Source organism: Amphiura filiformis, chromosome 18 (assembly GCF_039555335.1).
Source record: "Amphiura filiformis chromosome 18, Afil_fr2py, whole genome shotgun sequence".
Lineage (NCBI taxonomy): Eukaryota > Metazoa > Echinodermata > Ophiuroidea > Amphilepidida > Amphiuridae > Amphiura > Amphiura filiformis.
In genome coordinates this window covers 55,999,261-56,060,338 of record NC_092645.1, presented here as the reverse complement: position 1 = coordinate 56,060,338, position 61,078 = coordinate 55,999,261, and the positions used below count along the sequence as shown (strand labels likewise).

The 61,078-nt window shown below is 34.7% G+C and overlaps 1 protein-coding gene across 2 annotated transcripts; it reads right to left on the bottom strand.

Moving 5' to 3' along the window:
* Window positions 1-1,120: 1,120 nt before the first annotated feature.
* On the bottom strand, window positions 1,121-47,069 carry LOC140138833 (annexin A13-like). 2 transcript variants are annotated; one of them, XM_072160603.1, is made up of 9 exons: window positions 47,035-47,069; window positions 23,134-23,209; window positions 19,068-19,162; window positions 17,851-17,964; window positions 15,831-15,887; window positions 8,407-8,440; window positions 7,931-8,011; window positions 6,979-7,047; window positions 5,410-5,488 (listed from the first exon to the last, which is right to left on the bottom strand). In XM_072160603.1, the coding sequence occupies exons 1-8, from the start codon at window positions 47,053-47,055 to the stop codon at window positions 7,037-7,039; spliced, it is 489 nt and encodes a 162-aa protein (XP_072016704.1). In that variant the 5' UTR covers window positions 47,056-47,069; the 3' UTR covers window positions 5,410-5,488; window positions 6,979-7,036. The 2 variants fall into 2 exon arrangements, with proteins under 2 accessions (XP_072016703.1, XP_072016704.1); XM_072160602.1 differs by lacking the exons at window positions 15,831-15,887; window positions 17,851-17,964; window positions 19,068-19,162; window positions 23,134-23,209; window positions 47,035-47,069 and adding exons at window positions 1,121-2,971; window positions 3,417-3,529; window positions 4,066-4,141 and having other exon boundaries at window positions 5,387-5,488; window positions 8,407-8,427.
* Between the last annotated feature and the right edge of the window lie 14,009 nt (window positions 47,070-61,078).

Genomic DNA, 61,078 nt, shown 5'->3' with positions numbered 1-61,078 from the left:
GAGATTTGTGACCCCTATTGGGCGACTTCCATGCTATGCCACATGTTCAGAACAATACATCACAATACAGCATTACATGCACATGACAAAAAACTAAATCATGATAACATTTTATATCATACAGATAAGACTCGCCAAAATGCTGTGACAACTCTTAGTTTGTTTTGTCTCAAGTTGAGAATAACGTACGCCATATGTTGGATTTCTCGGTGGCAGATCTGAATCGGCGCATTAACATGGTTACATTGCCAGTGTACGGACAAAATTGTCTTTCTACGCATACACACCCTGCAGGATTAGGTTAGCGTGCCTGATTGGAAGCAGCCACCGTGAAGTCCAACATGGCTTTACGGTTTACTCTGAACTTGAGAGAGGAGACCGACTATATTTACAATAACAAGTTGTCATTACATACATCTACTGAAATGGCAGTTGAGCTATAGCATCTGTACTCTCTTGAGAGTCAGTGATGTCATGTGGGCATTTCATTTGCGCAGCTTCAAATTGCAAGTGTACTCTCAAACCGCAGCATGGTGTAATTGCCCACACGTTTTAAGATATCGCATAAATGCAAAACAGCTGCCTCAATGCCCTGATGTCACAGACTTGTCAAGAGTAACTCTAGTTACTCTAGTTCCAGGTTAACACCCAATGAGAACTACCTGCCGATTGGCCAAAATGAAGTTTTCATTATCAATTGGCCCAATCAGCAACATTGTTAGAATAATTTCATCACACAAAATTGGGGAGAATTATTGGCAAAGCTCCATTCTGATTGGTGATTCAAGTGAAAATATCATGTAATTGACCAGTCAGAGGCAATGTTAGATCGGCAGGTAGTCCTCAGGGGGTTAAGTAAAAAATGGGCTATCCCATTTGAAATTCATACACCCCATATGGAAGACAGTGTATGCCCGTAATCTCCCACACAGGAAGTGTGAATTTCAAACGGGGTTACCTGAATGGGTGACTTCATTTGAAATCTACACCCCCTGCAAGACCTGCGTGGAAGATTAAGGCCATGTCTTCCATAAGGGGTGTATGGATTTTAACTGGAATACCCTAATGCCATTGTGTTTAAGTTTAAACTATAACCAGTTATATAGAGGTTATCAGGCACTGGTTCCCGTAGTATTCCTCATTCAAACCAATTCAATGCACAGCCTCAGAGTTACTTGTATGACTTTGGCGGGGCATGTTGAAACAGCCATGGTTGCACATGCAAGTACTTCTTTTGAAAATCCTAAACAAGGTATAGCAGTCGCTGATATGATATGCAGCTTATATACACTTGTAGAACACGGATAACCTCTATTACTACAATTTTGTACTACATGTGAATATTCATTAGTTTAGTCATGTTGTCTCTTTTAAAGAGAAACTTGTATGCATTTTTTATTTGTTGAAAGACTATGAATGGCGGGCAGGAAATAAAATGCTTTATAAAAGATATATCAGATTTGTGTTAGTTTTTACAAAGTGTTGATTCTGAGGTTATCAAATAGAATGTGACAATTTTTTTTGTCCAATTGATTATTTAACTTGTGTACATGTAGGTGCTGCGCCCAGCTTTGTGTAGGCCATTCTATATCAATACAGTTCCAACTGATGCTTGTGCATATCAGTCATGCAATATACAAAGCACAGTTTGCATAGGTATAGGAGACCCGCCTATTGTGAGCTGATCAGATTTTATTGTAGTGGTCTTTCCCAATTAGTGGACATATATTTTGTCTGCATTTCTCCAATGATAACATGATAAGAAAACAGTTAAGATGTGTGTTATAGGGAACAGTATTATGGTAAGAAAGAAGTTATGTTCCAATTTTGATAAGCTCAATCTCAAATTACTGCAGGCAAAATTAGTCCTGTCCAGCTTTGAGAAACCATGTCATGATGGCACTATATATTTCAGTTTACAAAATGTTACACATTAAAAAAAAAAAAAGTCTTTATGTTACTGTATATAATTTGTAAAGTACCGGTAAATCAACTGTTAAACAACACTTCAGCTGCATGGTTGCCAGAAGCACTAGCCCAAATTGGAGGTCAGAAGTCACCCAATTTTTTTTTCAACCATTGTATCTATATGGGACAGGAAATGGCTAAAAATTAGGGTAGCCATAATCAAAAAGTCACCCAATTTTCTAACCTTTGGTTTTTATATGTGACAAAAGGTGGTCAGAAATGTAGTAAAAAAATTTTAAACCTCCCAATAAGGCTACAAGCGTGCATGGTTGGTAACTGTGTTTGGCTAATATTTATGCATGTAATCAAATTTCCTGAATGCCAATTATAGTGGTTTCCAGAAATATGATTTGTGAGGTAAAGGGTCAGTCTATACAGGAAGCAGAGCCACATTGTGATAGGTCCATGACCAGTATTGTGCATGTATACAATCATACTCTGTCACTGGACTTAATGGAGATTCAGTTACACCAAAGATCTGTCATGGCCAGTACCACATCTACAGCATATGCCAATTCAATGCTGAAGGCATGCTTCTTTCTGTATGTTTACATGTTACAGTTGTTATCAAATGCCCCAACACTTGCACTGTCTAATGCTGGTTGCTGGGTCCGGTAAACATTGTTCCACATGCATGTACTAGCAGTCCAAAGTGTGCTACCCAAGTGCACATTGATCTAGATTTAATAAGAACCACCTTGATGCAGTTTAAGTGTCCCATATAGACTGCCCACTTATTACCTCACCTGTGTTGTACATTAGTCTACAACAAGCATTTTTCCATGCTGATTAACAGTCAAAAAGGCTGTCATTTTTTCAAAAAGACAACCTTAAATTCTACAGTACATCATCAAAACTGGTGTCAGGTGTTTCAGCTGCTCCTTTCTCCAAGTAGGGCAACTAATACATGTTTGTAATGTCCACTGGTATCACCCTTGACAGCATCTACAAGTGATGTCCCATAGGCTTTCTCGTATTCTTCCTTGATTTTTACAGTGTCCACCTGAAGAAAAATAAAATAAAAACAATACACATTAAAAGCACCAATTGAAAATAGTTGTTCAAAAACTTGTTTGAAAATATTTGGGATTTTCTCAAAATGGGCCCCTTTACCAAATACTGGTGGCCTGATGACATACCTTTCCACACAATATTGTAAAAGTGGATATTTTCAGGGGACAGTAATTTCCGTGCTCAACAATGCTACCGGGAATATATGTTCTGTAAGATATCTCAAAATCACAAATATAAAAACAAGCAAAAGTAGTTATAATAGGTAAAGGGTACAAAATTAAACACACAAATCCACTTTTACAGTATGTACTTAGTTACTTTTTAAAGATACAAAGGGGGAAATTTGGAATACATTTAAATGAAGTCTACAGTCTACACTGTACAGTTTGAACACACCTTTAAAGATATATGTAGAGTTAAATATGGTAACTTACTTCACAGCGAGATACAATGCATCGTATTAGCATGTCATTATTTGTTCCAAGGCCTTTGATTGCATGGTTTATTCTCTCGGCGAAGAAGGCTGCTCGATTACGAACACATTTCACTGTGGACAAAAAAAAATGTCAGAAAATTGTCTTGTGTCCTTGATGTATACAGAGCATAAATAACATATTCACATTAGGCGAGTCTTAAAGGGTGGGGGGTAACCCTATTGGTTTAGGATAATGTTCCAGGATTGTACATAAGTAAACTGCACTACAATACCATGAGAATAACCACTGTGCATGCATGTACACACGTACAGAAGCCCAGTGGTTTCCGGTCGCTGATCGTGTGCTTGACAAGTTAGGGATCTAAGGTTAGAATCCTGGGGATATCAAGTGACTTCTTTCCATATTCTCTCCTTTTTTGTTTCTTCTTTAACTTCCAATAGCAGAGTGTTGGGGTTAACCAACATGTTTTTTTCCTAGATTAAGGGCTATGGTAATCTTTTTTACTTCTGTTAGCAAAAAACCATGGGCAATGTTATTCAAACATTGGGATGGAACGTAGGCACTATAACAACTGCGTTACAACTTGCCATACCCTAATTAACAGCTTGCCAACAGTGAAGTGCAAACTTTTATCCCTGATTCTTACCTATAGCAAGATAACCATCCTTGAGGTCTCCAGACGTCTCACTTTCTATTGCACCATCTATGCCAAGCTTGGAAATCTGAAATATTAAAACAGAATGTAATATGATCTTGATCTGCTCAGGCAACTGTCAGCAATTACAAACCAGGATTGGACTTTTTTACACAGGCCTGCATGCTATTGGCATGCACTTTTGCTATTGGTCCGGACTCTCCCGACTGGCATATGTGGCATTTTGATACTCATAATTATGTCATGATATTGATAATTTAAATCTGTTATAGGTGGAATATACATATATTTCGGGCCACAAAATGTAGAGGGACCATCAAATTATTTTTTTAAATTGCTCATAACTTAAACCAGAAGTCTAATGGGCTTTGGGCCATACTTAAGCATTTTTGAAGTGTGAATGAATCAAGAGCTGTAGGCATTCTTGTATTGTTTGTGATATTTGTACAATGAGTGAAATAAAATACGTTTTTAACAAATATTATGTGTGAATCTGTCTGATTTCTTTACTCTTTCTGATGTTTTAATAAATTTATAATTAAAAGATACAACAAAATATTGTTAATTCCACCGTAAATGATCGTTTTAAAATGGTATTCATTTACTTGCCCCTCTCCCCCTGAGAAAAATATCCTTCCGAAACGCCACCACTTTTCTGATTTTCGTGACACTATATACACGTAGTAAACACCTAAAGCATGATACGATTCAATCGGATGATTTTAACGTCACGATAACATGCATATTCATGATTGATGAATGATATATTATTCATAAGTATTGTTTATTTCGGCATTTTAAAGAGATCAAGCAATAATTATGCATTCAGAACCGGCAAGACTGATTTACACCGAAGTATTCTGATTGGTCCGCAATGTGAATATGAATATTTATCTCGAAATGTCAATATGAATATTTAGTAGATATCATGCATACTTAATGAAGTTCGGCCGTCTTTCATCTAGATCAAGTCAAGTATATAGTGATTTATGAAAGGTTCGATCGGGAAAAGTGGTGGCGCTATATTAATAATTAATCAAACCAGCAGGGACACGATACGATGAATCAATATTTATTGAATATTGTTTTATGATATTTTCTGATTTTAACAAACAGAAAGAGACAAAAATAAGATAAATGCACACATAATGTTTTAAAGATGTATTTTATTTGACAAAACATTTTACAAACAATACAAGAATGCCTACAGCTCTTGAATGAATAATGAACAAAAATCAAAATTGTCACAAATTTAACGAACATACTCATCAACATAGTGAACATTCAACATTATTACTAATATAATTCTTACCTTGTTGTACTCCTCAAACGTGGCTTGGAGTTGTGTGTAACTTCTGATGGCTAATATTCTCTGTATTTCAGCTTCATTTGTTCCCCAGTATCTCTCACCAGCCTAGTGGAAGAAATGTACAAATCAATTCTTGTTTAAGATTTTGGCCCTATTATATGGTCCATGACCATAATGTCACACATGCAGCCCTTACATCATTATCATGTGTCAGGCTCAGGGCCAGATTTACTTTTGTGACATGATGGTGTCCTATATTACAGGATATATAAGGAGTTAAGGGTCAGATTCCTCAAGGTGCAAATAAAAGCCGTATAATTTGTTATCACTGCTTGCTAACTAATATAGGCTGATCATGAATTATGCAAGATCACTTCATGCTTGGATGTATTAAGCAAAATATATACACTCTAAACTCTGCATCTCATCAATAATATTAACTTGTATAGTTTAAGAAAACACCTATTTTGCCTGAAGGCATGATCTAAGTGACATCCTCAAAAAAATATGAGGTATGTCCACATTGAGATAAAATTAAGAATTACCTGCCTCAAAACTGGTTTGAAATGATAAATCTTAACTGGAAATGTCTGAATTGCATGTAGACATCAACACCTACAGTCATGTGTTCAGGCTCCTTTTTAATTGCGAATTTATTTCACAAAACAGACTTTACAGGACAAGTCTAGTTTGTATCTCAATCAAGACACAGCAATGTACATTTGAACAGACTAGTACATTTAAGGGATCTAAAATGAGCATTTATTGCGTTTTGATAGTATTTTTTGTGGCACATGGGAGCACCTCAGACCTATCGAATTGTATTCTGAATACGAAGCATGTCTTTCTGATATCAAATAATTTTCATTTTTTGAAAATCAAAATATAATACAAATTTTATGACAAATTATAAAAATTTGATATTTTTTCAATTTTTGATATATAACAGTCCTCGGTAAATTATATAAATCTAATGATATATTCTTAAAGTGTATGTAGCAGGAGGAAAAGCCGACGGTCAATTGAAAATTTCCCCAAAAGACCTAATTTTTTTTTTTTTTTTTGAGGTTTTTGGAAAAAAAATCCATATCTTCAATACGAAAGGTCAAAATTTTCAATTGATCGTCGGCTTTTCAACCCACCTACATACACTTTAAGTATAAATCATCAGATTTATAAAGTTGACTTCAAGTACTGTTAAATATCAAAAATATCAATTTTCAATGATTTGCCATAAAATGTGTATTAAATTGCGAATTTCAAAAATTCAAAATTATTTGATATCAGAATGACATTCTTCGTATTCAGAATGCAATTCGATATGTCTGATGTGCTCTAATGTCCCAAAATAAATACTGTCCAAACGTTCATACCCCAGCCCTTAACCTGTCACTATCAATTTATTCTTGCAACAAGTAAACAGGTTTTGGTATAAATGTGTCATGTATAAACTTAATTCCACAGAATTATTTTGATAAAAAGTACCATGTAGTGAAAGTAAGTATGGTATGTTTACAGCATATAAAATGTTAAGCTTCACATTATAAGAATAACAATTATAAAGTTAATAAGAAGAATTTGCGTGATGTACGTACATTATAGAGCTGTGCGGCATCCTTCTTGGCCTTGTCTTGATCTACTTCAAAATTTTCTTCACGTCCAGCCTAAATTGGAAGGGGAAGTAAAACATTAATACTGAGATTGCTTTTCCAATTAACCTTTTCAGCAGCTTGAAAATACACATTTAAATCGGCAGATATTGATTGGTTGAATATATGTTATGATGGTCGCACATGATTTATGTTTTTCATAAAAGTCTGTATCTCAATCAAGACACAGTAAAGTACTATTGATTTGTTGTAGATTAAACAGACATTGTTATATGTGTATACTTAAAACTGTGTTACACATTTTTCTAGAATACAAACCGTGGTGGAGCAATTTATCTCAAAACTAAAAAAATAAGAATGTTTCAGTGATGGCCATCAAATATGTGAGGTAGAACAAAGCGGTACAATTACCAAATTTGGTGCAACTTGCTAGACTTGAGTCCAGTCCTCGTTTCGGAGTTTATGGTTAGGGTTTAGGTAGGGCAGTCTTGTAATAAAAAGACTAGTAGAGTTGTACCTTATTTGGCAATCGCTCCCAAAAACCATGCGTTACAATTGGACCATCCCCTTTTAAGGTACTATTAACCCTAACACTGACCCATGCTTTTTGGTATCGGAAGTCAGAGAAGATCCGAATTTTTCAAGAAGAAGAAGAATTTTGACTTGGCACCCCTGGATTCAACCTTTGACCCCTCGCATGCCAAGCGAACGATCGCGGACCGGTAGCTGCTCGGGTTATTGCTGCCCGCCAGTAATTCCGTGAGCATATCACACTTCGGGTGGTTGCGTCATCGCAGGCCCTGGGATGCATGCATGTTATGAATTTTTCATCGTGGTATTTTGTGGTTTTTACTGGTGTTAGGGGTAGAGGACACTCTAATCTGGAAAAATACATCTTTTTTAATATTACTATGATAAAAATATGTATACTTCTTACCGCACACATGGCTAATAAAAAGACGTTTAAAATCCCCACTGGTGTCTCCTTCTATGTCCTTCTCTAAACTGCGCTTAAATTCTGGAATGAGAAGAGACTTCACATTAATCTCATGTGCAATATACTGCCTTTATTACAGTGTCCCTGATTGGTTAATTATATGAGATAATAATCAGAGTAACCAATCAAAGTAGAGCTTTTATTATATCGCTAGCAATTTTAAGCTTGATTACCAATTCAGCCCTACAGGCTATTCTTACCATATCTCTGATTGGCACCAGAGGTTGGTTATATGGCTGGTAGTCCCCATGTGGTGTTCACACTTGAGAAACAAATTTAATAGCCAAAGCAAATAGAATATGAAAACATTACAAATTGAACAAAAATTGGCTCAGTTAGTGTAAAAAATTATTTACTTTTATAATAATTAAGGAAATATTAATAATACCATATAACTGTGCAGCATATACATTTACCTGTTTTGTAAGCCTCTTTAATAGCTGCGATTTGCTGTAACAGAAATGGAAAAAAAGAAATATTATTCAACATCATATCACCAAAATACAGTTGCTCCGTGTGGAAACACACTTGGGTCCTGATGGGACAAGGCTCAAGCAAAATGCTCAAGCCAAGCTAAAAAGAAAATAAAGAAACTGAATTGAAGATAAGAATTAACAAGCAGTAGCATAGCCAGGATTTTAGTGTGAGGGGGCAAAGCCAAATTTTCATCCATTTGTTAATTTGTTGGCCCCTTTTTAGTAATTTTAAGGACACTTTAATCTTTGCCATCCTCATTTTATCCCTGAAAATGGGGGGGGCAGTTTCCCATGGCTATGCCCCAGAGAACAAGGAAAATGGGCCCTCCCAGCGAATCATATGTGAACAATTATCTTAATGTCGTCATCAGTCTTCAGGTCATGAGAGACAATTCTAAATTAAATTGGACCTACCGCAGAGATTGACTTGTTTTGTTATTACATGTATTGAACAAATATTATCATAATGAAATTATGTGTGACTACAATATTTGAATGCCTGAACAATTCTTGTCAAGATCTTTGCCTTATATTAAAAAGCAAAACAGAATATGGCAAGAAGACTGCAAAAACATGCAGGCTTTTATGTATGATTGTCTAAGTAAAAGCACAATATTTTCTCAGCACATGATTTTTTATTGATATGAAAAGAATCCTCATTTTTGTGGCGTGTAATTTTCACAAAATTAATACATTTTTATAAAGCCCTAGATAGATAAGGCCAAAAAAAAAAAAAAGGTTTGTCTCAAAGCTCACGAGAAATTTAAAACAAATGCGAAATGCGATTTTTTTAATTTTTTTTTATTCCCGACTTTTTTCAAGGTATTTTGAGAAAAAAGTCTGATTTTCACCGATTTTTTCTGGAAAAACTATAAAATTTTTTTTTTTTGAAATAAAAAAAATTTCCGCATTTGTTTTTTGTCAAATCGTGGGATTTTACAAACACGCGCGCAAGCTTTGAGACAAACCTTTCTTTTTTTTGGCCTAAGGAAAAGAAATATTTGTGAGTATGAACATCGTGTGAATCCATGTCACTAGCAAAATTATGTTTCACCATCTGATATAGGATTTGCATATGGGATGAATGAAATGTTGGTGAACCATGTCACATGGCAAAGTAATCATGTACACTATTTTGCCTCAATGAGTGATACACAAACATATCAGAGTTGGTACTATTTGGTACTAATCTCTTTGATGTCTTTGATTTTCAATTAACTGTACATTGGTGTAACAAGATGTGTTTTAATCAAGGAAAAAAGTACAGTGGCACAATCACAGCCCGGGAATCACAGCTATGATTGAAGTGTTTGGAGGTGTGAAACATTTTACTTTTGTAAAACAGAATATGCCTGATACACATCGTCATCATCCCTATCCTATATCTTCGTGTTAAAAATTGCTGTGATAGTACAGCGAATCCTCTCGTTTTTTAACAGCTACGCATCGCGATTTTGTTCATGATAGGCCGAGCGACTCAGGCTAAGCATACCATGACTATCATATGAGATACCACAGCGTTTCTATATTCTACACATTATTACGATTTGTGCATGCTCTAGTACCCCATATGATGTTTCTATTACAAGAAAAAATTTGTTTTCAGGTAAAACCAGGGTTTTGTTTCCAGTACACTCACCGAAAAGCAGTACATTAATTAGCGGGGCCTTGCAGCTTGCTGTGGATATCTTTTACTGCATTTTTAATGTAAAAAATTTGAAATCCAATGTAAAAATTGAGATATATTTAATTTTGAGAATGATAATTATACTTTATAGGTATAAAGGAACGCGTTTAGCCCATTTAGTTAAGTTCCAGGTGCACGTCCTATAACACAATGCATATGTAAACTTTCTTTATCTGTGTCCATAATAGAATATTGATTTCGACGGAGTATTGAGCTGTATGGAAAAAAATATTTATAATACAGGGTGTTGACACTGTGTGATATTAATATAGTCATATTTGTCACATTGCAAATTTGATTCACAGCTCTCTACTGTAGACTCAGATGTGCTTGATATATAGTACAGTTGTAGAGAATAAAATAATGAATTATAAAAAGCTTTGTAATTTACTGAAGCATATTACTACACCTTGCCAGCATTTCCTTTTCATTTCGTGTGTGTGATGAACATATTTATATTAAAACATGTTAACAATTTAAATCACAGAATCATAATGTAATTTTCAATGTGAAATCAACCATTACTGCAAATATACAGTCAGTATAATGGCGTATGAAGTTGCAATGATAACTGCATACAGGGTGTCCCAGAAAAAATTACCGAGTAAATAAAATTGAACGTAAGTCGAGAACTAGACATCAGAATCCAAACATTTAAAATGTAACGCATAGCCTATTTTATTGTGCATCACATATGAAAATTTTATTTGATTCGGTTGATTGGTTGCGAAGAAATTACCGATTACATAATTCGCGCATTAATGCAGTTCATTCCAAGTTTGATCAAAAGCGCTTTTTTCATACTCGCTCATCGCTTCCTAAAGTTTGTGTGTCTCATTAAATTTAGTCCACATCTATCTATTTTATAATCCGATTGTGTTATGTTATTCATGCTTTCACTGAAGATGAACATCGGTTTGTCCGAAAAAACTTTCATTTCTGCAATTGTAAGCTTTCCATCTTTAATTCTTTAGGTTGTGCAAATATGTTATATTTTAACTTTCCGAAGAACATTTGAGCCAAGAATGACAATGATCAAGCGCTTACAGCTTTACGTGTGATTATTGATAGCATGCAACATAAATGTTGAAGTTTTAAAAGATTCTGGATTTAAACGTTGCATTACTATTACAATTTATTACAATTTCTTGGAAATATTCCAAAAACGTTAATGTGGAATTCTTTATGCAATAGTTCTGCATGCAACATTTATATCAACATTAACGAAAAAAGATATTTACAAGTACCGCGCACGATAAGCATCATCTTACATGCAAGCTCTCATGATCAATATCGTGTAGGTTTTCAAATTTGAACAAACCCTAATAAATGTTTTGGAAGAAAGAGATTGTTTAAAAAGAACGAAAAGGAGTTCACAGAACAATATATGAAGCCCATTGACAGTTAACCATTAGTGCGCATTGTGTTGAATGAGCTTTCTTTCAAACTTGGAATGAAGTGAATTGACGCATGCGTTATGTAATCGCTCATTTCTTCGCAATCAGTCAATCGATTCCAGTAAAATTGGTGTATAAGATGCAGAATAAGATGGGCTACACGCTGATTTTTAGATTTTTGGCTTTTGGTGTTTATTTCTCGACTTACGTCTACATTCATTCGGCCGGTAATTTTTTCTGGGACACCCTGTATAGGTCATTTTATCATACATGATAATGGGTCTATTGACTTTTGTGCGTCATTACATCCCATAAGGTTGCCTTGAAATTATAATGCATAAATGTTCAATCTGGTTGCATTAGTGTATTTAAAAAAGGGTCAGGCTATACATATATGTAGCCTTTGCTGGTGAATTTTCATGACAGGTTTTGTGTTTTCAGTTCTCCAATGAGCTTGTTTCAGGGCTGGTCTTTATAGGAAGAGACTGCAGGAAATTTAAGCAGCGCGGAAGACGCTGGCATATAGTAACACATGAAGTGCATAAAATTACAAAAATAAGCGTATGTCTGTACAATTATTGAAATTTAAGGTCCGTATGCACAAAAGAGTTAGACTGGGTCTAAAGTTAGACCTGGTCTAAGTGGAATTTAATACCAGGAGAAAGGACATTTTCCTTAACATTTTCTTAAGTTCTTTTGTATTATTTTTGAACTTTGCATTTAAATCTTTAAAATTTGCTAGCTACTTTAGGGAGGAAATAAGAGTAAAGGTCCATTCCTGGTTGAACTAAATTCTGCTTAGACCAGGTCTAACTTTAGACCCGGTCTAACTCTTTTGTGCATACGGACCTAAATGTCTATATGTGATCAGCATTTAGCCATAATTATATCCATTCTCATAACCATACCTTGGAGAATGTCTTTTCATACATATGGTACTAAAAGTTATTCGCTGTCGTAGTGTGACATCAAAATTGATTGTTGCTGGCCAGGTCAACTGGTTCATGCTGTCTGTGTTTGGAACTATGATCAAAATGATCACAACACAAAGTCAATGGGTTGCTGATAGGTGTGCAAACCAACAGGGGCGTAGCAAGAGCATCAGGGGCCCATGGACAAGGAGCAGTACGGGCCATTTTAACCAGGACGGGATTTAGCCTACCTTATTGGAGCCCTGGGCCAGGCCAAAAATTGGAGGCCCCGAACTCACGTGCCGAGGAAGGTATGTGCACTCAAGTCAGTGGCCAAGATTTGGTTTAACTAAGGGGGACTAACATAATTTGTTCAATTCAATTACAGACTATTTTTGGCCCCAGATCAATATAAAGTCTGGTATTTGAATGCGTGCGAATCGTGGAAAATTTTACAATTTTGCCCTATTTTGACCAAAAAACATGCTGTTATTGGGGTTAAAAGAAAGAAACCCTACAGCTTCGGGGGGCTTCGCCCCCTCGACCCCGGGCCCCTGGTCCCCAGACCGTTTGGGCTTCGCGCCGGAATCGCTACTGTCACTGTACTTCACTTCTAATATTTTCTGTTTTTTTAAAGCATCATTTACATCCCTGAAAGATGCATAGGGCAATTTCAGGGCCCCCAAAATTGCCCTGGACCCGGGCCCATCTGGCCCAATGGTATAAAAATCCGGTCCTGCTCTCCATTATCAGCCCTTATTTAATTTTCGCTTTTGTGCTCGGGCCCATGGACTTCGTCCACCCTGTCCCCCCGCTTGCTACGCGCCTGCAAACCAAGCATGAATCAGTAACTAAGGTATGACATATTCACCACAATGTCAAGTTTTATTCAGATATTGATCTCTTATTGGCCAATTAAAAAAAAAATTGTTTTGCATCCGCCACCATTCTCACTTTCTGGGATAGGTCCATATTTTATTTCTTTATTTTTCAATATTAATATTAAATTTTAAGTTTTTATTACTTTAAAAAGTAAAATATAAATGCAAGTTTATTAGTCAGCATGAATCACTTGCAAGTGTTTTTGTGGAACTTGAAGGGGTCTAACCCGTCACATAATTGCAAAGAAAAAAAGGGCCTCCTAATTTTCGTGGCAGATGCTGAAAACTGCTATCAATGTCAAGTGTACCCGAAAACTGCCGTTTTGTGCGTACTTGGCAAAAACAAGTGGCCATACTGTAATAACAGGTTATTTTCACAAGGGTTAATTTTTCACGGTTCAACTGTTCTTAACAGTTTTGTTTTTTCTTTTAATAAAGGTTTGAAATAACTATAGGCTACATATTGGTTACTTTATGGTTGAAAAATATTTTTGGGAGTTATTAAATTTGTGGCTGCCTGTTTAGCCATGAAAAGCATGAAAATCAAACCCCTGCGAATAAAAAGAATTAGTCTGTGTAGCTATAGTAACAACTATTTTGTATTGATTAGTCTACAACTAAACAAAATACAACCCTAGTGTTTGGTGCATGTTGTAATCTGAGTATTTTCGTCTCAGGTTGTAATCATATGCTTGAAGCTTATGATGTCATAAAATTTTTCTCTAAATATCTTCCATTTAAGGGGGTACTACACCCCTGTGGTAAATTTGTGACTATTTTTGTATTTTTCTCAAAAAATATTAACACACTGGTAACAAAAGTTAAGTATATTATTGGGGCAAGGAATCCAATTACTACACTGAAATTTCAGTGACTCAAGACAAGCGGTTCAGTATTATATGATAGGAAATGAGGTATATCCTAGCGGTACCTTATTTCTTATCATAAATAACTAACCGCTTGTCTTGGGTCACTGAAATTCCAGTGTAGTAATTGGATTCCTTGCCCCTATAATATACATAACTTTTGTTACCACTGTGTTATTAGTTTTTGAGAAAAATGCAAAAATAGACACAAATTTATCTAGGGGTGTAGTACCCCCTTAATAATATTCTAACCAACAAGAATGTTCCGCTTTATAACGATAATAAAATATAAACATTTCTCTTGTTTTTCTAAAAACACTACAAGTTTGGCTAATTCCAAATAGGTATAAGTTGGAACATTACAAACTCAGGTAAAAAAACCAAAACAAAACAAACAAGCAATTAAACGTTCTTGAAAAAATTGTACATAATAATAATTGCTTAAGATGGTCAATAAATTCTGTCTATAGGCCTATATTAAACAGCACAATTTATATTAGAATGCATGCATAGCATTGACAATGGCATTATTTAGTCAACAAGGTTGATACTGTTTTGCCACTCAATCATGCATGCCCTATTTGCAAATAGTATCATGCTGTCTGAGTCATCATTTTGTGCTGTCATAGTAAGATATTTCTCAAAATTCTAAATTCTAAATGCTGTCAGTGATCCCGTAGGAAACATTAAAATATGAAAATTGTAGGACTGGCTTAAGGAATTGGATAGCAATGTTTGCACAGTATTTTTTTTTTGTGGGACCTGAGAGCACATCAGACATCAGAATTGCATTCTGAATACAAGGAATGTCCTTGTGATAGCAAATAATTTTGATTTTTTTTTTAATTCGCAATATAGGCCTAATACAAATTTTATGGCAAATTATTTAAAAAAAAACCAATTTGATATGTAACCATCCTCGAAGTAAACGTTATCAATCTAATGATATGAACTTAAAGTGTATGTAGCTGGGATGAAAAGCTAACCATATCAATTGGAAATTTTGACCTTTCATATTGAAGATATACATTTTTTTCCCCCAAAAGACCTACATTTTTTGTGTTTTGGGAAAAAAAATCTATATCTTCAATACAAAAGGTCAAAATTTTAATATGATGGACAGCTTTTCATCCCAGCTACATTTTAAAAGGGCATTTCGTGATCCACGGCATCATCCCCCACTTTTCTCAAAAAAAAGTTGAGATTTATATACCACTGGAAACTCTGGCTACATAATGCTTATGTATATACAAAAAATTTCTAGCAGATTAATTCATTTAGCAAAAATATTGTGAAATTTGAACTTCGTTCTGGTATACCAGAACGAAATTACAGCACATTGTCTATGGAGCAGTGAAATATACATAATCGTCCATAACTTGCGAACACAAAATCGGAATCAACTGAAATTTTGGGAATAAACTTTTTTTGTGGATATCTACTGTAAAATATCATAAAAAGAGGATGCTAGGATCACAAAATACTCCTTTAAGAACATATCATTGGATTTATACAATTTGAGGACTGTTTCCTTTTTCTGCTATATGAGGAGGTGTAGCAAATGGATACCATAAAATATAAAGAAATAGATAGTACAAGATATCACCGGTATTCTTACTTACTTCATTGGTCCGTGTACAGAGAATTTCAACCAGTGCTTTCTCATCAGTCCCAAGACCCTGAAAATGTAAATATGACAAAAGTCAAGCCCTAATTATCGTCCTTCAAGCTAGATGTTTATCACATATATTTGATTACCCAGCAAATACAAATCGTTTGATGAAAGAATAGAGTAGAAGAGGGTGCCAAAACATTTTCCAATGTTGGGTTGTATAATGAGCGCGGGATAATGGATATAAAATGTTTGAATAACATTTCTTTTTTAATTTAAGAGCCTACTAACAGCCCTCGAATTAACCCACGGCACCCATGACATTTTGCCGGGGGTGCCCATCCCCACTGCTGTAATGCCCTCAAAATATGTCCTTTACCCAAGGCAGTCACTTGCCGTGCCCTCTAATGAAGTTGCCGTCGGTGCCCCAGCCCTGCCCCTTCATTATAAAATCATCAATCTATGTTTGTGTGTGTTTTCTTCACTTTTGAGAAATTGCTTTAATGGTGCCCTTCTCAAATTTTCAACAGTTGCCATGATGCCCTCTTGAAATATTACAAACTGCCATGCTGCCTTGCCTTTTCATTGAAAAGCCAAGGCAATTATCAACTTGCCCTAAAAAGGTTGCCGTGCCCCTTCAGATCCTTAATTCGAGGGCTGCCTACTAAACATTGTAATATACTGTATACATAGGCCTAAGTGCTGAAAAAATGTTTTTGGTAAAATGTTTGAAAAAAGAAATACATTCTACAAAAACATTTTGACAACATTTTAAAATCGTTTTTGCTGTTTTATCATGCAAAATGTAATGTATTCATGACCTCTATGTATATAACCCGACAATTCAATGTTAAATAAACATTCTGACCAAAATGAAAAATTAACAAAAACGTTTTAAAAACTATTTTTTCTGGGTTACAAGGCTTTAATTAATTTACTGAAAAATGGTTTTCTGTTAACAAACGTCATGAACGAAACCAATATTAAATAGAGCCTTTCTCCCAGGAACTGGCATGTTTTCACAATTTCTAAAGCAACGTAAAATTTCATAATGTCAGTTCTATTCAATTTCATAGCTTGAAAAGAGTCAGAAACAGGGTCTTGTGATCTACTATATTTAAAACCACAACAACCATTCTTGTTACGATTATTATGATTACCAACATAAATCTTTAAGAATTGTCAAAAAAGTTGCACTTGTTTTAATTAAAAATAAAACAAAAAATTAACTTAAAGTTATGCTTCATTTGAAAACATTTTAGAAAAACAAGAATTTTAAGGGATCTAAAATGAGCGTTTATTACGTTTCGACAGTATTTTTTGTGGGACATGAGAGCACCTCAGACCTATCGAATTGCATTCTGAATACGAAGCATGTCTTTCTGATATCAAATAATTTTCATTTTTTGAAAATCACAATATAATACAAATTTTATGACAAATTATAAAAATTTGATATTTTTCAAATTTTGATATATAACAGTCCTGGAAGTAAATTATATAAATCTAATAACATATTCTTAAAGTGTATGTAGCAGGAGGAAAAAGCCGACGGTCAATTGAAAATTTTGACCTTTCATATTGAAGATATGGATTTTTTCCCAAAAGACCTATTTTTTTTGGTGTTTGGGGAAAAAATCCATATCTTCAATACTGAAAGGTCAAAATTTTCAATTGATCGTCGGCTTTTCATCCCACCTACATACACTTTAAGTATAAATCAGATTTATAAAGTTTACTTCAAGTACTGTTGAATATCAAAAATATCAATTTTAATGATTTGCCATAAAATGTGTATTAAATTGCGAATTTCAAAAATCAAAATTATTTGATATCAGAATGACATTCTTCGTATTCAGAATGCAATTCGATATGTCTGATGTGCTCTAATGTCCCACAATAAATACTGTCCAAACGCTCATACCCCAGCCCTTAATATATTTTGTAAAATGTAATAAATAATTTTAACGATCTAGGGTAAAAAGACAAAGGTCCTCCCTAGCAGCCTATCTTCAATAGTAATTATATACCTTCATTGCTTTCCGCAAACATGTTGCATCATATACATCAGGACTATCCATCAGACCTACAATGACATCCTTGAAGTTACCGCTCAACTCACTTTTGAAATCATCTGCTAATTCCTGCAAAAGAAAGTATATTATGTATTAAAGTGTAAAGCATATGGCAGGTACATAGTCTTCTATAGGATGTCTTGTAATACATGTAATAGGAACTGCTATTTTATAGTTTTTACTGCATTTGTGTCCCCACCAAATGAGAAACTATAAATTGAGCTCTGATGTATGTAACATTACGTTTATTTTATTTGTTAATTTTTTGAAGGTTGGTCTTAACCCTGCAATTATGGAAACTGCTAGGCAACATAAATGCTAAATTGCCGGTCTAAAGTATATAAAACTATAAAAGTATATAATATTTAGAATGGCAAAAAATTGATGAATAAATCTGTAACATACACTTGTTGCCAAATATGCCAAGGTTTGCAGAAAATACCCCCCCCCCTAAAAAAACCAACATTTATTGACTCAAATGTTTTGGCCAACATAAGAAAATTTATCAATATTTATTTTCTTATTAATTTAAAAAACTAGATACAAATCTCCATTTTTTATTATTATTATTTTTATTTTGACCAATTTTACACATAATGGTTGAAATTTGGGTGAAAATCATGCTTTTTAATAATCTGTTACAAAATTGAACGTTTTTCAATCAAAGTTGGTCAAAAAGTCAGAAAATGTTTCCTCAATATTTATCTATCTATCTAGTTTTTGAAAATTAATAACATAAAACGGTAGACCACTGAAGAATTTTAAGCCTCTTGGGGATATTCAGGGGTTTTGACTTTTGTTTTCCCAAAATTTTGCAGATATTACTTTTTGGCTGCAAGCCAGTTCAAGCCCCATGGTCCACCATTGTGGTTTGAGAACTGCCCTTTTGACTGGGACATGTTTTAATTGACTTACTTGGGAGGATTAACCCCTGGACATGGACACTTGGGCCATCTAACAGCATTTCTGATTGGTTGATAACTTGAAATGCTCATTTCAATTGCCAATTATGACTAGGCTTTAAACTATTTATGGTCAAACTTACATTGGCAGATGATCTTATTAATACCCTCCTTGATTGGTTCAAAATTGGACACAATATTCATTTTGGCCATTATGGATAGGTAGTTCTCATGGGAATGGATGAGGTACAATGACAGTTTAATACTCACTCTCCCATAGCAGGCCTTGTAGTATTGCCTGATTTCTTGGCGTTGTTCATTGGTTCGTGTTGCAACTAGATCAATAATAGCACGCTCATCTGAACCTGTAATAAATGATGGATCTTTTAAGTAATCACTGTTTGGTGTTGCCATCTTACACTTAAAGCAGAACTAATTAAACCAAGTACTTCAATTGTGGGATTTTAATAAAGCATGTATCTCACATGCACAGGCAAGGCACGAATTCAGTCGTTCAAAAATTAAGCTTGCTTCACTCGCCAAAATTGGTGGACCAATATATTTTCATGTTGATCATGCATTCTGGGGGAAGCCTGAACATACAGAAGTGCCCCCCCCCCCTGTTGAATTGAAAAAATATGCAAATAAGGGTGTCAGATTACCTATTTTCCCCATATCTGAACAGGTTATCTATGGATACTAATCAATTACATCTCTCAATTATTATTATTATTTTATTTAGAAGGATTTGCCTGGATCTGATACGATATACAGTATGTTTGACCAGCATTTTGCTAAAGGGTGTAGGCTTATATATTCAATTTTTGTACCCTTTCAATTGGGATTTTTTTTCCTCTGAAAGGGTGTAACGCATTGCCCAGATGTTTTGTTTTTTTATTTTAACAATGTGGGGGAGGGAAGGGGGGATGTTTTGGCAATTTTCTTTTTGCTAGTAAATACAATTGTTACTACTGTCTTGTGCCCCACTAGATACAGCCATAATCACATGCTTCATTCTTCAAATAAAAAGGGTGTATTTTCATCGTCTATCATTACCAGATAAAAATATCCGTTTTTTAAAATATCAAATCATTGAATATATGAACACGTACGTTTTCATGATTTTGTATGGAATGTAAAGACTGCACAAAAAGTAACTCAGCTGTTATAAATACGCCTATAGATTCAGAACTAATAATTGTTTTCACAATATTTCAACATCGCGAGAAGGATGATTTATTTACGCGCATTTTGATACCCCATTCGTCAAATGTCGTTCAATATTAACAACACAGTAGTGCTTTTACAGAAAAATACCCGAATTTAAAAGTTGCAGTTTACAGCGATCAATGGTTATAACTGAGACTATTATACTATTATATTATCAGGTATAATAGTCTCAGGTTATAATGCCAGCACTGTAACACATAAAGCCCGCCATTATCTTCGCGCTTACTTCAAATCAATACAAATAACTGCAACTTTTAAATTGGGGTATTTTTTTTTTTTCAAAACACTGCTGTATTGTCAATATTGATATAAAATTGGATCGGTGGAGCCCATATTTATTGGTCGAGCTATGAGTTTTAAAATATTGGACGAGACGTAGGCGAGTCCAATATTTTACAACTCATAGCGAGACCAATAAATATTACGCGTCAAGCATCAATTTTATCATTATTATGTTTTGGATCCAATATTATCACAACTTGGATCCATCAAAACATAATAATGAACAAAATTGGACACATTGGGTATCAAAATGCGCGTAAATAAATCATCCTTCTTTCTTAGTAAGACTAATTGGAACTGTGTACAAAGTATTAATGATGTAAATATAGCCTTAGACACATGGAAATCAATGTTTAATGATGCCTGTAATATCCATGCACCTATCAGAGAGAAGCGCATAAAAGGTTCTCAACCTGAATGGATCACCAGTGAATTTCTATCTGTTTGTAAAGATCGCGATTTCTATTATGGTAAGGCTCATAAGACAAATGATTCGCATGATTGGCAAATGGCAAACATGTATCGTAATAAAGCAAATAACTTGCGTTACACTCTTAAAAAGAAATTTTATACTGATTCCATCACAAGTAATGTAGGTAACTCTAAAAAGCTCTGGTCTACAATTAAGAAATTATTGCCTTCAAAATCTTCTTCAACAATCAAAACAGTGAAGAGTGATAATGATGGTAGGTTGACATCTTCTCTTAAAGAAACTGCCAATGTATTCAATGATTATTTTACCTCAATAGGGACTGCACTTGCTAAAGATTTTGATGATGTAAATGTTGGTAGCATCAGTTTTAATACATGTACTAGTACTTTTAAGTTTAGTTATATTACCCCAGAGTTTGTATATAAGCATATTTGCGATATTCCAAACAATAAGTCACCTGGCATGGATGATTTTAGTGTCAAGTTGTTGAAGCTAGCTGCACCATACATTTGTCATTCTATAGCATATATTTGTAATCTTTCTTTAAATACATCTGTTTATCCAACAGACTGGAAGTTGGCTAAAGTCACCCCAATTTTTAAGGCAGGTGATAAATTGGATGTTGGAAATTACAGGCCTATTTCTGTCCTGCCTCTCATTTCCAAAATTATCGAAAGAGCTGTTCATAATCAATTATATTCTTATTTAACTTCTATGGGTATTCTGTCAGAGAACCAATCTGGTTTCCGTAGCAATCACTCAACAGCAACTACCCTGAATGATGTTCAAGATTTCATTTTAAAAACATGGATAATGGACAAGCCACTGGTGCAATATTTCTTGATCTCAAAAAGGCTTTTGATTGTGTTAACCATTCTCGTTTTAATTGAAAAACTTAGCAACTATGGTATTAAAGGTACAACACTTGAGTGGTTTGAATCTTATCTTGGTAATAGAGCTCAAGCTGTTAACATTAATGCCACATTATCTGATTTTAAGAACATTAATATTGGCATTCCTCAAGGCTCTATTTTAGGCCCGCTTTTTTATAATATTTGTTAATAGTCTTTCTAATAGTGTTGATTGTAAATGTACTATGTATGCCGATGACACCACATTACTATGTACTGCTAATGACTCTTCTACTCTTCAATCAAAGCTTCAATGTAATTTATCTAAAATTGTTGACTGGTTCAAGAATAATAATCTTACATTAAACATTCAGAAAACTAAGTTCATGGTGTTTGGCACTAGCAGGGTGTTAAAAACTTTACAGATGTTAGTTTATATTACAATAATGATACTATTGAGCGTGTAGATGTATTTAAGTATCTTGGTGTTACATTTGATCCTACCATGGCTTGGTCTGATCATATTAATGCAATGTCTTCCTGTATTTCTAAGCGATGTGGTGTAATTAAACGTGTCAAACCTTATATTCCAAAAGATACCCTCATCATGCTTGCTAATGCAATTGTTATGCCTAATTTTGATTATTGTAATACTGTTTGGTCTAACTGTTCTGTTGAGCTCTACAACTCCTTCAAATTCTTCACAATAGGCTTGCTCGTATTATTCTTTCTGCTGATATCAGAACACCAATTGATGACATGATGAGTACTCTTCACTGGAATAAATTAAATGATAGGTGGTTCAACTATATGGCAACACTCACCTTCAAATGCCTGAAAGGAATGGCTCCTGATTACCTTTCCTCTCAGTTCACTTTTATGCATGATATGCACTCTAAAGGAACCAGGAGTCAAACCAACTTTGCTCTTTTTGAACCACCATATAATATTAATGCAGGTAAAAGAACTTTTCATTCACGTGCTACTAAATTGTGGAATAGCCTTCCAAATGATAGTAGATGTAATTTTAAGTCAATGAGTATTGCTCAATTTAAGCAGTTGTTTTTGATAAAACCAGTGTAATATGCCTTTTATCTGAATTTACATGTTTTCCCAAATGTTCACAATTTCATGTGGCATTTATAATTATGTATTTTCTGATTTATTACTGTATATATATATGCTTCTTGTTCACATTGTAAATGCAGGGCCTCCTTGGAAATCAGTGTTTTGACATTGAAGGAGCTACCCTGGGTAAAGAAAGTTTAAATAAATAAATAAATAAATAAATAAATTATGTTGAAATATTGTGAAAACAATTATTAGTTCTGAATCTATAGGCGTATTTAAAACAGCTGAGTTACTTTTTGTCCAGACTTTACTTTGCATTTGAAGAGGTACGGGGAGTGTGTGAATGCGTAAATGTGTGTGATTTGTGTGTTGAAGTAAACCCCATGTTTGACATTATATCATGTGCCATTTTGGGGGTGGGGTGGGGAATGGGTTAATTGCTACAAACATGCTAGCTCTTATCTCTTACCTAACCCTTTCATAGCTTTTCTTAGGATAACCGCGTCATTTTCCTTGTCAAAGTCTGATGATCCAACAACTGTACCCTGCGGAAGACAAATAAAAATAAAATTATAATTTCAGTTATTCTGACATTTTACTATAATGCACTTTACAAGCAAACATGCCGGGGCAAAAGCTTAAAAGTATAGCGGAGAATGGTAGTAAAATAACGAAAAATTTTCATGTATGGTAAATACAATACATGTGGTCAACCTAAACTTAGGGTTGGTCTTAACCATGAAATTATGTACTTAAGGGCCTCATAACTGCCAGAGGATGATTTAAGCACTTCCCAGCAAGTCTTGCGGTTAGCACAGCTGTGTGAGTGAACATGACACCACTGCCCGTCCACTGCATACACACGTGCATGGTGAAATTTGAATTTTTGACAGATATATTTATAATAAAAACACCTTCAAGAGGTCGGTCGATTTCACATTTTATGTTATCTACAGAAGGTGTGAATTATCCTTCATGCATACATCACTTTAGATCTGAAATCGACCAACTAATAATGACACACGGGCAATTCTAAAACAACATCTTTTGCACAGAGTTCAATGGGATTTGAAAAGTAAAGTGGCAGTTGAAACTCTAGTGATAACACTTTTACAGTGCATGATGGGGCTTCCTTAAATCATCCTCTGCATAACTGCTAAATTGATGATTTAAAGTATATAAATGTATACATATTTAGAATGGCAAAAACTAAACAAATCCAACTGTGGTGTCATATTTATTTAAAAAAATTCCGCTTTGAAGAAAATCATAAAATAGGATGATTTGGTCAACTTTAAGAAATAATTATACACTAAGAGTGGTTTTTGGTGTATATTTCTCAAAGTTTGGCAAAATTTAAAAAAAAATTAAAAATGCCATCCTAGAGCTTTATATATCTAGTTTTGGGAGAAAAATAAATAAATTGTCTATACAAAATTTTGCACCTTTCACCAGATTTGATCGTCAACTTTTTGCCATTCTAAATATGTATACTTTTATATACTTTAGACCAACTTGGATATTATATAAATGATGTGTTTTTGTTGTTGTTAATATATTATATATATAAATGTGTAGCCATTTAATCGTTTCTGTGTGCTTGACGTAAATTCTTTCTTTTGAATTATGCAACTGAATACTAAAAGTTGAAATAAATAAGTACTTAAAAATGGGTGACTTAGCCATCCCCTTGGCCATTACATAATATCTATATTCTTATCATATCATTAATTTTATGGCCATTGGCCAACAAACTTTCTATATAAAATGGCTCATCATTTTATTTTTCCCCGAGGTATCGCAGGCATTTCAAAATAAATGACAGTTGCAAGTGATTCATATAACATGCAAAAAAGGTTATACCTTCGTCAAAACAATGAGTAACACCCAGTTTTTAACACCCCTGGGACTAAAAAAGGATTTTATACTTTCAGTTGCTGCACTGAGCGACGAGCTACTGACCAATTAGGTCGTTCGTATACTACTTATCCGGTGGAAGTCTGAGTCAGTTCATTGGACAAGATTAGGACTACTAAATAGAAGTATGAATGCAACTTCACTGATGTCAACAAATCCTCAGGTTTCTTGAAGGACAGACAAATACGTAAAAGATGTCTTATCCAGAAAATAATCTCTCTTTTCGCTAATGATGAGTGAATAAGGAAATGCATATTATGAAGAAACAGGAAATGAACGTCACTTGTGACTTGCTAAAGCAATTGACGAACTTTCAAACTTTCTATACCCTTCTGACGTAAGTGCAGACGATGTTAATTTTTCACTTTGCGAGATATATGACATTTCAACAATATTATTCGTTAAAACGAGACTTAACGAATAGGCCTATGGATTTATTTATTGGTTGGATCTTTCTTTCTTTCTTTCTTTCTTTCTTTCTTTCTTTCTTTCTTTCTTTCGTTCGTTCGTTTTGGTATATTATTGGCCTTAACTCAAGAACCGCAAGACCTTTACTCATTTTCTGTAAGATCAATGAATTCACAATCTTGCAGATTAATTCGTTTAGCAAAAACATCGTCAAATTTGAATTTCGTTATGGTGTACCAGAACGAAATTACAACATGGCCTATGGAGCAGTGTAATGTACTCATAATCATGCATAACTCGCAAACGCAAAATCGGAATCAACTGAAATTATGGGAATAGGCCTAAGCTTAATTTGTTAACTGTAATAGATTTATTCTCGTATGGACTAAATGAAGTATATTGAAACTACATGTACAACTCTTTTTGGACGCGTATTATGCCAAATTTTTCCCATATAAAACGGGATAAAACGTTTAAAAAAAATTTCATTCTTTAAACCCGATATTTAAATATTATTAAAACGTTTTGACCAAACCCAAAACGTGTTTACAACGTTTTAAAAAAATGTTTGTGTTTACTGGGAGACTGCAGTTTTTTTAGCTAAATGGCTAAAATTTGAAAAATAAAGCATGTCATCTTTACTTGCCTTAAAGGGGCATTTCGTGATCCACAGCCTCATCCCCCCACTTTTCCCAAAAAAAGTTGAGATTTTTACACCACTGGATACCTCTGGCTACATAATGTTTATGTAGGCCAAATATTTCTTGCAGATTAATTCGTTTAGCAAAAATATCGCCAAATTTGACTTTCGTTCTGGTGCACGAAATTACAACACATTGTCTATATGGAGCAGTGTAATACACATAAATCATGCATAGTCGCGAACGCAAAATCGGAATCAACTGAAATTTTGGAAATAAGCTTTTTCGTGGATATCTACTGAAAAATGTCATAAAAAGAGGATGCTAGGATCACGAAATCCTCCTTTAAAAAAGTATTTGGGAGACGGCAGTTTTTTTAAAAGCTAAATGGCTAAAATTTGAAAAAATATAGCATGTCATCTTTACTTTTAAAAAGTATTAATGTGAACGTGAAAAAAACCCATTAAGGTTATTAGATAGATGATGATGATAGACATACAAAACGGGATATGAAAAGTAAAGTAGTACACTGCAAAAACAGTGTTTAGAAATTAAACACTTTTCTAAACACAATTTTGCCTTCACTTTGTAAACACGTTTAGAAGCTAAACATCATGTGTCAAATTTCTGGACATTGGTCAGTGATAAAGTTCAATTTCTAAACATCTAACATCCATATTCTAAACATAACGTTTCTAAATACATTCTTGCCTCCACTGACTCTCTAAACACTGTTTTTGTAGTATAATCGCCATTTTTACGGTAAATCTATACTGTAAAATAAATGTTAAAGGGGCATTTCGTGATCCACAGCCTCATCCCCCCACTTTTCTCAAAAAAAGTTGAGATTTTTATATCACTGGAAACCTCTGGCTACATAATGTTTTTATGTACAAAATATTTCTTGCAGATTAATTCGTTTTGCAAAGATATCGTGAAATTTGAATTTCGTTATGGTGCACCGGAACGAAATTACAACGCATTGTCTATGGAGCAGTGTAATACACATAATCATGCATAACTCGCAAACGCAAAATCGGAATCAACTGAAATTTTGGGAATGGGCTTTTTTCGTGGATATGTACTGAAAAATGTCATAAAAAGAGGATGCTATGATCACGAAATACTCCTTTAAATATGTGTATAAACATGATAAATGTAATTATGTATAATTATAAGTGTTATGGTTTCCGTTTTCAGTTAATTGTATTGTTTGAAACTTTTTTGTTTCGTATAATTATGTATACAGGCAGGGCACCTGTCACCGATTCAAGTCATGTTACACTTTTATTAAAAGTTTTAAAACGACACGACACGGAAGAGGAATGAAAACATGAAAAACACACATCGGATATGCTTTTATCATATCGTGTGTCATTGTTGAAAGCGGATCATCACAATACATAGTCTACATGTTTGATAGCTTTTGATAATGTAAAATGTGATGTATTCTGTTATACAGACAATATAGGCCCCTATATACACTGTACATCATTATTATTAAAGAAGGACTGAAGTGACATCACTAAATAAGCGCAATAGCCCATCTTTGATTTTCAGATTCGATATTAAGGGATGTGTAAATCCAAAATCGACTATGAATTGTAAGACAAATATATATCATTTAGGGTAGACGAGGTATTGTTGGTCGAAGCAACCTAAAAATCGATTTTCATTGTCTAGATCAATATATTAATAAAAAATAACACCTTGATGTTTTGCAAAAGTTCATTCCTAAGTACAAATTGTATATTTTGCAAACTTGCTTAATTTATTGTTGTTTTATACGTTTTTCAAAAGTGTTGTTCTTTCAGCGCTCTTTACAACGTAACCGCAGCACCTATAAAAAAAAAGTATATCTGTGATATTTTAATTCTTCTACACGCTCGCTTGAATTGAGCAATGCAGTTTTTGCCAAAGCTCAATACCATTAGTAAGATGCTGTGAACTACCAAATCACAACAGTTTAAAATAGTTAATAACCTTAACATGGTTTCACAAGCCTGCAGAATGTTACTCACAATTTAGACGTTTCATTTATTTATGTTTATCGTTCTTATTCTTCATTGTTATTATTGACATGCACGGTGGCGACACACATATTATGTAAAAATAGGACCGGTTTTTCATTACACGGCGCATAAATGAGGCCCAAGCGTTTATAACAAAGCAATTAACATGATTAATGCAAAATAGCTGCAACGTCGCCTAGTACACGTATTAGAGCTGGATGCCTAAAGCCTAAATGTCTTGAATTTTTGATTTAGCAAGTGTGATCAGGCAAAATCAGTCTGAAGTCTGACATATTCAATTTTCAATTTTTAAGAAGTATTTGCAAAGCTACATTTTGCATAAAACCCCATTGAAATTGGACAACCAATCAATCATATCTTGTGATTGTGTTTTATAATTAAAACTTCTGAGGAAGATGCATTCTGCATCAAATATTTACTGTAAAAACGGTTTCCCGTTTCTTTGATTATTTCTTTGTCATAACTCTTCACGGCAATGCATCTCTTAGAGACGCACCATTTGATTACCAAGGGTGGGCCGGGGAGGTTGGCACGGGAGTTGTTTGAAGGAAAAAAAACTTCGCGTAGGCCTACTAGTGAGATGAAAACAAAAATGTCTCACTGATGACTAAAAAAATAAATGTCCCTACCCAATTCTGTATAAAGGTAGGCTCCAATACATTTAATATTTTTTTAATCGCCTGACCCCCCCCCCTCCCCGAATCAATCGGTCATTTCAAATATTGAGTTTTAGTTTTGATCACGTGGTTTATATTATCCTGCCTAAGCTCTTGACTGGCATCATTATCGATATCTTTGTTTCTACCCTTTGTTAGAAACTTAAAATTTGTAGAAAGCATTTCGGTTTTCATTTTAGTTCGTTTCATAATCGAAAAACCGCAGAATATCAGGTTTGAAGATACCTTGATCAAAGTATACAAAAGAAATGTTTAAATTTTGCAGTGCAATATTCACGAGCAGAGAAGTCGAACAAGTCAATCTACATTTGAAAGCAATGGTTCGATTTCTAAATTATTCTTAGAAAATCTTAGCTTATTTCGCTATGAACAAATATAGACCCATCGAAATATTTCAACCGAGTATATAAAAGAATAGACACTTAAAGCCTGAGTGTATATTCATAGTATGCATATCGCATACACGGGGATCGATTGAAGATTGAAGCTTATATTGCAGTATAGACTATTTATTCAAGTTATGTATTGCTCGAAGAAATGAGGAGTGAGAAGAGAGGGGGAGAGTGTGGGGTAGGTAAGGGGAGGGGGAGAAAGAAACAGATGAGAGAGAGCATTTGAACTTGAGTTGGAGAGGGAGGAGAGCCCGAGAGTGGAGTGGAATAGTGTTTAGGGTAGAGGAGATATCGAATGTATAGGGGGGAAGAGGAGACACTTCAACTTCAACTTCAACTTTATTTCCATAATCAAACAAACAGACAAATACTTATTGGATACATTATTACAAAGAAAGATTAAACGAAACGATTATGGAGGGAATGATCGAAAGGCCAATAAGGCCAGAATTGACCACCCCCTTTTATAAGACGGAAAAATGAAAAGCAAAATAAAAAGACTATCACACAAGACACATAAAACTTAAAAATTTGCTCCAAGAATTAAATGTATGATAAGAAAAGATGCAATTTGTATTTTTTTCGAAAGTTTTTCAATGATTTAGCTTCTTTGACATTTTCGTTTAGGGAGTTCCACAGGATTGGGCCTGTGGTTCTGACCGCTTGATCAGTAAAAACCTTTTTATTTCTTGTTTGATTATAATTGTTGCTGTTTCTTGTGTGATAGCTGTGGATATCAGAACGTTTAGTAAAGAAGTTATTAAACGAGTTTGGTAATTGATTAAGACAGTATTTGTACATAAATACACCTAATTCTAATTTGTAGGTGTCAAATACGTTTAAAAAATCATATTTATGAAAAAGTGGCCCAGAATGACTCCGATAGTGGCTATTGGATATGGTAGACAGGGAAGAGGAGGTTATAATGTATATATATGTATATAGGTCGAATCCAACGAAAAGTGTACACGGCATGTTCAGGGCCATAACTTAAAAGTATTAATCAATTGGCATTCGTTTTTGTATTGTGTTTATTCGCCTTGATCATACGCTTTGCGCCATATATAATAAGACCCCTTCTGTGAAAAACTTAGACACAGAGACCCCAAAACATGCTATTTTTACCCATTTTTTCAAAATATTTCTTAAACTATTTTTAAAAACATCTAAATCAGTTATGAAAAGAAGTCATTGGATTGAATCTAAATTGATTTCCTGAAAGGTGTGTATTCAAAGATTGCCTGTTCAATTTTTCACATATTTGTACATAATTATGAATTTTTTGTGATAATTTTTTGAGTGGTATTTTTTACATTACCTACGAATACAATTTTTCATAGCACTAGATATATCTTTAAAAATGGAAATCACTAATAAATGCGCAATTGATACAAGCTTTGATATGTCCAATACTGAAATGCATTGCATTCGGACATCTTTATTATTGTGTTTAGCTGCCAGAAATTCTAAATGGCACAAAGGTAGGTTTGGTAAAAAATATGCATTACCTCCGAATACATGTTAATAGCTGTGCCATTTCCACAAAGTGAGAGAATAGTAAACAATAGTTAAGCAATAGGTGCAGGGTAATACACTCTTTATTTCTACCAAGTTTCAATAACCTGCGTTTAAATATTTCTGAGATGTCAACAATAAAAGCAAGTATTCGTAGGTAAATTTCGGTAACCGAATGTTACCTACGAATACACTTTAACATCATGACAGTATTGTGAAACACCGCCATTCATGCCAATGCCCATATTGGTACATAACGAAGGCCTGTATGTTTGCTATCAAATCATATGTCAATGAAAGTTGTGAATTCACATACATGCCCACCATGCAAAACTGAATACGGCTTAATTGGTGGAAAATATGTACTGAAATAGACAACGGTCTGCTCATTTGAAAGAAAAATCAGATTCAAAGAAGATTAGAAGGGATAAATACTTGGATTTGTCAACTGTCATGTGTGCTTCATTTTAAATGTTTACCGACCTTCTGGTTTCTGAGTAATTTGTGTCCAAATTGATTTATTCGAAGGTAACTTTTGACGTTTTCGCTAAGGTTACCTACGAATACCATGGAAAAAACGACTGTTCTCATTGTCTCATGATCTAGACAACACATTGATGTACCCTGGTATAAAGCTAATTGTAGTTGCCCTCAAACGAAAGGCCACAAGACGTAACTGACTCCAAGATGGATTTCACAAGTCTTCAATAACGGTTTTAAGCGATTTGTGTGCAATTAAGCAAATTAAAGTCACTTTAGTGCCTTTGTTTCTTACTTCAATCTTCTTTCAACCGCTGTGAATAGACATTATTAATACATGATAGGGTCTTAAGTATCAATAAACGCACATAAAGAAAATAATACATTCAAAGTGCTTTATAAAATGAAGTTTTGATTGCGATATCCACCAGAAGTCTAATTCTTACCTACAAATACTGAAATGTTACTTACGAATACAGCATAATACATGACATGTGTAATGAAGTGTCCCTACCAATGGAAATTAATTGTCAAAAACTTTAAGCGGTACCCCAGGACACTATTATTACCCATATACGGATTCATTCAACAATTATTTATTATGTAAAATTGCTGATTAACTACTTGTATATCAAAATGAAGTGGTCAAAATCTTGCTAAAAGCATCAAAATTTTTTTGATCGAAGGTAATAGCATTTATTCATTTGGACGTACCATCTGAAAGAGATCTAAAACTACCATTTTATTAATTCATTACCATAATAGCAAAATTTAAACCTATAAACTCAATATAGATATTGTTAAATCGCTCATGTTACCTACGAATACCCAGGTTTCTTCACCTTTTCATTGTATAAAGCGTTAGGTGTATGCGTATAATTCCTAATATTCTTGAAAACATATATCATACTCGTTCTTATACAATGTGTAAATTGATTCATACTCATTTGATAAATAAAATACAGAAACTGACCTAAACTTCATTTTCAAAAATAAACTAGCATAAATTGACTAAGATCATATTGATCGCGTTATAAAAATAAAAACAAATATTTTCTGGTTGAGCTAGCATTTTCCTGACACCCTGTGGTCTACATTACACGAAAAAAGCGTTAATGGGAATATTCCATTTGTTTTAGGTTGATTAGTATTGCGATAGTGAAAGCATCCTAGTGGTATTCGTAGGTAACATTGGGTTTTGATATCACATTTACTATCACACGTCCTGGATTTATTTTTCAAGATTAGTAATGGCACTTTTGGTTCCTATAAGGCCAATATGTCATCAATCAATGGGCAAAAGGAAAAATTGTGGAGACATTTTTATTTCGGACTTTTATTTTTGGCCCGTGGACACTTTTGGTTGGATTCGACCATATAGGTGGGGTATGGGGGTACCTAGGTATAGAGGTATGGGTTGTACTTACCGGGGACAATAAACTAATTCATAATCATATCATCTCCATCATCATGCATCGTTTATTTTATGTATCATACAAACAAAGCCCCCTCCCCCCACCTCAATATACGCGCATGATTTCTAGGCCTCGGGGCTGTAGAACTCGGGGTGTAATTATACGGCCACCTACAACAGACTTCGTTTAAAGCGTCTCTGAAGTAAGACTAAATCAGATTTGATAGAGCATCAACTATATACCACCCGCGGTGACTGATAGATATCCGATAATAATTATGCTTAGCACAATAGACCATTATATATTATGGTCTATACATATGTGTCCTCCCAGCACAAAAATGTTGATTGTACACCAGATCTGCTCCACTTTTTAATCCCCTAATTTTTGGTTTCTGAACAATAGAGAAACTAAAACTCAATATTTGAAAAGACCGAATGGTATATGGCCATGCGTTTTGATCTGAACACCCAAAAAGGTGGTGGTGTCACACTTTTCACCATGATCGTTTTGTGTTTTGAGCATATCTTTGAAAATAAAGAAGCTATGGCAATAAATTTGGTACCAAATGAAAGCTAATATATTAATGAAGAACTATGGAAAGTTACATGAAGGTATCTTGAACAGATGCAGAATGGCATTCAATCCAATGTCCCAAGTCAGGGGTGGTGGCTGGCAGCGGCTCATGTGGCAGCGGCTCACTATGTACAAACTCAATGGGAAAGTTCATTTTTGGTGCCTCGCAGTGCAAAAAGTTTGAAATTTTCTTTAAAAACTAGTGCATATCAATAAATTTGGTATCAAAAGAAAGCTGACATTGTTATCTGAACTTTTATTCTGTAAAATAGTTGAAACAATAAACTGCCTTGAGCTAATGATAGGGGCAAGTGCTTTGAACTCGACATCTAAAATGGGTGAATGGCGTCACATTTTCCACTGTGATCATTAGTTTTTTTAATGTATCATTGGAATAAAAAAAGATTTGATAGTAAATTTGGTATCAAATGACAGCTAAAACACCAAATATTGACACCTATGGAAAGGTGTCAATATGATATCTTGAATGTTTATAGAATGGGACTCAATCCAATTGGCCAAGGCAGGGGTGGTGGAGGTAACGGGGCACTCTGCACAAAACTGTAAATGAAGTTTTTATTTTGGGAGCCTCGCAGTCGGTGTGCAAATGTGTTGCCATTTTCCTTTAAAATGAGTGTTTATCAATAAATTTGGTATCAAAGGAAAGCTGACATTATTATCTACACTGTCATTTTGTACAAAGTTAAAATAGTTAGCTGCTATAGGGTATATGATAGGCCAATGTTCTCCAAGACAATAAGAAAAATTAATCCTATTTAGGTCACTTTTTGAAGGGTTGTATCATTTTACAAAAGTGATAACCACTATACATTTATATATTGCAGGAAAGCCCTTACTCTGATCTATTAGAAAATGACATAAAATAAGATGGAGGGGTAACACAAAAATGTTAGTGACATTATACCCCTGTACCACTGTCAGTTGATGTTTTGTCTCATTCACATACAGGTAGCATTAGAACCTCACATCTGACAGTGTTTCTGAGGCTGTTGGATTCCTTGTTCAATTTCCTTTCAGAAAATGTATACTTTTATCATGCTGGAGGGTATGGTTTGAAAAATATGGGCATTTGAAGGTGAAAGAGTGTCGCGAATGTCAAAATTTAGTGTGTGACGAAAAGTCGGCGAGGTTAAAACGCATGGCCATATATCTGCTTGATTTTACTAACGTCACCTTAACTATAATTGGCCCATCTATATGGTCGAATCCAACGAAAAGTGTACACGGCATGTTCAGGGCCATAACTTAAAAGTATTAATCAATTGGCATTCGTTTTTGTATTGTGTTTATTCGCCTTGATCATACGCTTCGCGCCATAAATAATAAGACCCCCTTCTGTGACAAACTTAGACACAGAGACCCCAAAACATGCTATTTTTACCCATTTTTTCAAAATATTTCTTAAAGTATTTTTAAAAACATCTAAATCAGTTATGAAAAGAAGTCATTGGATTGAATCTAAATTGATTTCCTGAAAGGTGTGTATTCAAAGATTGCCTGTTCAATTTTTCACATATTTGTACATAATTATGAATTTTTTGTGATAATTTTTTGATTGGTATTTTTTCACATTACCTACGAATACAATTTTTTATAGCACTAGATATATCTTTAAAAAATGGAAATCACTAATAAATGCGCAATTGATACAAGCTTTGATATGTCCAATACTGAAATGCATTGTATTCGGACATCTTTATTATTGTGTTTAGCTGCCAGAAATTCTAAATAGCTCAAAGGTAGGTTTGGTAAAAAATATGCATTACCTCCGAATACATGTTAAAAGCTGTGCCATTTCCACAAAGTGAGAGAATAGTAAACAGTAGTTAAGCAATAGGTGCAGGGTAATACACTCTTTATTTCTACCAAGTTTCAATAACCTGCGTTTAAATATTTCTGAGATGTCAACAATAAAAGCAAGTATTCGTAGGTAAATTTCGGTAACCGAATGTTACCTACGAATACACTTTGACATCATGACAGTATTGTGAAACACCGCCATTCATGCCAGTGCCCATATTGGTACATAACGAAGGCCTGTACGTTTGCTATCAAATCATATGTCAATGAAAGTTGCGAATTCACATACATGCCCACCATGCAAAACTGAATACGGCTTAATTGGTGAAAAATATGTACTGAAATAGACGACGGTCTGCTCATTTGAAAGAAAAATCAGATTCAAAGAAGATTAGAAGGAGATAAATACTTGGATTTGTCAACTGTCATGTGTGCTTCATTTTAAATGTTTACCGACCTTCTGGTTTCTGAGTAATTTGTGTCCAAATTGATTTATTCGAAGGTAACTTTTGACGTTTTCGCTAAGGTTACCTACGAATACCATGGAAAAAACGACTGTTCTCATTGTCTCATGATCTAGACAACACATTGATGGACCCTGGTATAAAGCTAATTGTACTTGTAGTTGCCCTCAAACGAAAGGCCACAAGACGTAACTGACCCCAAGATGGACTTCACAAGTCTGCAATAACGGTTTTAAGCGATTTGTGTGCAATTAAGCAAATTAAAGTCACTTTAGTGCCTTTGTTTCTTACTTCAATCCTCTTTCAACCGCTGTGAACCGACATTATTAATACATGATAGGGTCTAAAGTATCAATAAACGCACTTAAAGAAAATAATACATTCAAAGTGCTTTATAAAATGAAGTTTTGATTGCGATATCCAACAGAAGTCTAATTCTTACCTACAAATACTGAAATGTTACTTACGAATACAGCATAATACATGACATGTGCAATGAAGTGTCCCTTCCAATGGAAATTAATTGTCAAAAACTTTAAGCGGTACCCCAGGACACTATTATTACCCATATACGGATTCATTCAACAATTATTTATTATGTAAAATTGCTGATTAACTACTTGTATATCAAAATGAAGTGGTCAAAATCTTGCTAAAAGCATCCAAATTTTTTGATCTAAGGTAATAGCATTTATTCATTTGGACGTACCATCTGAAAGAGATCTAAAACTACCATTTTATTAATTCATTACCATAATAGCAAAATTTAAACCTATAAACTCAATATAGATATTGTTAAATCGCTCATGTTACCTACGAATACCCGGGTTTCTTCACCGTTCCATTGTATAAAGCGTTAGGTGTATGCGTATAATTCCTAGTATTCTTGAAAACATATATCATACTCGTTCTTATACAATGTGTAAATTGATTCATACTCATTTGATAAATAAAATACAGAAACTGACCTAAACTTCATTTTCAAAAATAAACTAGCGTAAATTGACTAAGATCATATTGATCGCGTTATAAAAATAAAACAACTATTTTCTGGTTGAGCTAGCATTTTCCTGACACCCTGTGGTCTACATTACACGAAAAAAGCGTTAATGGGAATATTCCATTTGTTTTAGGCTGATTAGTATTGCGATAGTGAAAACATCCTAGTGGTATTCGTAGGTAACATTGGGGTTTGATATCACATTTACTATCACACGTCCTGGATTTATTTTTCAAGATTAGTAATGGCACTTTTGGTTCCTATAAGGCCAATATGTCATCAATCAATGGGCAAAAGGAAAAAATTGTGGAGACATTTTTATTTCTGACTTTTATTTTTGGCCCGTGGACACTTTTGGTTGGATTCGACCATATAATTATCTATAACCATGATAACCAAAACAATAATTTCTTTAACTGCCAAATGAAACAGCTCAGCTAGCCGTGCGTGATAAATTCATAACATTATAATTATGTACGGGAATAGGCCTACTCATGCATGCGTGCAATCCCGATTTTTCCTAATCAACCTGGCACTTGATGTCATCCATTCATCTATGCTCATACCGTTGGATGGCTTACAGATGTTTTTCAACATTATGTGTAATCTGTTGTAATGCATTCAGTATGTTGAAGATATAGATATAAAGTAATGTTTAGTTCATTTGATTTTCAGGGGCAGTCACTGCTGCACAAAGTCATTGGCCTAATTCGACTGCTCCTTAACATCGTTGTTTTGTATGATTTTGTAATTTTGAATTATACAGAGTGCCCCAAAACACGGAACCCTCATTGCGCCCTCTTTTTCTCCTATTTCTGAACAATCAAATATTTGTGGTATGCAAGGATCTTTCTGGTTGGAATTTTCAACATTTCATACTTACGTTTCAGGGAGGGAGGACCCACTATTCCTAACGAAGACACTTTTGTCATGTTTGTGCATGGGACGTCATCGAACTTTTGGTTTGTTTCCTATACATCACGATATTAAATTCACATTTCATAATTATTTTAAATTATGCATTTGTATTATGAAAAATATTGAAATCCATAATCATGATAATAACAATGTTCAACGTAGGCGTAGGCCTACATGTGTGAATTTACTCATCGGCTGAACACGTGAAATTGATTCATAGAGCTCAATCAGGTGGAAACTATAAGGGACGACGGATTTGCGATTATTATTTCAATGTAAAGTCCGATTCAGACTCCACATCGTGGCCGCGATATCATGACTGCGATGAAATCTGGTACCCTGATTTTTACGAGCTCGGCGTTGAAAATTTTGTTCAACTTGTTCGCTCTCTCTTGCGGATATCGCGGCCGTGCACGCTTGTGAATGGCGACATGTCGTTATGCTGGTTTCATACTTTCCTGCCGCTTGCCGCTTTGCCGCTCTGAAGATGATTTTACTTCACTGCGCAATCACACCAAAAACACAAGCGGTGACCAGCGGCAAGCCGATATATCGATCACTCCACCGCTTTGCCGCGGCGGCAGCACCGCTGGGAGTTGAATTCAAGTCAACTCGGAGCGGTGCCGCTCTGACGTTTGAGAACAAAATACAATTTTGGAGCGATGCTGAGCGGCAAGAGTGGCTTTCAGGGTCATGCCGCTTCCGCTCAGCGGTGTGCCGCTCGCTTGCAGAAAAGTACAAGCGGCATGATGAAGCGTCATGCCGCTCAGCGCGCGGCAAGCGGCAGAAAGTATGAAACCAGCATTACAGTGCATTTAAATTTCTTCACGCGATGCTGCAGTGTAAAACATCGTAGCAGTGCAGCATCGCGTGATGTTGCGATGCGGAGTCTGAATCGGACTTGATGATATCTGAACATTTTTGAAGAGTACCAAAGTAACAACTGCATATACATTTGAAATGTGCCGTTCTAAAACCATGAAAACGCGCACATCGTTGATATCTCGTCTAATTTAGGCCCTACATATTTTAAATTTACATATTAATAATTAAAATTATTAAATTTTTAAACATAAAAAAAGGTATCACAACATTAAAACGCATTCAGGAATTCGTTTCAATGCGGATCCCGACTCTCTCGTGCATGGAGACCCCCAATTATATGTTTCAAAAGCATCGTTATTTTTCTGTATCCATTAAGTCGCTATTACGCTGTCTGCGTACGCCTGGGCTATTACTATTATAGCCCAATTTGTCATAGCTATATAATAGACCGTCGGCTTTTCCTCCCAGCTACATACACTTTAAGAATATATCATTAGATTTATACAATTTATTTCGAGGACTGTTATATATCAAAAATTTGAAAAATATCAAATTTTAATAATTTGTCATAAAATTTGTATTATATCGTGAATTTCAAAAAATGAAAATTATTTGATATCAGAAAGACATGCTTCGTATTCAGAATGCAATTCGATACGTCTGAGGTGCTCTCATGTCCCACAAAAAATACTGTCAAAACGGCATAAACGCTCATTCTAGATCCCTTAAGGGATCTGGAATGAGCGTTTCGACAGTATTTTTGGGACATGAATATTTTGAATACGAAGAATGTCTTTCTGATATCAAATAATTTTGATTTTTTGAAATTCGCAATGTAATACACATTTTATGACAAATTATTAAAATTTGATATTTTTTCACATTTTTGATATATATAGTCTTCGAAGTAAATTTTATAAATCTAATGATATATTGTTAAAGTGTATGTAGCTGGGCGGAAAAGCCGACGATCAATTGAAAATGTTGACCTTTCATATTGAAGATATGGAATTTTTTCCCAAAAGACCTAATTTTTTTTTGGTGTTTTGGGAAAAAATCAATATCTTCAATACGAAAGGTCAAAATTTTCAATTGATCGTCGGCTTTTCATCCCACCTACATACACTTCAAGTATAAATCATCAGATTTATAAAGTTTACTTCGAGTACTGTTAAATATCAAAAATATTTTTAATCATTTGCCATAAAAATGTGTAGGCCCCTATTACATTGCGGATTTCAAAAAATCAAAATTATTTGATATCAGAAGGACATTCTTCGTATTCAGAATGCAATTCGATATGTCTGATGTGCTCTAATGTCCCAAAATAAATACTGTCCAAACGTTCATACCCCACCCCTTAAGGCATGCATGTTGTTATATTTAATAACCATTATTATTAAATCAGCACACTAGTATTTCAGATTTCTTTTTCATTTGTGTAATTAGTTAGCAATCGTTATTATAAAAATGTATATTGCAAACACTAACTTTGACATTCTTGTATTAAAGTATTTATTGTTTAGTACTAATTTATGTTTGGGTCTATACAGTGTTAAGGGGTGGGGTATGAACCTTTGGACAGTATTTATTGTGGGACATGAGAGCACATCAGACATATCGAATTGCATTCTGAATATGAAGAATGTCCTTCTGATATCAAATAATTTTGAAATTGGCAATGTAATACACATTTTATGGCAAATGATCAAAAATTGATATTTTTTATATTTAACAGTATACTCGAAGTAAACTTTATCAATCTGATAATATGTACTTAAAGTGTATGTAGGCCTAGGTGGGATGAAAAGCTGACGATCAATTGAAAATTTTGACCTTTCGTATTGAAGATATGGATTTTTTCCCAAAACACCAAAAATAAATAGGTCTTTTGGGGAAAAAAATCCATATCTTCAATATGAAAGGTCAACATTTTCAATTGATCGTCGGCTTTTCCTACCAACTACATACACTTTAAGAATATCATTAAATTTATAAAATTTACTTCGAGGACTGTTATATCTCCAAAATGTGAAAAATATCAAATGTTAATAATTTGTCATAAAATTTGTATTATATCGTGAATTTCATAAAATGAAAATTATTTGATATCAGAAAGACATTCTTCGTATTCAGAATGCAATTCGATAGGTCTGATGTGCTCTCATGTCCCACAAAAAATACCGTCGAAACGCTCATTCCAGATCCCTTAAGGCATGCATGTTGTTATATTTTAATAATAACCATTAATCAGCACAGATTTGTTTTCATTTGTGTAATTAGTTTAATAGCAATCGTTTATAAAAATGTATATTGCAAACACTAACTTTGACATTCATGTATTAAAGTATTTATATATTGTTTAGTACTAATATATATGTTTGGGTCTATACAGTGTTAAGAAAACAAAAACAAATTGTATACGTTTTTTTCTTCTTTTAATTAATGTGAAATTTTGTATAATTTCTCTGTAGGCTAATGCTATTGGCGTTCCAGATTTTGTATAGTTTCTCTGTAGGCCTACTGCTATTTTCCGTTCCTGATTTTGTATTGTAAGTATTGAAGGAGGATTTCGTGATCCTAGCGTCCTCTTTTTATGACATTTTTCAGTAGATATCCACGAAAAAAGCTTATTTCCAAAATGGTGCACCAGAACGAAATTTGGCGATATTTTTGCTAAACGAATTAATCTGCAAGAAATATTTAGTACATAAACATTATGTAGCCAGAGGTATCCAGTGGTGTAAAAATCTCAACTTTTTTGGGAAAAGTGGGGGGGGGCATGAGGCTGTGGATCACGAAATGCCCTTTAAACTGAAATGTACTACATGTATGTATAGGGCCTACTGCGCCAAAAAGTATCCTTACACTTGGAAAAATCCAAATTTTAAAACTAAACCATATAGGGTAAATTAATCTTTAAACGAGATGCACTGTCTAATATTAAAATCCTTCGAGTACATTTTGAATATATCCAGTGTACCTCAAACCTATGTGAGATATTTTGTATATGTATTTAACAAGTCTGGTTGAAAACTAATTTTACTTACTAAAATGGCAGCCATTTTGGCCGCCATATTGGAATTTGGCTATTTAGGATCATTGAAACCTCTTGTAAATGTTTTTAAAACATTCCTTGTACCTCAAAATATATATTTAGATGCTTTGTTTGTGATTTTAACATGTCTGGGTGCAAAGTTATGATAAAAACTGAAAATGAAAAATGGCGGCCATTTTGGACGCCATCTTGGATTTTAGCTACTTAGGGCCATTGAAACCTCTTGCAAATGTTTTTAAAACATTCCTTGTACCTCAAAACATATATTTAGATGCTTTGTTTGTGATTTTAACATGTCTGGGTGCAAAGTTCCGATAAAAACTGAAAATGGCGGCCATTTTGGACGCCATCTTGGATTATGAAGGAAGCACAAGGGGGATTCTCGGGGACTTTTGGAATTTGATTCTATACATATTCCTTGACCTATCCTGAAAAAATCAGCTTGTTATGAGAAATTTTGACCTTTTAGTTTTAATAGGTATATCACCTCAAAAATAAAGGCAGCAGAAACACGTTATTTAATGTTTCTACATGAATGACCTTTATTAAAGCATCAAAAATCAAAAAACCGAATTGAAATCGGTCAATGCATTGTGACGTAGTGTCAATTTTAAGATGCTCATAAATGGAATGCAAATCTGCCACAAATTCCTAAAATGACAAAATTGGCACATTTCGAGATTTTGAAGGTTTATTTGGACACTTGCTTGAAAAAGCAACGTTAATTTAAGTATCACAGGTTAATTGCCTATCTTTTTTAACTTCATCAAAGAAAACAAAATTAAAAAATCTATCATTGAATAATTATAATAAATTAACCAAATATACTATTTTAGCAATTCCGGCCAATCTGCAGACAAATAAAAGTTGAAAAAATTAATATGCAAAATTGATGCCAAAAGAAAACCGTACATGATATCAGGGTGCGTTTTTTTTCACAAACATATGTATACAAAGTTCTTTCAATTGATACACAAAAAGTAATCAATTATGCAAATTAGCTTATTACAGCTAATTATGTATTCATGATATTATTATGTAAATTAGGCATGGGTAATTTTGTTTTTTTGCAATATTTAATGAAAGTCTTTTCATTCATCATGAATTTGTCAAGTATGAACCTGTTATGATGTTGAGTAAAGAATCTGCAGTTAATTACTTTAATATAATACAAAAAATACAAACTTTGACATTTTGACGGTGTCTGGAATAAAATTTTCATTTTTCTGTAAATATGGTATGTGTCACCATTGCTCAAAGCCAAATCCGAAAAGTAAAAATAAAAATTCATTTGCAATGAGACTTTAAATTAACATTTTGTTATCTGGATTAACATGGGAAAAGAAACGGTAAAAGGAACAGCCCCTCTATTATAACGCGTATACAAAAATGGTGTGGCCTTGGACACACACAATGGCTTAGAGCTATTGTGGTTTGGAATATTACTCCCTTTAAACTCACTTAAAAAATGTTTTGTTTCAAATCGTTTTCCTCAAGTGTGCCATTCGTTGTCGACGGAAATAATTTACATGCTTAGAAAGATTAATATTTCAGCTAAATGGTGGTAGATCTTGATTTTTCAAAAGGCCTATATTTATTGGTTTATGAGGGATCTTCAACAATCCATAAAAACAGGTAGTAGCTCTTAAACGAAGCAATATTTATTTTAAAAAAACCCGATGGTAGTCACAGAAAGGTTTCACACACCATATATCAAAAATTCAAACAATTGTGATAAATAGCACATATGAGGAAATTAATTTTTCGGCATGGATGTTTGCCAAAATTGAACAACTTTCATGCGCGCGCTTTTCAATTTACTGTTATGCTTGCATGCACAGTGTGGCAGAAGTATTGTGCAGCCACTGTGACATGCCTACTTTTAATGATATATGAGCTAATACTATTGGCCTATAATCCTGCACATTATAACACCCCGTCAATTATTGAATCCAATGTGACCTCAAGAAGAAAAGATACAATGACACCCCAATTGATTCAATGGGGTGTCATAATGTGCAGGATTAGATAGAGCATCTATTAAAAAATAAATTGACCCAAATGTGGTTTTGTGAATTTATGAAATATAAGGACTTTTGGGCGCAGTATTTCAAAGGACGACAATCAGCGGCGGACAATGGGCTATTCCAGAAAATAGATGCACACCCCCTATAGAGGAGTTCGGATATCCAGACTTTTTGTCCAGTCGTGACTGTTGGAAATCCAGACTTTTAAAGTGTTCAAAGGCGAAAAAATCCGGCAGAACAATAGTTCAAAATCAGAAATTCTCAATTTAAGAGCTCATTTTTAACATTTCCGTGATTTTTCCTTCATTTGATTGGATTTCCAAGCTTTTTCCAGTAACATTGGCAACTGGAATTCCAGTCGTTTTCAGAAAGCAGACTTGGAAATCCGGACATTTCTTTGATTGAAAATTTACTCCTCTATAGGGGGTGTGCACCTATTTTTTGGAATAGCACAATGTGGGAATCAAATCAACTCAATCTTGGAAGGAAGAGATACCGTAAGATGACCCAATAAAGACGTAATGCAAAAGTGAAACCTGAACATTCATGCATTATACAATACATTAATTATTTAATTACTAGTATAGAGTGTGATCGGAAATTGGGTAACATTTGGTGAAAAACTAGGATTTATTCAAATTTCCATAAAAAATGGTTTTGATTTGGTGGAAAGGATTATATTTTAATAATCTAACAGAAAAAAGAAAAATTTGTTTCAAATTTTGTGTTTTCCGTGCCGCTAAAGTTGCGTGCATTATTTGTAGCGTGAGGGACGGACACTATGTTGCATTATTATGAAAATACTTCTCTTAGAAAGAGATTATATGCTATTGTCAATTTTTGTTTACAAATTATTAGTACAACCCTTGCTACAGGAAATATCAATGAGATTTTTAATTGGATGTCTTCCAGAAGATAGGAGGGGTCATGGAAGGTGAACCCCAGAAATTTTGTCCGTCCCTCACGGATAAAAATCCAAAAAAGTTTTTTCTCTGAGAAACATTTCAAGGAATTAAATTAGCATATACCCTATCTATCAATATTAGTGCTCACCTTACTAGAGATAAAGAAACTAAAATTCCCAATCTTTAAATCTAAGAGTTATTAGTCCTTAATTAATGTGAGGGACGGACATGTCCGTCCCTCACACTAACTTATTTTGGATGTACAGGTACCAATGTATGTTGAGTGAAAATATTTTTGTTTACATATCAATAGTGCAACCCCTGCCACATGAAATATCAATGAGATTTTTAATTAGATGTCTTTCAGAAGAGAGTTGGAGGTCGTGGAAGGTGAATGCTAGAAATTTTGTCCGTCCCTCACGGATAAAAATCCAAAAAAGCTGTTTCTCTGAGAAATATTCTAAGGAATTAAAATAGCATACACCCTATCTATCAATATTAGTGCTCACCTTACTAGAGATAAAGAAACTAAAATTACCAATCTTTAAATCTGAGAGTTATTAGTCCTTAATTAATTAAGGGACCGACATGTCCGTCCCTCACACCAACTTATTTTGGATGTACAGGTACCAATGTATGTTGAGTGAAAATATTTGGCCACTAAATATTAAACCCAATTCTTCTACTCAGTCAGAGAGTCTGTCTAAAACAAATTCAGGCCAATCCCAGAAGGTCATGCTCCCAAATATTTGGAATTGAAGGTCCTGTTGCTAAAAAAGAGGGTCTGTCCGTCCCTCACACCAACTTATTAAAATTAATATTATTGTAAATTACTGCTTCTTTATCAGTAAAACTACAATTGGGTATTGAAAACAAACAGCATGAAGTAAAACTTCTGTGTAATTTGAAATTAAAAGTGAAATACACACTGAATAAGATATTTAGGCCATCATATGTCCGTCCATCACAGACAAGCTGTCCGTCCCTCACACAAGTATTTAGGGGGTATAATCATATGATATTTCCACTGAACTTGAATTATTTTGACAACTGCATTTCATTTAGATGTCAAGGATAGCATTAGTGGTGGATTTGGAGAAATCTTGCCAAATTTGAAATTTTGTAACATTTTGTCCGTCCCTCACATAGAAAATGTCCGTCCCTCACATAAACTTTGGACCCGTTTCATAGACGCCTTGAAAACAAACTGGGTCAAATTTCTTAATTTTTGGAGAGATGGAACATTACTCTTTCATGAAAAGTATATATTGATTAAACATGTGTATAAGTTTCAATAGAAAACTTGAAGATGTAACTAATGGTGGTGATTGCTTATTCTATTGATTTCCGTCCCTCACACGTGAAAATTTTGTATAGTGAAATAATTGATGCACATGTGGCAACATTTTCATGCATGAAATAACTATTGGTTGAAGGGTTATATATTAACCTAACTTAAAGGAATAAATTCTAACAAGGGTTAATTAAACACAGCAATTAATCTATTGATGTCCGTCCCTCACGTGAGGGACGGATTCCGATCACACTCTATAGGCCTAGATATTAAAAGTATTGCCGTGGCCCGATGTACGGTATTGCCTTGAAATAATGAACAACGATCCCCTGTATTGGCTCGATATCTTAGCACGGTGCAATAAAATGAACACCATTATTATCGAAGCTTTATCGACCTTATGGGGTCATTTGGGTAAACGGTCATAACATGCATGGAATGTAAACGACGACCGTAGGGCCCTACAATGTACAATGTAGGCCTACTATGAAAGAGCAGAAGCTAGCAGAGGAGAAAACTAGCAAGGGTGAAAAAAAAGCTGTTGCAATAAAATAAATTCAAATACGAATACCATATCAAACTCATGTTAACCCACTGTAGCATATAATGTAATAAAAATATTTGCTGTTAATGTAGACCGAGTCGAGTTAAAGGAGTATTTCGTGATCCTAGCATCCTCTTTTTATGACACTTTTCAGTACATATCCACGAAAAAAGCATATTCCCAAAATTTCAGTTGATTCCGATTTTGCGTTTGCAAGTTATGCATGATTATGTGTATTACACTGCTCCATAGACAATACGTTGTAATTTCGTTCTGGTGCACCAGAACGAAATTCAAATTTCGCGATATCTTTGCTAAACGAATTAATCTGCAAGAAATATTTTGTACAACATTATGTAGCCAGAGTAGGCCTATTCCAGTGATATAAAAATCTCAACTTTTTTTTGAAAAAAGTGGGGGGATGAGGCTGTGGATCACGAAATGCCCCTTTAAGATTAAGAACAGTATTTATATACTGTTCTTAATGGTCGTCATAAGAACTGAAGCTAGCAGAGGAGAAAGGGGGTGAAAAAAGCACCGTGGTAATAAAATTAATTCAAATTATACCATTAAAACTATGTAATTAAAGGAGGATTTCGTGATCCTAGCATCCTCTTTTTATGACATTTTTCAGTAGATATCCACGAAAAAGCTTATTTCCAAAATGTCAGTTGATTCCGATTTTGCGTTTGCGAGTTATGCATGATTATGTGTTTTGCACTGCTCCATAGACGATGTGTCGTAATTCAAATTTGGCGATATTTTTGCTAAACGAATTAATCTGCAAGAAATATTTGGTACATAAACATTATGTAGCCAGAGGTATCCAGTAAATCTCAACTTTTTTTTGGAAAAGTGGGGGGTTGAGGCTGTGGATCACGAAATGCCCCTTTAACCCATGCACTGTAGCCTACATCCGACTCTGAGACGATATTCGTCTCAGGAAAAATATTTGCTGTAGCCTATGTTATTTAAATGTTGACCCGAGTCGAGTGTTGAAGAACTGTATGCCAAATGCATTTTGGTTCAGAGTTTAATCACACTTCACAGATATTGGAACACAATATCAGTACGATCACGATCGATCGTGTATGTTTCATTAATATATATATATATAGATATATACCACCGTCAATATTTACATTGATAACACTTCTGTGTCTGCATGCTTGAACTTGGAACTATTATTACACTGTTCGACTATTCTACTATACTGGGAACCAGGACTGGGAATGTATATTGTGTGTCAGTATCAATGCAGTATGGACCGGCATAGTACGTATATCGTATGTCCCCATGTACATTAAGGTCATCATCCCACGAATGCTAAATGCATGATGCTCGCGTTATTAGTTACTCGAAGGACGTCACGGCAGTCTTGAAAGGTAAAACGTGTGCTATCCCCGGTTGCTATGCTCTTGGAATATTAATTTTCTTGATAAATAATATTATATCCTTACCTGATATGTATGGCCCGCCATATTGACCTGCACACCTGTTCTGCGTACCACTCTAGTAGTGTCTACTAAAGTGTGTCAAATGAACACTTTATTAGTCCGTGCACCGCTGTATTCAGTTTATGAATGGGGGTGTGCATAAAATACTTCTGAATTTACAATCATTGTCATGCGCCTGTAATCTTGATTCTTGATGGCGCTATTTAAAATCATTAGTATAGTCTTAGCTCTACCATACAGTGCAACAGAGCATCAATGCCCAAAATTTAAAAGCTATATAATTTATGAACAATATACACTACACATAAAAAAATACTACTACAACTACAAGGGGTTTTCAACATATAAGAATCCTAACAATCAAGTACCAGCATGCACAGTTTTGTCCTTATATAACTTTTGGGTTTTTAACCAAATGTTATCAAACCTCTATTGTGATTGGCAGCTGCAAAAGGCATCTCTTTGATAGCTAATAATGCCCAGCCATTCAGCAAGTTGCTACTAACTGACCTTGATAGGCTTGAATGAGCACTGTCATCTGCTACAAAACCATCACACTCAAGGACCTGGTCACTCAATAATGCTGCAGGGAACACAGTACTTTGACAATAGAATGAAAGACTCATTATTGATTAGGCGCGGATTTTAAAAGAACAGCTCCTGTGCGTGTATAGCAAAAAATTGGAATAGAATGTTTGGAATTTTGTAACTAAAATACTAAATGCATTTTGCAAAATGTGCTCTGACAAATCTATAAAGCATTTCATTAGCTTTAATTTGACATATTGCTTGACATGTTTGGAATTATGGTAAATCATAAAAATCATTTATTATCGCAAATTAATTAATCAATATTATGTCCATTAATTAAAAAAATAAATACAAATATGCAAATTTTCTCTGACAGAATTGTAGGATTTGACAAGAGTCAATCTTTCTTGTAAGTTTTATTTTTTATAACATATTTACTTTTGACGAAAAAATATAAATTCATTTTTTTCATACATTTCTTTTTATTATGTTAATTATATGAAAATTAACGAAAACGTGTCAAATTTTGAAACATTATTAAAGATCAGAGGTTGATCAAAAAATGTTGTAAGTGACATCTTCCAATTTAATCTAGATTTTAAATTATGTGTCAATCTGTACAAAAGTCAGTTTTGGGCATTTATGCTCTGTTGCACTGTAGTATCTATGGCTCTACCAAGGCAAAAAAATACTTCTACCGTTGACGCGTAGAAATATAATTCAATTCGGGTGACTAAATACTAGTTAAAGGCCCGGGGGGGGGGGTCACTCTCACACAAAAGTGCCTCCCACCCGCGTCCGAACACCTCTGAAATGCACCCTTAATGGCGAATTTTCACAACCAAATTGCACCCCTTAATGGCGAAACACATGCAAAATCCTACCCTAAATGGCGTAGCACATGCAAAAACCATACCCTAAATGGCGTCAACTTGGAAATATCTATATTGATACCCTAAGTGGCGTAAACAGGGAAATCAGCTAATTTGATACCCAAGGTGTCTTTTTGATGTTGCATGAATCAAACATGCACAAAAGTAACTCACTCAAAAAATAATATTACTAACCCTAAACGTCTAAGGATTTTGCTGAAAAAGGACCCCTAAATGGCGATGCCTTCTAAAAAAGTACCCCTTTTTCCAAAAGACGTCGACGCCGCTGTGTGGTGAAAAACATACCCTATATATTTTCAATAGTAGCTAAAGCTAGCGTATTTGCATAATAATGTGCAGGATATGCTCTGGTGAGCAAGGAGTGTATTGGGCGAATACATCCATGGGATGATTCGATCACTGACTAAGTTTGATAGCCAAAGACACGGGCGTGCAACTTTACAACCTATTTGAAAATAATCAGACGATTATTTGTAGAGATCCGATAAATGAGGCAAGTAATACTTCTTGTTGAGTAGAACCAATTGAGGGAAGGTTGTATGAATAGGTAACGAGTAGACAATGTATCGGTATTTTATTATGTTCGTAATTACAATGCGCGCTTTTCTGATATTAAGCCATGATCGCTGGGTTTTTTAACGCGGATCGGAGGAAGCGGTTTCAGTCCGTTCCAGTAGCTGACTAAGTTTGATAGCCAAAGACACGGGCGTGCAACTTTACAGCTGCGCTCAATACATGATGCATGATACTGAATGCCACTGATGTTTGGGTTTCTGCATGAAATTAGGATTCAGATTCCGGACAGCGCTATAGATAACTGATTTCACCGGGAATTCAAGTAAGCCTACGGCAGTATGAAATCAGATGATTCAACTCAATCCGTAAACATGGTCAAAGATGATGGAAAAAAGGTATGCCAATTAAGTATGCGAGCAATTCGCTGAGAAAACTGCTCAAGATTGATAGATATCGTCAAACCATGGTCAAACTGGCTGCATGCGTGAGATGTAGGCCTATTCAGATTTAGAGTAGGCCCTATGATAGGAATTGTTCTTGTTGGAGGTGTTTCGATCATGTTGTTTTTTCTTATTGATGTTCCAACATGTTAAGGCGAAAGCCATGTGTATATAGTGAGAAGATTATTCGATTTATTTATTAAATCACATGCATGTGCAGGGTACACAAATTACGCGCGCATTATCGATTCAATGATTTGTTAAGTGGTGGACGTAATAAACTTTCTTTTATGAGAGTTGCTGGTTTAGTTACGCATCGTGATTTACATCATACAGGATGTGGTAATTATTGATACCGTTTTTACACACAGTTAGAACAGCAGTTCTTGTAAACCGTTGGGTATACTTTTACACAAATAGCGGTGTCTGAATGTAGTGAAGAATGGGCGATAATAAAGGCCCGTGGTAATATATTGTCATACGGATGATCATTGCGCAGCTGCCTTGGTCAAAATTATATTGGCCTACGCAAAGGCCAGTTCAGTTCAAAATCAGAAACATAACAGGATGATGAAGCAAATGTGGGTTATTTCAATGCTGAAATGGTATATGGAATAATCGTGAAATGATATTTCTATTGTTCCAAGATATTTCTGTAGGCGTTGGCCTATTTCGATTAATATTTTCTTTATCTAAGACGAGGCCTATGTCCAGGCATGCTACATTGGTTATGAAATGTATAGGCCTATATAGGCTACGCAAATTGTAAGATCATTTCCTAAGTTGTTATAAAGGTTATTTACCTCTGCATATCATGCTAGTATATATCCATTCGGCTTTTGACATTGGGATATAGTAGATATACCAACTAAGTAATATTTAAGGTCGTTTGTCTAATTTTTAATAGAGACCATTACAATTCGATATAGAACGAATTACGGATGGTAGGCCTACAAAGGCCTACAACAAGAATCTTAAATAAGGTTATGTGCAGTGACCGAGATAATGGATAACAGCTTATAGATTGTTGTTGCTAACAATGTGATTAAGTTAGGAGATTGAGTCTCGAATCGATATCTAGGGAGCTTTCCAATTCCTTGGAACCTCTATATCTGAACAAAGCTTTAGATGAAATTAGATCATTAATCATGACAATGTGCAGGCATGATGTATATGGTCATTTTCACGGTAAAGGTGTAACTTTTGATTTTTAGGGTCAAAATTTCAAACCACTTAAATATGTTTCTGTTTACTGAAATCATGCATAGAAGCAACTTAAATTCAAGTAAAATAATGTTTCAAGGCTTAAACCTTTTGATTTCTAATAAAAATTTGACATTTGCATAACATTTTGGTTAAAATCTAAGAAAAAAATGTATTTTACATAACCTCAGAAAATTTTGACATGAAAGCTGGAATACATGTGAAATTCCATTCCAAAGTAAGTCAACAGATATAAGTTAAATTTTATACCATGTTTTGCTATGTTTGTAATTGCAGTTTTGAAAATTTTTAACATCAAGTGTCATTTACAATGGAAATTTCCAAACCTTAAACATATTTTTTTTTTTTTAATTGGGTTCCTAAAATAATTTGAATGTCTAACTTCATGTACAAATACTACTTGATGAAAGGAACCTCCCATCCAAGTTTCACAGAAATTGGAGTTATTTTTTAGATTTGGAATTTTAAGCGATTTGTGTTTCGGAGGCTTCAGTTAACAACACAGGTGATCATAAAAGTAAAATATTTAGCTAACTACTACAAGTTGACATAAAAAAATAGGTAAAAATATCACAATTACCAATTTTCATGCTTTGCTTCTAAGTATTGAATTTCAGTTGTGACAAAAATTAAATTATCACAGCAAGTCATTTTTTGTTTCGGAGGCTTCATGTTAACAATTGTTAAACATTGCAGAAGTAGTTTTTTGAAAACAACAGTGTTGGGATCATCTAAGCTGTTATTTTCTTGTGTGTATTGAATCAATGATTCTATGCGGCAGATATTGTAGATTTATCACACATTAATTTTTTCACCCATTTGTTAAGTATGGTGTTTTTTGCATGTGAAGCCTCCGAAACAGGCTTTTTAAGGTATCAGTATATTTTTCAAACATTAACCATAATGTCAATTTTTTTTAAATTTATGACATTCTGCACATATCAAGTAATAATTACAATGCAGATATCAGTATGAAACACACCAATTTAGATATGCATAGATGATAATTACGTTTACTGTTGTTTCGGAGGCTTCATTTGTTTCGGAGGCTTCAATTGTTAACGGAAAGTTTGTATTGGGTCCCATTTTCAAACGGTGATATATATCTCCACGATTTAAAAACATGTGACTTGAGGATCTACTTTGCTACATTTTGATAAATAGATTGGATGAGCTCTTTTATTTATATTTGCACAAGCTTGCTGAACAGTTTGTTTCGGAGGCTTCAAAAAGTTAACGGAAAAACGGCTATTTGAAGTCAAGATTTTATAAAAATTTTAAAAGCTTGCAAATCGGCTAATTTTGTTACCCATTTCAAGTTAAGATAACAACTGTTATAAATCAAGAAGAAGTGAAGAAATAACCAAGAATTATGAACCAAAGCTACACCCACAAAGTTTGTTAACAATTGTTAACGGAAAATGAAGCCTCGAAACGACAAATATCGAAGTCCGGTTCTCAAAAATACAGGGCCGTTCACAATTAAATCTAATGTGGCAGTGTTTACTGAACATATGACTGTACTTTCAGGATAAGAAAAATTATCCATGAACTAACTGAAGAAAACACAGGGTTTTACAAAAATGTTACTGTTTTTTATAGTTTTTCAAAATGGCAATATTAAGTACATTTAAGCCTGCTAAAACTGAACGCAGTAACTCCCAAAGCTGATTATGCTACCCAAGGTAGCTGCTAACTAGATGACTTATGTGGCCAAAAATTATGGAATTCTGTGGCTTTATTAGAACACTACGGATTAAAATGTTAAAAATCCAAAGTTACACCCTTTACCGTGAAAATGACCATATGCCATCATGGTCAGGTATCGTATGAAGGCTATTGTATAAGGATATAGTCATGTCTTGCAGATATGGTGATCATGCATAAATACATAGTGTGTTACAAATTAGTGCATATCGATCGAGTACTGCTTGAGCACGCTGAGGCAGTTAAATGAGGATGGAGAAGTTTTACTATAGTAGGCCTATATTCTCTCACTATTATAGCCGATTTATTGTCAAGTGTTTCAGCAATGATATACAGAGCAAGCTCAACATATATAATTACTATCTGGTTACAGAGTATTTTTAGTTTTTACAAGAATTTTCTTTAAACAGGGACATGGTTTAGCATTATCGTAACTTTTTGTTTTTGTTGTTTTTTCGGTCGACTCGTGCACACTTGTTGGTCCTGCAGACTCGGGCATTTTTGTTTTATTTGGTTTATGACATGTACTTTTTGGGGAAGGAAGATGATTATAATCCTCCGGATCGATTCAATGCAGATGGTGCAAGTGTTTAATTGAGAATATAGTATGATGAATAATATCTGTATTGTGGTTTAAGTCAACGTAGAGATTCTCAGATAGGCCTAAAGGTAGGCCTACGGTGGTCCATAATAGTCTTAAAGGTAGGCCTACGGTACCTGGTCAGAAATTTGAGATTGACCTATGACGATGTTCAAATTTATAGAGACGGAAGAATTTAAGATCCGTATGGCATAGACTAGAAAATCAATGGAGTTTCAGATTAGGCCTACAGGAAGAAGTAACCTGATGTAGTAATAACCTGACCTTGGGTTGGATTAGAGATTATATAACTGTATGGATTAATTTCCAGATTCTAGATGCTTAATATTAAAACGATTAGCACTGATTAGTTTTTGGGAATACAAGTGTTTGCGCACAATTAAGCGTGAACTGACTGGAGAGCGTGATCCGCGTGAGTTTGCAGTTTTCAGTTACGGAGGCAATTAATTTAGGCCTACAGGCCTATACAATGTACAGTTCATTTTGCTGCTCTTCTGTATTTCTTTCGTGCTTATTTCTACCGGCATGTTAATATTTTAAAAGTTTTTAGACTCCAGAGACAATTCTATTGAGCATAGTTTAATCAGGAATATTAGATGAAATTTCAGATTCAAGTTTATAGGCATTTTAGTGTTTATGTTTATCTCGCAACAATAATGTTATGGTAGGCCTGTGCATGACATGGTGATGGTGGCAGTTTAATTCATTATGATATTGTTGCAGTAGGCCTAGATATTGTTCTGCTACTAAATATAGCTTGATGAGATTATGAACAATAGGTAGGCCTAATCAAAGCATGCATGGTATCGGTGCAAAATATGGTGGACAGTTCAATATGGATCAGTGCATCAGTGCCTATAATGGCGATACATGAATCGTGCTGGCTTATTGACCAGTGCAGTGCTGACGAGGTGCATTGCCGGGGTGCATGCAATTTTAACTGCGTAACTACTGTAGGCCGGCAGTTGTAGGCAGGGGCGGCGCCAGGGTATTTTGATAGGGGGGGCAAAACAATTTTGGAAATTTGTTATGCAGCGCGATAGCGCTGGCCGTCGCGCTTGCGCGACGCAGGGGGTCTGAGGGGGGATGTGCCCCCCTCAGAATTGGGAAAATTTTCAAAATGAAAGCACAAATGAAGCCATTTGATGCACCATTTTCACCCCTTTTAGGGTTATTTATTTATTTTCTAACCGCATATTTTTATGGATTTCATTCACGGGCCCGACTTTCAGCCCGCTGGTTTTAGGCAAATCCAGCACCTTTTGGCAACAGAATAAGTTCATGATACAAATGTGCGAGAAGTGAAATATGGTGGAAATGTAAAATAAAGTCGCGCGAAGCGTGAAAAAAATTGGCACTTTTTAGTCTAAAATGGCCAAATATGAGGTTACTTTAGTCAGAAACCAGGAGCGTTGGAAGGTGCCCCCTATGATCACTAAAAGCCGAAAAGGTCCACTTTGCGAGCGTAGCGAGAAAAAAATGCCTTTTCAGTCAAAAAAGGACAAAAATTGCCCATTCGCGAGTGTAGCGAGCGAAAAATTAGGAAATTAGGTTCTTTATGCTTTCTTGGTCAAAATTTTAGGAAAAGGTCCAAAACAGGGCCATCATTTCAAAATCAGCCCCCAATAAATCCTGGCTACGCCCCTGGCCGGCCGTAATGAAGCCAATTGCTTATATTTACGCTCGTATATTGGTGCATAATGTTTACACTATTTCTGATACAATGTGATGAAATCCCGTAAAAGTTGTGTAATATCGGACTGAAAGTAAACTTATTTAAAATGATTAATTGCTGCATGACACAGACTTGCATGTGTTGCCGCGCCAGGAAAATGACGTAGCCAGGATTTTTCCAAAGTTGTTGGGAGAAAAGGCAAGAGAGAGGCCATGCGACTTTTATGGGGGAAAATTTGCCGAAAATGGGCCCAAAATATAAAAATCAACAACTTTAAAACCACGTAGGTCAGCATTCCACAAGGGGCAAGATCCGAAGGGGGGAGTTTCCTCCTTTTAACCATGGCCAGGGAGGGGAATTTCTCCTTTTCTTCTTCTCCCTCCTCTCTTTCTCTCCCCTCCTTTTCTCTCTCCTTCTTCTCTTTCTCTTTTTCCTTTCGTTTACCTCTTTTTTGAAAATTATAGGGGGGGCAATTGCCCCCCTTGCCCCCCCTGTGGCGCCGCCCCTGGTTGTAGGTAGGCCTTATGTATGTCATATAGGCCTAAGCCTAATCTGAACACGTAATTTGGCTAATATGTGTCTAGCTAAATATTCTTAAACATGACGCATGATGTGCAGTTCAAGTCGCAACGCTGCTTAGATATTAGGCCTAGGCCCATGTACCGTACTGATTTACGGCATAGAAATAGTTCTGAAGCGGAAAATATACTAAATAGCTGGATAGCTAGTATAATTCTGAAGTGGATAGTAGCTGTATAGCTATTTTAGTTCTGAAGTGGAATGTAACTAGACTTATATAAGGTCTCGCTGTAAGGAATATAGGCGTATAGACTGCATGGGCTGATTTGAACCCGCATTGTAGCTGCATAGCAAGATTGGCTGAGAAGTGCTGATAAGTAACACTTATGCGACACGCGGTGTTTAGCTGCATAGCTATAGAATGCATGAATATGCATACAAGCCTCATGAGCATTCAGAAGCCGAAATGGTGTTTAGACATGATAGCAATGTGGTATCTACACTGAATGGACCATGTTTACCGTTGCGTAGACAATGGTGGTATAACCATGACAAGATATTGGATTCATACTAGTCAACCTGAGCTAGCTAGACCGCATGGTCATAAACGAGTTCGGAGTGGATTATAGCTGTTGGGCGAATGAGTAGGCATAGTATATGGTCGAATCCAACCAAAAGTGTTCACGGGCCAAAAATAAAAGTCCGAAATAAAAACGTCTCCACAATGTTTTCCTTTTGCCCATTGATTGATGACATATTGGCCTTATAGGAACCAAAAGTGCCATTACTAATCTTGAAAAATAAATCCAGGACGTGTGATAGTAAATGTGATATAAAAACCCAATGTTACCTACGAAGACCACTAGGATGCTTTCACTATCGCAATACTAATCAACCTAAAACAAATGGAATATTCCCATTAACGCTTTTTTCGTGTAATGTAGACCACAGGGTGTCAGGAAAATGCTAGCTCAACCAGAAAATATTTGTTTTTATTTTTATAACGCGATCAATATGATCTTAGTCAATTTATACTAGTTTATTTTTGAAAATGAAGTTTAGGTCAGTTTCTGTATTTTATTTATCAAATGAGTATGAATCAATTTACACATTGTATAAGAACGAGTATGATATATGTTTTCAAGAATATTAGGAATTATACGCATACACCTAACGCTTTATACAATGAAAAGGTGAAGAAACCCGGGTATTCGTAGGTAACATGAGCGATTTAACAATATCTATATTGAGTTTATAGGTTTAAATTTTGCTATTATGGTAATGAATTAATAAAATGGTAGTTTTTAGATCTCTTTTAGATGGTACGTCCAAATGAATAAATGCTATTACCTTAGATCAAAAAAATGTTGATGCTTTTAGCAAGATTTTGACTTCATTTTGATATACAAGTAGTTGTTCAGCAATTTTACATAATAAATAATTGTTGAATGAATCCGTATATGGGTAATAATAGTGTCCTGGGGTACCGCTTCCTGTTTTTGACAATTAATTTCCATTGGTAGGGACACTTCATTACACATATCATATATTATGCTGTATTCGTAAGTAACATTTCAGTATTTGTAGGTAAGAATTAGACTTTTGGTGGATATCGCAATCAAAACTTCATTTTATAAAGCACTTTGAATGTATTATTTTCTTTATGTGCGTTTATTGATACTTTAGACCCTATCATGTATTAATAATGTCGGTTACAGCGGTTGAAAGAGGACTGAAGTAAGAAACAAAGGCACTAAAGTGACTTTAATTTGCTTAATTGCACACAAATCGCTTAAAACCGTTATTGCAGACTAGTGAAGTCCATCTTGGAGTCAGTTACGTCTTGTGGCCTTTCGTTTAAGGACAACTACAATTAGCTTTATACCAGGGTCCATCAATGTGTTGTCTAGATCATTAGACAATGAGAACAGTCGTTTTTTCCATGGTATTAATAGGTAACCTTTGCGAAAACGTCAAAAGTTACCTTCGAATAAATCAATTTGGACACAAATTACTCAGAAACCAGAAGGTCGGTAAACATTTAAAATGAAGCACACATGACAGCTGACAAATCCAAGTATTTATCCCCTACTAATCTTCTTTGAGTCTGATTTTTCTTTCAAATTAGCAGACCGTCGTCTATTTCAGTACATATTTTTCACCAATTAAGCCGTATTCAGTTTTGCATGGTGGGCATGTATGTGAATTCGCAACTTTCATTGACATATGATTTGATAGCAAACATACAGGCCTTCGTTATGTACCAATATGGGCATTGGCATGAATGGCGGTGTTTCACAATACTGTCATGATGTCAAAGTGTATTCGTAGGTAACATTCGGTTACCGAAATTTACCTACGAATACTTGCTTTTATTGTTGACATCTCAGAAATATTTAAACGCAGGTTATTGAAACTTGGTAGAAATAAAGAGTGTATTACCCTGCACCTATTGCTTAACTATTGTTTACTATTCTCTCACTTTGTGAAAATGGCACAGCTTTTAACATGTATTCGGAGGTAATGCATATTTTTTACCAAACCTACCTTTGTGCCATTTAGAATTTCTGGCAGCTAAACACAATCATAAAGATGTCCGAATGCAATGCATTTCAGTATTGGACATATCAAAGCTTGTATCAATTGCACATTTATTAGTGATTTCCATTTTTTTTTTTTATATCTAGTGCTATGAAAAATTGTATTCGTAGGTAATGTAAAAAAAATACCACTCAAAAAATTATCACAAAAAATTCATAATTATGTACAAATATGTGAAAAATTGAACAGGCAATCTTTGAATACACACCTTTCAGGAAATCAATTTAGATTCAATCCAATGACTTCTTTTCATAACTGATTTAGATGTTTTAAAAATACTTTAAGAAATATTTTGAAAAAATGGGTAAAAAATAGCATGTTTTGGGGTCTCTGTGTCTAAGTTTTTCACAGAAGGGGGTCTTATTATATATGGCGCGAAGCGTATGATCAAGGCGAATAAACACAATACAAAAACGAATGCCAATTGATTAATACTTTTAAGTTATGGGCCTGAACATGCCGTGTACACTTTTCGTTGGATTCGACCATATAACATCAGTAGGTTACCATGTTTAGGCCGTGTAAAATTAATATTTTGGTTCTCGTCCCTCCTCCTCAATTTCTGGGATTTGTCAGTTTTTTTTTTTTTTTTTTAGATTTTTCAATTTTTTTAGACTTTGGAATGATTTATGAAATCTTCATACATATAAATAAGTTTATTAGAGAACAAGCATCAGTTCCAAGTCTTTTTGTGGTACTCTAGGGGGATTATCCCTCAGAATCTCACATTTGAAAAAAAAAAAAAAAGCCTCATCGTTTCCTCGAGCACTGTTGGAGAAGACCGAAAACTACTGACAATGCTAATTTTACATTGGAAAAAAAAAAAAAAAAAAAAACACCTCCTCCCTCATCAATTCATGAAAATCCTCTGGACGAGAACCAAAACATTAATTTTATACGGCCTTACATATGTCACACTCAGGGGTAGTTCTGAAGGCGAAAACAAGATGATATCGATATGCAATAAACCAACATATCGGTTGTATTGATAAATATGACATAGGGCCCCGGTATAGGGCCTATATTTTGCACGTGTGTAGCCTATGAGATATTACCTAGCAGGTGGTATAGGAAGAAATATGTCCGTGTGATAAGTGCAAATTATTTGTGCTGACGATGCTTTCGAACAGGTATTTATCAAATAAGGGAGATTAGGCCTATAGATTAGATCACGGAAGCCTAATACGATGAGAAAGAATGATACTGTATGGACTGAATACCGAATTTAATATTTCGGACGTTGATGAAGAGACAGAGAAGACATCTGGCATCCAATAGAAATGATTAATCTTGTATTAGTTTTGCATAAGTTGTATAAATTATTGTGGCCTATATGTTTGAACAGAGAATAGGGAGAACAGGGAATATAGAGAGCAGTGAGTAGGGCCTATATTTTATCAATGTATGTTCGACACGACGTCATGGACGTTGCATATTTCAGTGCATTGATGTTCCATATTATTTTTGAATAGGCTCGTAGGCCTACACACAGGCCTAGGTAGGCCTATATATTTCCGAAGTCAGTACGATTTCAGTTGTAGCCAATTAGGCCCTATACATAATTGTGACCGGGGGATTGATATTGTAGATCTAGAATATGTTTTTCAAGTATTTTACTAGTCTTACGTAGTATTATTGTAGGCCTATTAAGTAAGAGGCCTAGGATAGTTTGTTATTTATTCGTAGTATTTGCTTAGATTTAAAGCAGTTGAAAGATTGGTTGGGATATTTGTTATCTTAAGCATGCCAATGCTAGTAATTTGAGCTGATACAACCGAGAGATGATGGGCTAGATAGGCCCATAGAACAAGCCTATACGACCTACATGTCAATGATTGTAGGCCTACTAGATGATAAAGACGGCTGGTATATTCACAGTATAGGTATTGCTGGTCATTTATTGAATTTCTCATGAAACTGATATGGACAAATCTCGATTGATATAGATAAATCGGGTCTGATATGGAGAAGTTGGGACTGAGAAGATAGAAAGTTGAGCCAAGTATATTAATTTTGTAGATCTATATGCCTTTCATTCAGTCATGCCCGTTCTTTAGATCTGATTATGGGGATCGTGTCTGGCACTCAAAGCTTGGTGCTCCCCAAAATATGTGTATTTATGTTGTTTGTATTTCAGGTAGGCCTATGCAAAAAGGTAGATGATGGCGGGATTGAAAATGCTTTATTCGCGGTTGAGCTTGCGAATTAGCTAATAATTTAGACGCTTTTCTTGGACACGGGTGCGTAGCAAGTCAAGTAGAGTGACCCCCGGGGGTTAAAGGCATCTGCAGGCATATTAGGCGCACAGTTTATTGGACACATGGATGATATAATAAATTATGAAATGTTAAGTTAACAGTAATGATTTTCTTCTTAATTAACAAAATGTTGTTGGCCATATTTAGCTTTGCAATTAAAATTAACAGTCTACCCCTTAACCCTATTCTATTACCCCCACAAAAGTGGTATATTTGAGTGGTGTGGAGGTATCATATTAACTACTGCGTTGCAGTGTTATTGGTTGGGTAAAAACCAATAAGTGGCATACCATTGGCAAGCTTGGACTTTAAGCTTTTAGAAAAACAAGTTTAATATTTAATTATGTAAATATTATGCAAATTAGCTCATGAATAATTAATGAGCTCATAGCCAAATATAATCACAAAAATTATTTTCATTTACAATTTTGAAGTGTATGAGTACATCAATGTGGCATTTTTATGCAGTTTTAAATATACTGCCGTGTTTCTACATATAATAAAAAGAAATCCAAGTTACTTTGGACCATATTTAAAAAGTTTATGGACATTTTTGGGCTATTTTTAGGGCAAAATTTGGCCTAAAAATGGTCAAAAATGCAGGTTTCAACATTTTAAACCATTTTATGATGTGTTAATGGTAGTTGTATTAGGAAAAAAAGGTGTTTTGTTGATAGAGAAGTGATAAATTATCAAAACTATTCCAAAGATAAGACCTTATTTGTGTAAATAATTTTTTTACATGCATATTAAGCCATTTCGTGCCATATGGCACGAAATTGATAGGGGGTAATAGAATAGGGTTAATTAAACACACAGAAAAAAGTAATAAAAACCGTCAAAATATAATTTATACTAAAATCTTTTTTTTTCATTGAAAAGGGCCGACCCTGATTTTGGCCATGGGGTGGTCGGTGGAGGGAAGCAAACTATTTTGGCCCCATAAATTGGAAAAATGTTATACTATGTAGGGGCCCGGCTCCGGAGTAGTGACGTGCGGACAGCAGTTAATTAAGGGTCTGGTCTTTTAGTGAGAGCCTAGACACCCAAAAAAAGGTGTCGTTCGGTGAGAAGGCCATCAA

Bases quoted from the DNA above. Each gene is read 5' to 3' on its own strand.
- LOC140138833 (XM_072160602.1), bottom strand. The intron at 5,489-6,978 runs GTACGTACATCA...TTCTTCCACTAG, and splicing joins ATGCCGCACAGCTCTATAAT to GCTGGTGAGAGATACTGGGG. The intron at 3,530-4,065 runs GTAAGAATCAGG...TTTTGTCCACAG, and splicing joins GGATGGTTATCTTGCTATAG to TGAAATGTGTTCGTAATCGA.